This window comes from Cervus canadensis, chromosome 10, assembly GCF_019320065.1.
Source record: "Cervus canadensis isolate Bull #8, Minnesota chromosome 10, ASM1932006v1, whole genome shotgun sequence".
Taxonomy (NCBI): Eukaryota; Metazoa; Chordata; class Mammalia; order Artiodactyla; family Cervidae; genus Cervus; species Cervus canadensis.
This window is the reverse complement of record NC_057395.1, coordinates 38,708,500-38,780,588: the sequence shown is the minus strand read 5'-3', so window position 1 is coordinate 38,780,588 and position 72,089 is coordinate 38,708,500. Positions and strand designations below refer to the sequence as shown.

Genomic DNA, 72,089 nt, shown 5'->3' with positions numbered 1-72,089 from the left:
GTCTTCAGGTTGAGGCCCTTGATCCTTTCCCAGGCGAACAAGAGTGGGATGGGAGGAGGGGGGGACACAGGAGCCCTGCTTCAAAGCACACACCTCGCTGTAGGGGTCTGGGTTCCGTTGTCCTGTGTCACAGTAAAAGCCTGCAGCCGCCTTCCGCCTTGCAAACTTCTTCTAAGATTTCCGGCTCCAGCAGTGTCTCAGTGTTGGAGATCACTAGGATGGAGGCATAATTGACCTCGGTGCTCTTCCTGGAGGTGGAGAAGATGAGAGACAGTCGTTGGCAGTGAAATGTCCTGCACAAAGCGTTACTCACCCTTGGTGGGTCTCCCTACCGGCGTGTACTGCTCCTCGAGGTCGTCGTCTTCATCCTGGGGCTGGTAAATCAGGCCAGTGCCTAGAAAGGCCGTTAACACCATGGGCAGCAGCAGACCAGGGTTGCAAGCCCACCTTCCAGCCCAGCTGCCGGAAAGCCCGGGACAGCGGCTCCTCCAGGCAGTTGGTATGGCAGCGGGGCCGCTGGACCAGTTGGTTCTCAGACCGCGATGCTGGCGGAGGTGGTGGAGCCTCGGCCGCGACTCCGGAGGGGGCTCTGCGTTCTGCCCCGCAGCCCAGCCAAGCTCGGTTCCCGGTCTTGACTGGAGGCCGAGGGCGGCTCCGGCTCTAGGCCAGGCTCTGCGGGCAGCCAGCTCTCTCTCTCCGGGTCAGGTCCCGGCTCCGACCCCGGCCCCTGGGACTCGGACCCAGGCTCTTGCCCCACCTCCCGCTCCGGCTCTGGTGCAACCTTCGAGGAATTAAGGCTCATTTCCAGGAAGGAAAGACCACATTCTCAAACAGCACAACCGATCAGAAAGGAGCTGTTGGACCGAGCGCCCCTCTCCACCCACCCAACGGTGTCCTAGAGAAGTTCTAAGCAAGTCTGTTTGAACCTGGGCTGCTCCTGCGCGAATGCTAGAACGTCGTTGGCGGTCACGTGGTAGCCTCAGTTCAGTTCAGTTCAGTTGCTCAGTAGTATCTGACTCTTTACGACCCCATGGACTGCAGCACGCCAGGCCTCCCTGTCCTTCACCAACTCCTGGAGCTTGCTCAAACTAATGTCCATGGAGTCGGTGATGCCTTCCAACCATCTCATCCTCTGTCGTCCCCTTCTCCTGCTGCCTTCAAACTTTCAGCATCAGGGGCTTTTTCAAGGAGTCAGTTCTTCACATCAGGTGGCCAAAGGAATGAGTTTCAGCTTCAGCATCAGTCCTTCCAAAGAATATTCAGTACTGATTCCTTTAAGATGGACTAGTTGGATCTCCTTGCTGTCCACGAGTTTTATTCAACACCACAGTTTAAAAGCATCAATTCTTCGGTGCTCAGCTTTCTTTATAGTCCAACTCTCAAATCCATACATGACTACTGGAAAAACCATAGCCTTGACTAGATGGACCTTTGTTGGCAAAGTAATGTCTCTGCTTTTTAATACGCTATCTAGGTTGGTCATGACTTTCCTTCCAAGGAGTAAGCATCTTTTAATTTCATGGCTGCAATCACCATCTGCAGTGATTTTAGAGCCCAGAAAAATAAAGTCTGACAATGTTTCCACTGTTTCCCCATCTGTTTTCCATGAAGTGATGGGACCAGCTATACATATATATCTCCTCTGCCTCTTGAGCCTCTCTCCCACCTCACCCCATCCTGTGCTTCTAGGTTGTCACAAAGTGCCAAGCTAGTTTCCCTGTGTTATATAGCAGCTTCTCACTAGCTATCTGTTTCATACCTCGTAGTGCATATAGGTCAACATTATTTTCTCAATTTATCCCAACCTCTTCTTCCCCTACTGTGTTCATAAGTCCTCTATGTCTGCATCTCCATTCCTTCCCTGCAAATAGGATTATCAGTGCAATTTTTCTAGATTCCATATATACATGTTAATATACAGTATTTTTCTCTTTTGCACTTACTTAGCTCTGTATAACAGGTTCTAGGTTCATCCACCTCACAACTGACTCAAATCCATCCCCTTTTATGACTGAATCATATTCCATTGTATATACATACCACAGCTTCTTTATCCATTCATCTGTCTGTGGATATCAAGGTTACTTCCATGTCCTGGCTATTGTAAATAGTGCTATAGTGAACACTGGAGTACATGTGTCTTGGAATTGTGGTTTCTCTCAGGGTATATTCCCAGTAGTGAATCTCCATACTGTTCTACATGGTGACTATATCAATTTACATTCTCACCAACCATACAGGAGGGTTCCCTGTTCTCCACATCCTCTCCAGCATGTATTGTTTGTAGATTTTTTTGATGATGGCCATTCTGAGTAGTGTGAGGTGATACCTCATTATAGTTTGACTTGCATTTCTCTAATAATTAGCAAATTATTATAATTATCATATAATTATTATAAATTCCTGAGAAATTTGTATGTGGGTCAAGAAGCAACAGTTAGAATCAGACATGCAACAACAGACTGGTTGAAAATTGGGAAAGGAGTACCACAAGGCTATATATTGTCACCTTGCTTATTTAACTTATGTGCAGAGTATGTCATCTGAAATGCCAGGCTGGATGAATCACAAGCCAGAATCCAGGAGAAATATCAACAACCTCAGATATGCAGATTTGTTGAGGTTCAGTCGCTCAGTTCGGAGAAGGCAATGGCAACCCACTCCAGTACTCTTGCCTGGAAAATCCCATGGATGGAGGAGCCTGGTAGGCTGCAGTCTTTGGGGTCACAAAGAGTCAGACATGACTGAGTGACTTCACTTTGATTTTTCACTTTCATGCATTGGAGAAGGCAATGGCAACCCACCCCAGTGTTCTTGCCTGGAGAATCCCAGGGATGGAGGAGACTGGTGGGCTGCCGTCTATGGGGTCACACAGAGTCGGACACAACCGAAGCGACTTAGCAGCAGCAGCAGCAGCAGTCACTCAATTGTATCCAACTCTTTGTGACTCTTTGCAACTACAGCACTCCAGGCTTCCCTGTCCTTCACCATCTCCCACAGCTTGCTCAAACTCATGTCCATGGAGTCGGTGATGCCTTCCAACGATCTCATCCTCTGTCATCCCCTTCTCCTGCCTTCAGTCTTTCCCAGCATCAGTCTTCTCTAATGAGCCTCTGCTTTGCATCAACTGGCCAAAGTATTGGAGTTTCAGCTTTAGCATCAGTCCTTCCAATGAATATTCAGGACTGATTTCCTTTAGGATTGACTGGTTTAATTTCCTGCAGTCCAAGGGACTCTCAAGAGTCTTCTCCAATACCACAGTTCAAAAGCATCAATTCTTCAGTGCTCAGCTTTCTTTACGGTCCAACTCTCACATTCATACTTGACTACTGGAAAAACTATAGCTTTGATTAGATGGTCCTCTGTCAGAAAAGTAAAGTCTCTGCTTTTTAATATGCTGTCTAGGTTGGTCATTGCTTTTCTTCCAAAGAGCAAGCATCTTTTAATTTCATGGCTGCAGTCACTACCTGCAGTGATTTTGGAGCCCAAGGAAATAAAGTCTGTCACTGTTTCCATTGTTTCCCTATCTATTTGCCATGAAGTGATGAGACTGGATGCCATAATGTTAGTTTTTGAATGTTGAGTTTTAAGCCAGCTTTTTCACTCTCTTCTTTCACTTTCATCAAAAGCCTCTAGTTCCGCTTCACTTTCCGCCATAAGGGTGAATGTAGAAAATGATACCACTCTAATGGCAGAAAGTTAGAAGAAAATAGCGTCTCTTGATGAGGGTGAAAGAGGAGAGTGAAAAACCTGGCTTAAAACTCAACATTCAAAAAACAAAGATCATGGCATCTGGTTCTATCACTTCATGGCAAATAGAACGGGAAAAAGTGAAAACAGTGACAGATTTTATTTTCTTAGACTCTAAAATCACTGAGGACGGTGACTGTAGCCATGAAATTATAGACACTTGCTCCTTGGAAGGAAAGCTATGACAAACCTAGATAGTGTATTAAAAAGTAGAGGCATCAATCACTTTGCTGACAGAAGTCCATGTAGTCATGTACAGATGTGAGAGTTGGACCTTAAAGAAGGCTGAGTGCTGGTTAATTGATGCTTTAGAATTGTGCTGCTGAAAGAAGACTCTTGAGAGTCCCTTGGACTGCAAGGAGATCACACCAATCAATCCTAAAGGAAATCAACCCTGAATATTCATTGGAAGGACTGATGCTGAAGCTGAAGAGCCAATGCTTTGGCCTCCTGATTGGGAAAGATCCTGATGCTGGGAAAGATTGAAGGTGAGAAGAGAAGGGGGTGACGGGGGATGAGATGGTTAGATAACATCACTGACTCAGTGGACATGAATTTGAACAAACTCCGGGAGATAGTGAAGGACAGGGAGGCCTGGCAGGTTGCAGTCCATGGGATAGGAAAGAGTAGGACAGGACTTAGCAAGTAAACAAATAATTAGCAATGTTGAACATCTTTTCATGTGCCTATTGGCCATCTGTGTGTCTTTTTTTTTGTTTTTTTTTTTTGAGAAATGTCTATTTAGGTCTTCTGCACATTTTTTGATTGGGTTGTTTCTTTGTTATTATATGAGCTATTTGTATTTTTTGAAATAAGTCATTTGACAGTCACATCTTTTGCAAATATTTTCTTACATTTTGTAGGTTGTGTTTTAATTTTGTTTATGGTTTCCTTTGCTATGCAGAAGCATGTAAGCTTAATTAGGTCCCATTTGTTTATTTTTGTTTTTATTTCAATTGCCTTGAGAGACTGACCTAAGAAAACAGCAGTGTGATTTATGTCAGAGAATGTTTTATCTATGTTCTATGGTGTCATGGTTACATTTAAATTGTTTTATGGTGTCATGTTACACTTAGCTCTTTAAGCTATTTTGAGTTTATTTTTGTGTATGGTTAGAGGGTGTGTTTTAACTCCATTGATTTACATGCAGCTGTCCAGCTTTTCCAGCACCACTTGCTGAAGAGGGAAAAATTTGCATTTAAAAGTGATCCATCTGGAAATTTATTTTAATGTAATGTAAAGCAGTTAAGAGTCAATGACATTGAATGCTTGCTTCAAGCGAAAGTTTGCTACCTTCCCATAATATGAAATTTAACTGAAACATGGCTGCTCAATCAAGGACTACATTTTCTAATTCCTTTGACTTATGTGTGTGGCCACGTGACCAGTAGTCACTACAAAATGTACACGGAAGTGATGTGTGTCACCTGTAGGCCAAGACCCTTAAGAAGCTCTCTGTCCCATCTGCCATCTAGACACAGGTAACAGAAGAGGCTATTTGGATTATGACACCAGAAATTGGCAGGAACCTGGGTCCCTGAACTACTGGGGTCAAGATAGCCACTCACTGACCAGGAGCATCAACAGGGACTGTTACACAAAGGAGAATTACACTCTTATTGTTGTAAGTCACCAAAATGTTGGGATTCATTTATTAAAGTGGCCAGTGTGGCTTCACCAATGCAGACTCTGTCCCTGAGCACTTGTGTCTGAGCACACCTCGTTTTATTCAGCAAGCACTCTGACCGCTGCCAGTGTAGTTCCTGAGCCCCACAGGACCAGGTGTTATGCCCGATGTCCGAATCCCCAAGCGGGAAGAGAGAAGGCTTCCAAGACAATGCAACTCGCAAAAAAAGGGAAGTTTATTGCTGACTCGAGTCAGGGCTCATGCCACGCGTCCAACACAGTGGTACGGGGTCAGAGAGCGCTGAGCCCAAGCTGTTACCCAATTTATAAGGTGTGCATAAGCCGTTGGTAGCTGGCTTAAGCAGATTGGTTACATGTTTGCAAAGTAATCTTATTGGCCCAAACCTTCACGGGCTTTTTTTCAAACGTGGGCGTTCACGGGCTTTTCTGCTTTCCCCTAATAGGTTCCCTTTTTCTTGCTAGGTGCATGTTGATTGGCTGGCTCCAGGTGGCCTGATAATCATGTTACCCTGGAAAACCAGGCCTACTCCTAATCTAGGCTGCCTGTCATGGCGCAGCCTCACACCAGGAACTTCTAGAGTTAAATTTCCTCAAAAAAGAAGCACAGAGATCAAATATTATCATCCACTTTGGAAAAAACTTTCCTTGTATAAACTGCCATACAGTTCCTTTCTTATTATCTTCCATTCATTATCAAGATTAATAAAGCACACTTAGAGAAACAAGCTCAACAGTTTTTGGATACCACATGAATATTATTCAACTTACTTGTTGAATTATAGCTTGTTGAATAAGTTAGCTTGTCAACTTGTATTGACAAACCTAGATCCAAACACTTCCAATCAGTATATTATCATATACTGATAATATATAACAAGAATATAAATTCTTTGTTTTGTTTCCTACACCCTGAAAGGAGAAATCCTTATATTTCTTAACTCTCAAAAGGGATTAAACTTTTTACCTTCTATAATACAAAACTCAATAAGAGGAGGTTGTATGGTTCCAATGCAATTTCCTTGCAGACACTAAAGATGATGTGTACTCATTTGCTACATAAAAGAGAGATTAGCACTGGGTAAGGTTTTTATATTTCTGTGCTGTAATGTGTTTTTTCCTAAGGGGAAATAAGCTTATGTGGAAAAGCTTCAGTCATTCCAAGCTGATAATAGCTACATCAGCAAACCCTTCTTTCTCACACTCCCTGCTCCATTTCACGTACCACGGTATTGAGGATTAAAGTCAATTGTTGAATCACTAAAATGTGCCATTTCTCAGCACAATAGGTGCTTTTTATCAAAGACGTTCAGTGATTGCACCATATTCAGTTCAGTTCAGTTCAGTCGCTCAGTCGTGTCCAACTGTTTGCAACCCCATGAACCACAGCACGCCAGGCCTCCCTGTCCATCACCAACTCCCGGAGTCCACCCAAACCCGTGTCCATTGAGTCGGTGATGCCATCCAGCCATCTCATCCTCTGTCATCCCCTTCTCCTCCTGCCCTCAATCTTTCCCAGCATCAGGGTCTTTTCAAATGAGTCAGCTCTTTGCATCAGGTGGCCAAAGTACTGGAGTTTCAGCTTCAGCATCAGTCCTTCCAATGAACACCTAGGATTGATCTCCTTTAGGATGGACTGGTTGGATCTCCTTGCAGTCAAAAGGACTCTCAAGAGTCTTCTCCAACAGCACAGTTCAAAAGCATCAATTCTTTGGCGCTCAGCTTCCTTTGTAGTCCAACTCTCACATCCATACATGACCACTGGAAAAACCATATTACCCACATACAATTGAAGTTTTTACATCCTGTTGTAACAGTGCATTTGAATTCCAACATGAAACCTAAAGACGGATTATCTCTAAGATGTAATCTCAGAGCAGTGACTTTGTAAGGTGTTTCAAACAGAAAGGAGCCATTTGTTCCTTTCCTTTCAGGATTGAGTAAAATAAAGATTTCTTGGAGACTAGAAGACCTGTATTAATGATGAAATGATTCACTTTATTCCAGTTTAATGTTGCTTCTTTTAACATGCTTGTATTATATATGCATTGTAAACCTTAGTGCATTTTTAGTTTTTCTCTTACTTTGCTTTTTAATAAATCACAATACTAATTTATTACCTTACCATGAGAAATATAACAAACAGGGCAGGTTTTCTTTTGTGGATTAACATTCTTCCTATATAAAAAAAATTATGGGGGGAATGACAGTTCTACAATTTAAAAGATTTTAGTGCAGTAGTTCTTCATGTTTTGGGATGTGAATATCTGATATGTCACCTCTCCTCAGGCAAAATGTACAGGTGTGTGTGTGTATTCAAGTTTTCTCCTGTTTCCAAGAGCCCCTGGCCCCTGTGGACTTTACATTGGCTTAATTATTTGGAGAAGGGAGTGCAGTGCAAAGTCTTTGATACCTACTCTGCCAGTACTGCAGATGGGCAAGCTGTGTGATTTCATGCCTATTTTTTCTCTTTGAATTTTCACTGTGTGAAATTTGCATGTGCAATATGAATTGGGATAAACCACAGTCTGTAAACATTAATATAAGACTAAAAAACTCAGTCTGGGAAATCTGCTCAGGAAAACCCTGATAACGTTGCCTAAGACAAGAAGTTCTGTTTGCATCATTTGTACCAATATCTAGCCCTTTACCTTATTCAGTGGTCAGAACACCAGCTCCATAGTCAGGCACCTGTGTTCACCCTCTGCTGGGCAGCATCTTAGGTCTGTCACCTTGGGCATTTAAATGGGCATAATTAGAACACCTGCCTTTCAGGAGTTTGAGATAGTGCTGCTTTTATAAGAACTCAATCATTATTCAAGAAAAAACAAATTCCTATGCCAGTATTTGCAATATTTAGAACAATTACTTTGGCTATGGGAAGCCTTTCTGATCTCTGTGCCAGGTTGGTGAAACAGACTTGTCTAGAAAGAGTTCCTAGACTCTGCTGTGTTGTCCTGACGGAGCTCTCTTCCTCCAGCACAATCCCTCAGAAGCATGGGGTGAGGTGAGGACAGATGGATCCCTACATGGAACCAAGCTCTGGTGACTTACTGTGTGTGTGCACTCAGGTATGTCTGACTCTCTGCAACCTCATGAACTGTAGCCCACAAGGCTCCTCTGTCCATGGCATTTCCCAGGCAAGAATACTGGAATGGGTTGCCATTTCCTTCTCCAGGGGATCTCTCTGACCCAGGAATTAAACCCACATCTATTGCATCTCCTGCACTGACAGCTGGATTCTTCACCACTAGCACCACCTGACTTCCTAGAACATGGACAATCTGCAATGCCTTCCAAGCCTGCAGATCAAAATTGTGACACATTCTGCATTCCCTTTTGCAATCTGTAGTTTGAATTTGAGGTCGTTAGATAGACTTCTTGGTTTTTGACTTTTTTTTGAGAACTTAAATCTACTGAACAAAACACTTTGTGACAGCACCACAAAAGTTCTTAGAAGGAAGATCTCAGAACTTGAGCTTCAGCTTTAGACATCAGATATCTAGAAAGAAATGACAGTTCATTTTCCCCAAATAAATTTAAATAATTACAAGTTTTAAAACCTTCCAGAGTGAAGCTCTGGGAAGTGACAGCATTTGGGCACTAGTTTTGATAACGGATAATTTAAACAACATGTGGTAACATTTACAAAAATGTGTAAGTGATCAAAATTAATTGATTAAGCATTTGTATTTCTGTCATGTACTTGCATAGGTGTTTCCTGATTCTATAGGACCAGTGGTTCTTTTCATGACACAGCATACAGCAAGCAGATGGAAAACATTAAATACTATTTTCCATACTTGTCAAAAATATTTTGTAATCATTACTCTCTATATATACTTAGTATACTAAATTACAGTAGAGAAAATATTCATGACAAAGTGGACCACTGGTGTGAAAGGAAAAACAAACTAGACTTTAAAAGGAAAATAAATATGAGCTGGATCTTGAGTAGTGATTTTAAATTAAAAACCATGAAGAAATAAAATGATAGGGATTGGATTTTGCCTTCTTGTGTCCTTATACAACATTTCTATGTAGTTTTAGCACCTACAGAGCCTGGGCTATATCTGATACTAACAAATCACCTCTGAGAGCTAGTAACAATTTTTCACCAATGCAAACTTGATAACTAGCCAATAAAGCAGATTCTGAACCAGTTGGTCTGATTCTATCATTGGTACTAAGTTAGCTAAGACCTCCATTTTTAATCTTTGTCATATTTTGAGGACTTTAAAAACAGTATAAATTACCATTGATGTTTTTAACATCAGAGCTAAAGAATTTTAGAGCTAGTAAGGAGGTAGGCAGTTATCTGGTCCACACCTTTTATTTTACACCAAAATGATGCATTTGCACAGAATTTAAATAGTTTATTCATGTTTATTGGGAGCTGTTATTCCTACTTTGCCTCTCAATTTTTTTTTCCTCTTTTTTGCAAAAGAAGTTCTGCAACTCTGGTGATTTTTCTTTTGTCTGTTTTTCGACCTGACCAACAGCTTTCCAGGTGGCTCAGGGGTAAAGAATCTGCCTACTGATCCAGGAGATGCCAGAGTTCAATCCCTGAGATGGGAAGATCCTCTGCAGGAGGAAATGACAACCCACGCAAATATTCTTGCCTGGAGAATCCCATAGACAGAGGAACCTGGTGGACTATAGACCATGAGGTCACAGAGTCAAGTCGGATGCAACTGACTGCAAGCATGCATGCGCACACACACACGCACACACGCGCACACACACAGGGGTACACTTTTTGGTTTGCTATTTATATTTTCTTTTGGCTGCTCAGTAGAAATAGTTGCTGTGAACCTATAACTTCAACTCTCAGTGACTAACAGAGAAAGTCCTTATTATCTGGATAAGTGTCTTCTTATACCTTTGCAGTACCACCTGCTGATTAATTAATGTAAGGAAATTAGAACTCTCTTAGGTTAAAAAAAAGAACCTCTTTTTAAAAAGTACTTTAAAAAGGTACTTTGTTAAATGTATACTGTGGATTCTTACAAAACAACTTATCTTTGGAAGGTCTTGGGTATAGCTGGGCCTTGAGAACTTCTGGAACCAAGATTCCCAGTCGCTTGTCCTTTTTCTTTTTCTTTGTCTGTCTTGCATTCCTTCTTTTTGAATACAAATGAATGTTTCTCCAAAAATATACTACCAGATCTGAGTTTGAATCTTAACAGTATTCCAATTCTGGTCCTAAAATTCTAGGTAAAGGACACTGATTGGCTTAGCCTGAATCACGTGCCTGCTTATAGACAGATCGACTCAGGCCAGGAAATGAATTACTGGAGTTACAGCATCTTGTCTTCAGGGAGCGCTCTTGGCTCCAATCAGTGGTATCCAGGAAATGGGATCATTCATCTCCCACCATAATCATGAATTACTGGAGAAAGAGTAGTTCTGAGAAAAGTGGATTCCAGAGGAACAGTTGCCTTACCGGTCAGTGTGTGACCACATTCAAGATTTGCTCTCCACATTTTTATCACCATTCCAATCTCTCCTTTCCCCAGCCGTGTAGGAACAAGTCAAATTTTAAAGCAGCCTAGAGAATTAGTCTTTAGATTTTACCCACACATCTTTACACCAGTACTGGGATTTTTTTTACCAGTTTTAATTGTGCAGTAGATGATACATATAAAAGCTCATAAGTGACATTGATGTAAATTAGGAAACATAAAAATAAATCCCTGTGAATCCATGACCTAAGTTGAGGAAATAGCATATTACAAACACGGCTAAAGCCCACAGTGTGTACACTCTGTAGCCTTCCTCAAAAAAATGAAGTGAATGTGTCAGTCGCTCAGTTGTGTCCGACTCTCGGCGACCCCATGGACTGTAGCCTGCAAGTCTCCTCTGCCCGTAGGATTCTCCAGGCAACAATACTGGAGTACGGAGCCATTCCCTTCTCCAGGTGATCTTCCCCACCCAGGGATCGAATTCAGGTCTCCTGCATTGCAGGCAGATTCTTCACCAGGGAAGCCTCCAACACCTTAATACAGAAGATAAGTATTACTATAGTTCCCCTTGTTGGCAGGAAGACAATGGAAGTAGTAAAGAAGGTAGGCTCTGGATCAGAATAATACATTTTTCACTTACTACATGCATGAGATTAGGTGAATTACTTCATTTCCCTATACTTCTCTCTAGTCTTCACCTGTAAAATGGGATTAAATTGTTTAATAGAAATATTCATTAACAAGGGACAAGTTAAACAACTGTCTGCTATTGGGCACAGAAAAAGAGATCAGATTTTTGGTTCTCAAATGGAAATGAAAAGAAGAGTTCGCCTGTGTTTCTCTGGTAATAGAAGCCAAAATGAATTACATTTTGTAATTCATTTAGTAGAAGTAGAAGGTATGAAAGAATCTGAATATCTTTCAGTGATGCCCATTTCCTAATATCTATTAATTTTATTTACTATTACCAAGTATACACACCTCTACTTTGAAAATATACTTGGGAAAATGGATGCAAAATCAGTAAAATCATCCCTTGGGGGGAGAAATTGCATTTTGTAATTTTATTTAATGTGAACTTATCTGAAACGAAACTGTAGCCATATGGACACTAGTGAAATGAAAAGCATTGTCACATAGTGACTATTTGGGCCACTTTTTGGGTCCTTTCAAGGGTCTGTCTGTCTGTAAATATAGGCAGCAAAAGTACTCGAGCATTTGTGAGGTCTTGATGATGTTTTTGCGTCCATAATGTTTCTTTCTACTGGGTTTTCTTTGTGGATCCATGATCCACAAAGCAGAACTTAGTGTATTTGCTGAAGAACTTTAAACACACACACACACACACACACACACAAAGCCTGCTCCGTACAGCAACGGTCCCCAGACTTTTTGGCACCAGGGACCAGTTTTGTGGAAGACAGTTTTTCTGTGGATGGAGGGGTAGATGGTTTCTGGATGACTGAAGTGCACTACATTTATTGTGCACTTTCTTTCTATTTGTATTGCATCAGCTCCACCTGACATCATCAGGCATTAAATCCCAGAGGCTGGGGACCCCAGATCTAAGAGGCTCCCAGGAGTGCTTTCTCTTGGTCCAAACAAGGTAACTCTCACTGGTGGCAAGAGCTGCAAGGGAGGGTGGGGGCAAATGCCCCAGAGATTCCGGCTCTCCCCCTGCCTCAGCGGTCAGTTCACTGTTTCCTCTTGGTGATCTTTTCACAATCGTGAAAGAAGTTTCTATCTGACTAGAGCTGACAATGCAGTTCTACTGGCACAAATGGCCTTTGGTCGTAGTACAATTACATGCGTCAAACACACATTCAGATGTCTGATAGTAATGGCTGACATAGGTTTAACATTTCCTTTGTGCTCTTTCTATTTTAATTAATCTGAAAAACAGCTCACTGGGGCTTCCCTGCTGGCTCAGTGGTAAAGAATCTGCCTGCCAATGCAGGAGACACAGGTTCAGTCTCTGGTCCGGGAAGATCCCACATGAGGAGGAGCACCTAAACCCAGGCACCACAACCATGAGCCTGTGCTCCAGAACCCGGGAGCTGCGACTACTGCAGCCCACGCTCCCCAGGCTCTTACGAAGCCCGTGCTCCGAAAGAGAAGCCACTGCAGTGAAAAGCCTCAGCGCTGCAACTGAAGGGCAGCCCCTGCTTGTTGCAACTAAAGCAAAGCGTGCACAGCAATGAAGACCCAGCAGAGCCAAAAATAAAAATAAATTATAAAATACAAACAGCACATTGATGTGGTTGTTACCATTAGCCCCATTTTAAGGATGAGGAAATAGGCCTTAGAGATGAAGTAACGTGTCCCAATCTACCCAGCCACTCAGTGGGGCAGCTGGAAATGACGCTCTCCAGTCATAGCCATGAGCCTCCCAGAGCAGCGGGTATGGTCTGCCAGGCTTCCGGGCTCTTGACTAACCCCAAATAAAGCATGGAATACCTCCTCCTCACCAGCTTCTCAGGAGACCCAGCACATTGCTAGACCCTTCAACAGAGAGGAATTAATGCCTGTCCTTGATGAGCAATGTCCTAGAGGCTTAGAGAGTTAAAGATACTTGACAGTTGGACTCAGCCAACTGGCAGTTTACTCACCTGGCAGAATCTGGTCAATGGGAAAAAGGAAAGAGCCACAATTAGCGAATAAAAACCACCTTTCCTTTTCCTGAAAGTTATATTGGAAAAGGATTCTACTTTTAGAAGATGTAAAATCTAGAATCAAAAAGGACCTCTAGAAGCAAAGAACAGATCAATTCTAGTTGCTTTTTAAGTGAATTCTTGAACGTGAGTCTTTGTTTTAAAATGGTATATACATTTTGAAGTTTTATAATAACCAAAGATGGCTGGTTTTCCGGTCTTAAACTTCTCCAAAATGAAAAGGCTTGCCTTGAAAACATTTCTAGCTTAAAAAAAAAAAAATGCTTCAGCAAGCCCTGACTTAGGAATCATGAGCAATCTTGCTCCTTCTCAAATGGTTCCTCTCAGAAGTCATTGCAACTTACCCCCCGCCAAGTGGCTGGGCTACTCTCAACCCTACTGCCTCCCAGAATTCATCTCCAGGCAAATTTGCCTTGTGGCCTCTCCCAGTTGATCCGCTTCTGTGCTCCTAAGCAGGGGGACAGATCCAGAGGCTGTAATACACTTAGGCAGTATTTTCCCTTTGGACTGCCAGCCTGACTCAGACCCAGGTGAGTGGTGATTCAAGTTGAAACAAACATGGGCTCGGTCCAAGCCTTTGGTTTTGATCTGTAGGAAAACTTCTTTGTAACGTGTGCCAGGGAAAAGCAATTTAAAAAATAATAATAATATGCAGGGAATTGTTATATAAGACCTAAGACTGCTTTAGGGTCCCTTGGCTGGGCTGTTTAAAATGCCTTATTGTGAGGAGAAAAATGTAAAGTGAAGGAATATTACAACTAAATTTTGGTATAAAAACATAGCCTTTTAAAGGAAGTTGGAGTTGAAGTGCTCCTTGTAAAGGACTTTGAGGCCATCATCTTTCAGCTTCTCAGGAAGTCAGCCCAGTGGCTGATGTCAGTTTCTCCCAAATTGTGAGTGTGTTGGAAGGTGATGAATTACAAAGTCAAGGATCTTCTCATTCTTGTTCTCATCCTCTTGCGAGAAACTACTGCGGGCAGACAGACTCTTTACCGTCTGAGCCACCAGGGAAGCCCATATGACTGTAAAACGTCCTTGAAAAGAAATTAGCTATAAAAGGAGATGTCTTGAATTCTAAATTGATTTATCTGCTGTGCTTAGTCACTCAGTCATGTCCGATGCTTTGCAACACCATGGACTGTAGCCCACGAGGCTCCTCTGTCCATGGAGATTCTCTAGGCAAGAATCCTAGAGTGGGTGGCCATGCTCTCCTTCAGGGGATCGTCCCAACCCAGGGATTGAAACCAAGTCTCCCACATTGCAGGCAGATTCTTTACTCTCTGAGCCACCAGGAAAGCCCAAATTGATTTATAGTTTAGGCAAATTTTTGCTTGGGACAACATAGGCCCAAATTCACATCTGGGTCATTTATTTCTCCTTTCCCATCATTCAACCAATTTTAATCTTATAGAATGAGGTGGATCATTGTAAAAAATTATTCAAGTAAGTCTCATTAAAATTTTATAAAACATGAATTGTTAAAATCCTTCTGTTATCCACTTATTAATGTAATGACATATCCTTTATAGAAAAATTATTTGTACTTCAGTTTTTCTCTAGTTAAATATTTTTAACATTATAAAGCCTATTTAATGCTCATAGGTCCTGAGAATGTGCATAATAACAATCTGCTTAAGCTATTTTTTGTGGGTCTTAAAATTTATCATTAATAAGCAAAATCAATACCTTAGGTATTGAATCTAGGTGGAAGGAGTATGGAAATTTCCTGTAAAGTTCTTTCAACTTTCCTATATATATGAATTTAAGTAATAAAAAGTTGTAAAAGAAAATCAAACTAGACTTCCCTGTGTAACCTCTCTAACTTTTTCATTAAAATACCTGAGAAGATACACAAAAGGCCAGCAACTGGAAACAGTGCTGGAAACTCAGGGGGAAAGAAAATGCTGTTTGCAGCACTGAAAGACAAGTGCCCTATTGAGTCCCTTGGGGTGGGCTGAGGGACACACTCTGGGGCTCTCTGTGCTGTGAATTCTAAACTAAAGCAGCAGCGGTAACAGCAATAAAGCAAAAGGCATCGATTCACCTCAGCTGCCTGCCCAGAACAAGGAACTCTCTTGGACTAAAACACCAAAGAAGCCTTCAGCCACTGACTTCTGCTTATGAGCTCTGTTGTGAGCTGAACAGAGCTTTCCCACTGACCCGCTCCCAGCCCCACCAGCCGCTCCTTTCTTTCCGGAGCTACCCAGACGGTAAAACTTCTGCCACAGTGCAGACAAGTAGTGATCTGTTTCAATATAAAATGATTTTTTAAAGAATATAGTCAAGAGGAAAGAAAGAAAGAGCCCCAAGGATAACATCTGTAGGGGATGTGGTCAGTCGACATAGCCCTGACTCTTTGTGACCCCTGTGGAATGTAGCCAGCCAGGCTCCTCTGTCCGTGGAATTTTCCAGGCAGGGATACTGGAGTATGTTGCCAAGTTCAATTCCAGAGGATCTTCCTAACCCAGGGATTGAAGCCACGTTTCCTGCTTTGCAAGCAGATTCTTTACCACTATGCCACCTTCCCAAGGTCACCAGAGAGCTGGAGACAAGGGCCAGCTCTTTGTTGCAGCTGGAGAGCCTGCACTCTGAGAGGAAATGGCTCTGGTTCCCTTAGGGCAAAGGATTGGTGACCATGACTTGGGTTTTAAAGTCAAGCTTTTATGCCAAGCAAGTTTAAAATTACGTACTTATTATCCTTTTGATACCTTCATTTTGTCTTAAGAGTCTTGATTCCACTTGGTATCTTTTCCCTTCAACCTAAAACCTGTTAGCTTTTTTTGCAGTGACTGTCTGTTGGGAAAGAGTTCTTCCAGTGGTACTCTGTAATGTTTTTACCTTCATTTTTAAAGGAGGTTTTCAATGGATATAATAGTTTAGCTTGCCAGCTTTTTTTTTTTTTTTTTTTTTGCTTGCTAGCTTTTTACCCCGCTAATTCTCCTTTTAGGACTTTGAAGATATGGTTCTAGTGTTCTCTGGTCTTCATGATTTCTGAGAGAATTTAGCCATCATCCTTACTACCATTTCCCTGAAAGTGAAGATTTTTCACCATCTGGGTGCTCTTAAGGTCTGTTCTTTGTCTTTGCATTTTAGTACAGTTGGACCCTGGTATGTCAGGTCTTTCCAGGTGGCATTAGCGGTAAATAATTTGCCTGCAAGAGATGCAAGAGATGCAGGTCAATCCCTGGGTCGGGAAGATCCCCTGGAGTAGGAAATGGCAACCTGCTCCAGTATTCTTGCCTGAAAAATTCCATGGACAGTGGAGCCTGGTGGGCTACAGTCCATGAGGCCACAAAGAGTTGGACATGACTGTTCAACAGTCTCACCCCAGCTGTTTTCTTTGTGTTTATTCTGCTTGGAGGCTACTGAGATTCTTGAATCTTTGGTGTCACTAATCAGCTGAAGAAATTTCTCACCCATTATTTCTTAAAATTTTTCCTGTGCCTCACTCTCTTCTCCTTGGATTTTTATTACATGTACAGTGTTTGGCTATTGTTATTATCTTGCAGAACTCAGTTTCGGTTGCTTTTTAACCTCTTTCCCTCCCTCTATTTAATTTAATTTTGGATCATTTCAATTGACTTGTCTAAAGGTTCACTATTTTCTTTTCTCTGCTGTGTCCAGCCGGCCAAATTCATTGAATGATTCTTATATCTGTTATATATTTTCTAATATTTCTATAACTTTCAGTTCTCTGTGGATTTTGCCCATCTACTTGTGCAGTGTCCGTTTTCTACCCACCAGAGCCCTTAACATTTATTATTTATTATAGTTATTGAAAGTCCCTGCCTGATAAGCCCAACATCTGGGCCATCTCTGGGTTTGCTTTTATTGACCATTTCTTTTTCCAACCCTAGCTCATATGTTCTTGCTTCTTTGAATGTGTCTTAACTTTTGATATTAGACAAGACATGGATATGGAAGTTAATAATATTTATTTCCAGAGAAGTGCATTTCAATTATTCAATAAGGCCGTCTGGTTAGGGGCCTGAGTTCATCTAATCTGTGTGTGAGTTAGTTGCTTCGTTGTGTCTGACTCTTTGTGACCCCATGGACTATAAGCTGCCAGGCTTTTCTGTCCATGGAATTCTCCAGGCAAGAATACTGGAGTGGGCTGCCATTCCCTTCTTCAGGGCATCTTCCTGACTCAGGGATTGAACCCAGGTCTCCTGCATTGCAGGCAGATTCTTTACCATCCGAGCTACCATCTAATCTGTAGTTGAGCTGAGTATGGACTTTGTTTCAGGTTTGCTAGATTCAGGTTACTAGCTTCAAATGTTTAGAGAGAAGAGCTAGCACTTTCCCTTCAGCAGGGCATGGGACCCTACAGTTCTGTTGTTCTGTAGCCAAGTCACCCAGCTTGCTAAATCATGGGAGATCTCTCTCTGCCCTATAGGCTAGCTGCTAGCTTTGGGGGCCCATGGAAAGTTCTCTTTGCTTTTCATCTATGATTCTCAATCAGGGACTCAGGCGGTCTCTCTGCAGCCTACCCTCAGGCTTTGGAAGCCTATGCAGTGCTCTCAGTAAGGGACTGGTGTCAGCACTCTGACATCCCTTAGCCATAGGAAGCTGCCAGCCAGTGCCTTGCACTGAATGAAACCTCCAGAAGTTTCTCTCAGCTCTCCTTGCTTGCTCCCAGGCCTTGGCTCAGCACCAGTGTGTATTCAGCGAAAGCCCATGGGATAGAGTTGACAGGACTGTGAAGACTTGATCTGTGGATAAGGCTCCTTGGGATTCTAAGCTGTCATGACAACCCACGTGGTGCAGTAATATAATGGGATACAACTAAAGTCGCCTTCAAGGAAATACTACACAGACTCTTCCAGATAATAGGAGATAATAGGAGTAAGAAGAGGGAAGACTTACTTTGTGAGAGTAGCTTAACTTTGATACTAAAGTCTGACACGGGCAACACAGGAAAAGAAACTCACGTGCAAATTAAAGTGAGTAACATGTAAAAAGGATCATCCATCATCGCCAAGAAGGGTTTATATAAAAGATGAAGATATCTTAAAAATTAGTTTTGTATTTATTTTTGGCTATCCTGGGTCTTCATTGCTGCATGCAGGCTTTCTCTAGTTGCGGCGAGCAGGGGTTACTCTTCTTGCAGTGCACGGGCTTCTCATTGCTGTGGCTTTTCTTGTTGCAGAGCATGCACTCTAGGACGCAGGGCTTTCAGTAGCTGTGGCTCCTGGGCTTAGTAGTTGTGGTTCCCGGGCTCTAGAGCACAGGCTCAATAGTTGTGGCACATGGGCTTAGTTGCGCTGCAGCATGTGGAATCTTCCCAGACTAGGAATCAAACCCATGCCTTCTGTATTGGCAGATGGATTCTTTCTCACTGAGCCACCAGGGAAGCCCAAAGATGCAGATTAACTTTAGAAAAACAATAAATGTAATTAATTAACAAATGAAATAAATCCTATAATTACCTCAACAGATCCAGAAAAATGTATTTGATAAAATTCATTTCCATTTATGATGAAAAATTCCCAGAAATTGTGAATAGAAGAAAAATTATTTGTAAACAACCCAGAAACCTTCCATAAATTTCAGATATGATGATGAGTCATTGGAAGCTCCCCTTTGAGTTCAAGAAAAGACAAGAATGTTCATTACTACTATTTCAATTCAGCATTTTAGTAGTGCTCCTAGGCAGAGCAATAAAGCAAGAGGAAGGCACAAAAGTTTGATGATTGGAAAGGAAGAAATAAAACTGGCATAATTCAGGTATGACATGGTTGTGTTTGTAGATGAAACAATGTAATTCACAAAATATTAGAGTCAGTAAGAGAGTTTAGCAAGGTAGCTCCATATAAAATCAGTACACAAATTTCAACTGTATTTCTGTAAAGCAGCAAATTCTTAAAATTATGATTTACAATAGCATCAAACGAAGTCAATTATTTATGAATACATCAGACTAGGGATATATAAAACCTTTAGAGGAAAAAAAAATTAAAAATTTCAGAGACATTTACCGTTTTAAGTGGGCTTCCTAGGTGGCACAGTGGTAAAGAATCTGCCTGCCAGTACAGGAGATGCAGGAGACTTGGGTTCAATTACTGGGTTGGGAAGATCCGCTGGAGGAGGAAATAGCTACCCACTCCAGTATTCTTACCTGGAGAATTCCATGGACAGAGGAGCCTGGAGGACTCCAGTCCATGGGGTTGCTCAAGAGTCAGATGTGACGTCATGACAAAACAGCTTGGGGAGGTAGTTTCACACTACATGGTTATGTTCAGGATATGCTTACCAGGTATGACACAGAAATTTCACTCCTAGCTATACCCTGATACATACACAAGAAAGTTCACAGCAGTGTTTTTGATAAAATTACCCCAAACTGGAAACAATTCAAACTGTCATCACTGGCAGACAGGATAAAGATAATGTGGGATTTTTATAAAGTACAGTTTATAGCAATGAAATTGGATAAATTACAGCTGTACACAAAATAGATACATCTTATTTAAAAAATTAAGAGCAAGAGAAAATTTATCATCCCACTTAAGAAATTTGAAAACAAGCAAAACTAAACACATTATCTATGGATACATGCATGTATGATGATAATATATTGTAAAGCAGAAAATGGTTAGCATAAAAGTCTAGATAAGTGGTATCCTCTCATGGATGGGAGAGGAGTTGGGAGTAGGAAAGACAGCACAGATGAGTCACTTCTGTGTTAGAAAATTTCTGTTTTTTGACCTGGGTGGTGGTTGTACTGGCACATAGTTTTAAACTATTTGTTAAACTATACATGTACATTTTAGACATAGGTAATATTTCACAATAAAAATATGTGTATGTGTGTGTGTGTGTGAGAGAGAGACTGATTGATTGATTCTTGGTTTGGTTTGTGTGGCCCCAAGAAATTCACTGTTCACTGAAGCAGGCATTTTCCAGCAATAATAAAAATTGTTGCTGTCTTAGAAAATGGACTGAAGATGAGAAAAGAAACATTCAGCCTTCCCATGTAGCCCAGTGGTAAAGAATCCATCCACCGCCAAGCAGGAGATGTGGCTTCGACCCCCGGGTCAGGAAGGAAATGAAGAAGAAAATAGCAACCCACTCCAGTATACTTGCCTGAAAAATCCCATGGACAGAGGAGTCTGGTGGACTACAGACCTTGGGGTTGCAAAGAGTCAGACATAACTTAGAGACTACACAATAACAAAGAAACATTGAGTTATAAGAAAAGCAGTGTGTAGTTCAAACATAGACAAGGGTTGAAATGCTAGAGAGCCTATGAACTTCAGCAAATCAGTTGCATTCAGTGATATTCTTGCCCCTATGTTTAATCTGTGCTGAATTTTTCTAAGTTCATAGTGGCTTCTCAAATATCTGCCTCCCTGTTTTCTCTTAGAAGTTGTTGACTAAAAGAAAAAAAAAAAGCACAACCTAAAAATTGAGAGTTATGTTTTATTCAGCAGACACTCTGAGGACTTCAAGCCTGGGAGACAGAACTCTCACATTACTCAGGGAACACTCCGACAAGGTGAGGAGAGGAGACAGCCAGGATAGATAGCAGTTTTTGTAACAAAGACCACATAGATAGAACTTCAAGAGATTACTGGTAACTTAAAAAAAAAAAAAATACAGATATCTCAAGGTAAATAACTTAGCATTTTTTTTGTATGGGAAGATTCAACAGTCTGGGCTCACTGCAATCATTGCTTTGATCTGCACTTTAGCTAATGGGGTCAATATCCTATGCTTTCTCATCCTGAGTCTCCTTGGGATACATTGTTGGGGTGGGGTGGGGGGGGGGCGGGGCGGGGTGGTCAACTGCAGCAGTTGACCACTAGATGGCAGGCATCTTTTTCCAATTGAGTTCCCTCAGGGTTCATTGTCCTTGGCTGTATTATGACGACTTGATGGCTTCGATATCCTTTGTTCACTGATATGGCAGGTGACATTTTTTCCATGGACAAAGCAGATGAAATCAGGACAAAATAGTTTTATTTTTTCTTCAGCTGATGCTCTCTTACTACAGGAGGTAGTGAATGAATCCTATGTCTTTGAAGCTATGAGTTTACAAAGTATGGTAGCAAAAAGGAGTAACAGGATAACTCTTGAGTTGTGTTTCTAGAAATTGTTGTTGTTTAGTTGCTAAGTCATGTCCAATTCCTTGCCACCCTATGGACTATAGCCAACAGGCTCCTTTTTCCATGGAATTTTTCAGGCAAGAATACTGGAGTGGGTTACCATTTCTGTGTCCAGGGGATCTTCCCAATCAAGGGATGGAACCTGTGTCTCTTGTGTCGCCTGCATTGGCAGGCAGATTCTTTACCACTGAGCCACCAGGGAAGCCCATTTCTAGAAGTTCGACGGTGCATATTTTTATTTCAGCACCTTTCTACTGCTATGGGAATACTACATTCTTGGTTTTGTTCTTCACAGTTATAAAGATAAACTGTAATTTTGTAACTATATATTTTAAAAAAAACTAACTTTAAATAGCACTAAGAGTTCACTATGAAACTTTTAACTACCGTGAAAACAAACAAAAATAAAATTAAAACTACCTTCGAACACATGAACACAATAAAACCCTCATCAAAATGACTTCCTGTAACTGGAACAAGTATGACTCCACATTCTAAGAAAGTAAAAAAGATCTGTATGTTCTGTTGAAAATAATCACACTGAACATTTGAGGAAGAGGAAGTTAAGGGAACTACATACAAATTCTTTCATGGGAGAATGAATAGCTGAGAGAGTTAATGAAGGGTAAGTTTATGCATTCAGGCCATGATATTGCTAACTTAGAACAAGCTGTCTTCAAATGTTTAAAATAATCATCCTGGAAAAAATAAATTAAATCACAGTAATATGGTTTAAATTAGAGTAGTAGAGTAAAATTAGGAAAAAAAAATTACATTATTTTACTTAAAGGCTAATTGAAAAAAATCTTTCCAGGATGATTGATTACAGTATGAAAATGACTTTTTAGGAAACAAATAATTTTCTTGAAGATTTTTATAAGACTGCTCCTTTTTCGGTTTGGAGAACACCAATGAGTTAAGGTCTGTTTGTTCTGGTGAAGGATTTTTTTCCCCTTTTCTGCATCCCTACTATTCCAGTCTGGCACCTCCAGTTCTTCGCCACTGAGACAAGGAACTCAAATCAAGAGAACTGGAAGGAAAGGACCATAAGGTAAACTTTACATGTTTGTGTACAGAACTCCAAGAACTTCGATCTGGATCCTAAGCACTTAATAGCCACACAATTTAGAACAAGACACTCAAACTTTATAGGTCTGCTTCTTTGATCTGTAAGCTAGGGATAAAATTGTTTATCTTGCCTACATCATTGGGTTGTTAAAAGGATCCAATAAATAGTGTGCTGTGAAAATCCAAAGTTAAGGAGAGGATCATTACTACTCCAGGACAACTCCAGGCTGCCTGTTCCACCCCACTTTCTCAGCATTCTCTGCCCTGATCCAGCTCTGGTCTTGCTGATGGAGCTCCAAGCTCTGTCACTGGAGCCAGGCATAGGAAAGCAGCTGCGGTGGTCTTGAAGCCACACTCCTTGGATGGGATTCAAACCTGCTGCACCTCAGATGGAACTTGAACCCACAATCCCTGGGCTTAAGAGGGTACTTAAACCCACAGTCTTCTGATTGAAACTGCATACCTGGTCTCAGGACTTACTGAAGCTCAGATTCTTTATGTTTCTGCAAAGAAAGAATTCACTGAGAGGCAAAGTGACAGGTAAGAAGTGCCCTTAACAGTATAGGATGCTTGTGAGAGATACAAGAGGGCAGGCAGAAGGGTAACGCACCAAGAGCTGAGTGGACTATAGTTTTATAATAAAGGAAAAGTGGGGAGGGTGAGAGTCTTTCATCATTCTTGGAGTCTTTCATCATTAACTCCTCCTACACATTGGGCAAGGGAGTTTTTGACCCTGCTTGGCCCAACCAGGACTGTTACAGAGCTATGGAAATGAGCAAAAGGGCGGTAACATATACTGAAACATGATAAGTTATCTCAGGGTTCAGGTATAATGTCACCTTTGCCCTATGTTTCTGCTCTTAATACAGGCAGAAGAAGCCTCTTCCCAAGGATCATTAGCATGCAGACTTCAATGGGCTAGATGTAAGTCTCATTCCATCATTGTTTTATTGTTCGGGGGCATGTCTCCTGCTTCTGCTGCGTGATTTTGTCGCAAAGCAAGCCTGCTTTCCTGAGTGATCATTATACAGATTCTCCCATACTTTTCTCTCTCCTTGTGATTCCTTGGTGGGATTAACTATTTAATCACCCCCTTTGTCCATTTAATCTGTCCCCATCTGTCTGGACAATTGGAGGTGAAGAAGCTGAACAGAGCAGACCTAATGGCTTAGTTCCCTGTAGCTCAGACAGCAGAGAATCCGCCTGCAGTACAGGAGACCCAGGTTTGATCCCTGGGTTGAGAAGATCCTCTGGAGAAGGAAATGGCAACCCACTCCATTATTCTTGCCTGGAGAATACCACGGACAGAGGAGCCTGGCAGGTTACAGTCCGTGGGGGTCACAGAGAGTCGGACATGACTGAGCAACTAACGCTACACTACTGAATGGCTTAGTCACCACCAGTTACCAGCTGTACTCTGTTAGAGCCACAACCAGAAAGAACGTTCCTGACAATTACTCTTTAATAGTAGACATGTTTCTGAAGAATTTTTTTTTCCTAGCTTGGAGTCCTCTCATTCTGATCTCTAAAATGAAGACCTGGGGTTTTTGTTATCAAGGACGGTTTTTCACCCTGGTAGAGAAGCCATCACCTTCTCTACCAGAAAGAGCTCCATCCTCATAGTTGAATCATGAAATGAGTAGGGGATGGTGGAATTTGGTCTACTGAGTATTGTCTGAGATAGGCAGCACTGTTCAGGCCTATGAAATGGTGACACATTACAAAATAAAATAGATCCTCTAGTGGGTCGTGGAAGGGTGTCTACTGGCAGCGTTTTCTAGACTTTTCTGGGCAGAACACAAGCTTTGTACTGCTATTACAGGTGAAGAATTTATATGCCTAAATATATAATTATAGGGGTCAATTTAGAAAGGAATTTTCCCATTCATTATGAGAGTTCACAGGCCTAGGAAGGAATACATTAAGGATCAGGAATGTTAATAGGTACTTGGGCATCAACAAAGTTGAAATCAAGACTAACCAGGCTAACCTGCCTTACTGTCAAAACAAGATTTCTCAACAGTGGTGCTGTCCACATTTTGAGCTGAATAATTCTTTGCTGTAGGACTGTGTCCTGTGTATTGTAGGATGTTCAGCAGCATCCCTAGTCTCTGCTCACTAGATGCCAAAAGCATCTCCTACTCCTGACAACCAGAAATGCCTCCAGACATTGCAAAGTCCACTGGAAAGCAAAATCAATCCTGGTAGAAAACCACTGGACCATTCATTTCACTTACTGCATAAAAATACTGTTTCTACTTCTGGAAGTTTTCTCTCCTAAAGTAATATACTTTACAAATAATCAGCAAATGTTAGTTCTCACTAATTTAACCAACAATGTTTATGACTTTCTCTCTCTGTATTCGCTCAGTCATGTCTGACTCTTTGTAACCCCATGGACTGCAGCCCACCAGGCTCCTCTGTCCATGAAATTCTCCAGGCAAGAATACTGGAATGGGTAGCCATTTCCTCCTTCAGGGGATCTTCCTGACCCAGGGATCAAACCCAGGTCTTTTGCAGGGCAGGCAGATTTTTTACTGTCTGAGCCACCTTTATGACTTTACAAGTTAAAAAATACTTGTAAAAAATACTTCTATATACAATATTATGAGGTGAAAGAAGGAAAGGAGGTAATGTTTATTGGGTATTTACTATGTGCCATTTGCTACAAATACATTTTGCTACAAATACATGTGCAATTCTCCATTGCTTCAAATACATTCTTTTACTTAGATCTTGGATAATTTCTACAGGAGAGTTATTTCCCTACATTTGTAGATGAGGAAACAAGCTTACAGATGTTAATCTTTCCCTAGAACTCTAACTTAGCATCTTGACTTCAACCTTTACTTACCCTACATAACAGCTGCCAGTGAGGCACTGATCTCTTGTACTTGAGGGTGAAAATAGCAGTTATAATCCATGTGTTAGAATTAACTGTCACCTTAAGGGCCCACTTCATTTTTTTATGGTGATGTCACATTTCTACAGCGTAAGAGTCTGGCCTCAAATCACCAAGTTGCAGGTATGTAGCATCATTAAAATAAAATTCAATTCAGTGTCCTAAGAAGGCCAGTTAACCAAATCATCCCACACTCCCCCTGGATCAGTGAGTTACATTACCCTTCCATCTGGCTGATTTGTAACACTAGAGGGCAAGTGTAACTAGGGTAGCAGATGTTCCTGGGGATTTGCAACAATGGAAGGGGTTTTCATTGTAGCCACATGAACAATTGAGTATTAAATACTAGATGCCTCTTTTCTCAAAATTTCTTTGGCTGCTGCATCTCAGAGTTCATCCCATTCTTCTGGTCATCCTTTCCCCAGGCTTCAATCTTCTATCACACAGGTTAATCAGTCCTGTCCCTTGGGTATCCCCTCTTATTCTCCGATTCTCCAGATCCTTTCACCGTTGGCTCTCTCCTAAATTAGATTTCCTTCATATGCAGAGCAATTAGCTTTTCACTCCCTCCTCAGGTTGGGGTCCATCTTCCTGGTGGCTCAGATGGTAAAGAATCCGCCTGCAGTGCAGGATATCCATGTTCCATCTCTGGGTCGGGAAGATCCCCTGGAGAAGGGGATGGCTACCTACCCCAGTATTCTTGCCTGGAGAGTCCCAGGGACAGAGAAGACTGGCGGGCTACAGTCCATAGGGGTTGCAAAGACTTACAAGATTGAGTGACTAATACTTTCACTTTTTCACTTTTCTGCATATTCAGAGATGCATCTGTCACTCTGACAAATGGAAACCCGTCTCCTCAGGAGCTCACCCTGTGTAGCTCTGAAGGACTGGCAGTCCTTGCACTCTCTACGTGTCCTGTGTCCCCAGACCACCCCCATATTCCTCCTCCCAAGCTCTGTGAGTGGAAGAGTTCAACACAGACATTTGTTTTCCCATCGATAAGAATTGTCTAGCCACCCCCATGCACCTAATGAAAGGAAGCAGTGGTTAGCTGGTTTTAATTTTTTTTTTAATACTTCCTTTTGAAGTATAAAATACAAACTGAAAACAGTGTACACTTTATATATATGCATCCCAATTAATTTTTATAAGCTGAACACACTTGTGTAATCAACATCTAGAACAAGAAGCAGAACATCACAAGCTTTCCAGAACCTCTTTGTTCCCTCTACCAATTTTTCTAAATGACAGGTTTGTATATGCCAGCATGTGCTTTCTAACCAAGAACACTGCAGTGAGTAACTGGGTTTTATTGCTGTGTTGCATTTGATCAGAAGTTTTACCATATGAAGCACAATGGTTCACATTATTTGTACACAAGTTACTGAGCATGTAGTGACTCATGTCGCTACATTAACACTGTATTAACCACAGTGTTAATACTGTGGTTAGGGGTTCAAGAGGACAGAAAGACTTCCTAGGTCCTCTTCCTGGGGTCTCCTAGAGCCTCAGTCTTCCCCAGTGGGGTTCTCTCCTAGTCACTCAAGAACTCCCCAGTGTCTTTGAGTTCTATGAGTGTTATCTCTTCTGATAAGTAATTACAGCTCTTCCAGCAGAGCTCACACTAATACCATGTTGCTCCCGGAATCACCAACACCACCACTTTACACTGTCTCAATGCACATGAGACCCTGAACTTGTAGAATTCTCTCCCCCAGGTGAATCTCATCCTTGGAAGCCTGTGAGAATTATCTGAAGAATTACTACCCTCCCCCAACTTCCTTTGTGGCCCAGCTGGTAAAGAATCTGCTTGCAATGCAGGAGACCTGGGTTCGATTCCTGGGTTGAGAAGATGCCCTGAAGAAGGGAAAGGCTACCCATTCCAGTATTCTGGCCTGGAGAATTCCATGGACTGTATAGTCCATGGGATCACAAAGAGTTGGACACAACTGAGTGACTTTCACTTTTCCCAACCCCCAAAACAAAAATCATGGCCGCCCCAAACCAATGACATCAGCATCTCTTGAGGGATAGGATCCAGCATCGATAGTTTAAAAGTTCCAGGTTTCTGGAGGGTTGAAAAGCATTGCAGCTTCTCTACTGGAGAAGTTGGAGCTCTCTTCCATTTCAGTTTTAGGCATCTCAGAAACCACACTAATGTTCTGAGGGTGACCAAACATGCAGACTAAACTTGATTCCCTAGCCACCTTTCAAACATAGGGTAGGGCATTTTTTTTTTTTAAGCAAGGATTTAATACTTAAGTTATCAGAAATTGGCAAAATACCTCCATTATCTCCCAATTTTCTTCCATTGAGCATTGGACGGGAATGGTCAGGCCACCTGGGATCCCCATGATGAAGGTCTACTCAGCAGGATGCTGCCCGGGGGTGCTCTGTCTTCTGCAGCGCCAACATGTGCCTCTATCTGGTCCCATTCAGTTCACAACTAAGGTCTGCCTAGACACAATCATGTTAACAATATACCAGTAGTAGTATTTCAGCAAGTTCCATCAGGCAGGACTGCCCCCAATGTTGGTGACTCCCTAGGGGTTTTACTATGGGAGGATGAACTTGTTTGCCTTGGGCCCAGTTTCGACGCTGGGGCTTAAAGATAAATTTATCAAGTGGTATACATTTACTTCCAGCAAAAACATCTCTTTGATCATTCTGAGCAGATCACTCAGTGTATTCTCCTAGCCTTCAACAGAGGAAAATATTAGGTTAAAAGGAACATGAAGAGCAACTGAAATGAAAGGAAAAAGAAAAGCAGTATGTAGAGACAAGAACAGAAAGAAAAGGTGGGATTTCCAATTCCTTTCTTTGAAACTTGTGAAGAAAGATATAACAGGGGTCAGAGATATTTGGGGCTAAGTTCTTATCTGTATATGAGCCCCAGGCCAGGTGACAAGTCACCTCTGAGATGCTTTCCCACCACTGCCCACCCTTCAGTTACTGCATCACTCAAGTAGTGGAGGCAGGATACAGTTCCAAGAACATCTTCTGGACCCAACACGTCCTATGGTAGAGAAAGCCTCCAGAGAAAGCAGGCACATGATGACATCAAACAAAACAAGGACTGATTGTTTTCTGCGAGTGATGGCCTCCATGACCCTGTCAGTGCTCACACCTCTCTCTGGACTCCCTGAGCTGAACTTCTGGGATGAGCTCTTTCCAGCCAGCCACCTTCAGCAAGCCCAGTCTCCTCACTTCACTCTTCCCCTCCCATCACCACTGGCCACTACCAAAATGAAGCTGGTGAGTGACTGCTACTTGTTGACAGTAAAATCAGAGACAAAAGAGAGCCACTTGTTTCCTGAATGGATCAATTAAGGACTTTCTGGTTGACAAGTAAGGGAAACTCAAACTCACCCTGACTTGAGAGAAAAAAGACACATTAGCAAAATACCAGAAACACCAGAGCGAGAACGATGACTACAGTACTGGAAGTGAACTACAGCTCATCTCACCACGTAGTTAAATCTCCAAAACATAACACTGAACATAAATATAACTTGACAGGGTCAAAATGAAGAACGGTCTATACAATTTGATAAAATTATAAAGTTAAAAAATACATTAAAAAAAGAAGCTTAAGGATAGATAGGTAGTAAAAAAAATATATAATGTCATGTATGGGCATGATGAAGCCTGAATTTATGACAGAAACTGTCTCTGGGCTGAGAAGTGGGATCAGAGTGTCTCAAATCTGTCTTTAATCCTTTATTTTTAAGACATCTAAAGTATAGATGCTTAACAGATTTGATTAAGCTGGCTTTCATCATACAATTCTCTACTCATATCTATATGTTTAAAATATTTCATGATTTTCTTTAAAAGGAGGAACTACTGGCTTACATGGCTTCCCTGACAGCTCAGTTGGTAAAGAATCCGCCTGCAATCAACCCTTGGCCGATTCCTGGGTCGGGAAGATCCACTGGAAAAGGGATACGCTACCCACTCCAGTATTCCTGGGCTTCCCTGGTGGCTCAAATGGTAAAGAGTCCACCTGCAATGCTGGAGACCTGGGTTGGATCCCTGGGTTGGGAAGATTCCCTGGAGAAGGGAAAGGCTACCTTCTCTAGTATTCTGCCACAGACTGTATAGTCCATGGGGTCGTAAAGGGTCAGACACAGACACCACTGAGCGACTTTCACTGGCTTAAGTAACAGAATGATCTGTGAGTAATTGGCTCAATCAGCTTGATCAGGAGCTTTTTGTTTCCATATCTTGGTTCTGCTTTCCTCTTCTGAGTTCTATTTTTTATTCAAATTCCTTATTCCTTATTCAAGCTCCCAGTAGCTGCACCCCCATGTCCTAACCTTTCAGCATCTCTTGTAAAATGGATTTTTCTCTTCTGAAAATTTCAGTAAGAGTCCTAGAATTTCATCCCATTGAAACATGTCCAGCCATGAACTAACACACTTTGACTAGGGGAGTGAGCTGATTAGCTCAGATTTGGTTGTGTGCCTCTTCCTAGAACTGGTGATATGGAGGTCAGTTTTTCCCAAATGACATTAAGGGAGGCACTTCATTAGAGTTTGGGCTTTCCTGGTGGCTCAGTGGTAAAGAATCCACCTGCCAATGCAGGAAACGCAGGTTCAATCCCTGGATTGTAAAGATCTCCTGGAGAAGGAAATGGAAGCCCACTCCAGTATTCTTGGCCTGGAAAATCTCATGGACAGAGGATCCTGGCAGGTTATAGTCCATGGGCTTGCAAAAGAAACAGACATGACTTATGCAACTAAACAACAACTTTCTGGAGGAAATTAGGAGAACGCTAACAAGAAGGGGAAATGGTTTAGGGGTAGTAAGAAACAGCATGTGTCTATCATGATAAACCTGCCTTCAAGAATTGCCTGTATGTGTGCTATCAATATATCTATGATTATCTTAGGACAATTTGTTGTGCTCCTTCACCTCTAAGTGAGACTGACTCACAGGAAAAGATAAATCAGTCTCACTTAGGGATATATTTATATGTGCCAGAAAATATAATTGAACAGAAATATATAGAGGAATAATTTACCAAAACCAGTCAACATTTACCATGGCATAGAATAATATGACAAAATCCATTATTACATCACATTGATAAGCTATGATGAATAATAAACAGTAGGTAAAACTCTATAGATGGTCCTATTAAAACTGTTGTTGTTTAGTTGCAAAGTTGTGTCCAGCTATTTGTGACCGCATGGACTGTAGGCTGCCACGCTCCTCTGTCCATGTGATTTCTCAAGCAAGACTACTGGAGTGCATTGCCAATTACTTCTCCAGGGGATCTTTCTGACCCAGGGGTTGAACCTGAGTCTCCTGCACTGGCAGGTGGATTCTTTACCACTGAGCCACCAGAAAAGCCCCCTATAAAAATTAGGAACTAGAAACAATGACCCACGTTATTATCATTATTATTTAATTTTTTTTTCTGAAATGCTAGTCAGTGCATTAAGCAGATATAAAAAGTATCATAAATAGAAGGTGGGAGAATTTTCATAGCAATAAAAGACCAAAACTAACAAAAGGGAACATATTCAGTCCAGTTTATCAACAAGGAGAACCTGATCTAAAGGACAAAGATACAGGCATGCTTTAGCACGAGGACAGTGGGAGTACAGATAGAGAGTCAGGTTGTTCTCAGAATTATCTCAGAACTAGAGAGAAAGAACAACAAGACCCAGTCCCCTGGAAATGGGGCTGGCAGGGATGAAGCGGGAAGAAGGTCCAGCCAGCTGGCTAGAAAGCCAGAAGACGCTAACACCCTAGCATTGATAGTAGGGAAGGCCTGAGCCCTCAGGACCTCTGGGTCAAAGAGAGTCAGGTTAGGGCCTAGTCCTGCTGTGTTCTGTGTGTGTCAATGACTCTGGTGTACTGGAACCGTAGCTACACCTAACAAAAGCACGCTCAAGTGAGAGCAAAGGGCAAGAGATTTTGATGTGCTGGGCTGGCAGCCTAAATGGATGCTCCTTCTGGACTGAGAAGTTTTATTCTCATGAGACGAGTTTTGACAATGTTCCCCATGTGTATCAAAGATGTGAATTGTATATTATAAACTCAATCAATATTTTTTTTTAATCAATATGTTTTAAATAGATTCATGAAAGAGAAGTTTGAGCTTTTGACAGGGGTGGCCCTCCTCTTACTCAATAGTGCTAGTCCTGTGAATACAATAGAGAGCCAGAAATTCCAAAGGCTCCAAAGGTCAAGGGATCCAAAGGTCAAGGGATCCAGTTTCAGGTAAGAGGGAATAAGTGTATTCTACCCTTTCCCTCCCACTGAATTGCTGGTCCTTTAATGGACCGAAACCTGGTGGTCTGGAGTCGACGATAAGAAAGTAAGAGAGAGAGAGAAAGACACAGGGACCAAAGCTCCGATGGAGCAAAGGTGTTTTAATCAACATGGTGTGGGCACATATACTGTCTTACAAGGTAGTTATTCTCAGCAAAGATAAAGATTAAAATTCCAGACTTACAAAACATAAGGCAATTCCTATCAAAGAGAGTTGCAAACAATCACTTTTTACCGTATGGTTCATAAAAAGGAAGAGGGTACTTATCACCGTAATGAGAAAAGCCTGGATTCCTTAGTCCCGGGAAAGGCGTGCCTCTCCTCTTAATTCCTGAATATTCATGAATATTCAGGAATTAATAAGGACCAGAGGATTCCTGACAGATCCAAAACAGCACACAGGAAGCCTCCTGTTAAATGCTTCCTGACACTGAATGAAGTTGTAAAACCTGGAACATATATTTGGAGCAGCTATTTGAGGACTCTGAAAAGTAAATAGTTCCCAGGTGGTGCAGTGGTAAAGAATCCACCTGTTGGTGCAGGAGATGCAGGAGACCCAGGTTCGATCCCTGGGTTGGGAAGATCCCGTGGAGTAGGAAATGGCAACCCACTCCAGTATTCATGCCTAGAGAATCCCATGGACAGAGGAGGAGCCTGTGGGCTACATTTCATAGAGTCACAGAGTTGGACACAGCTGAGCATATATGACACACACAGCATATGGCTTGGGAAGACCTCAGGTCAAAGAGCTATGAAGTAAATATGTCAACTCTGGCACTACTGAGTTAAAGATAAGTTCCTTCTCTGGACTTCATTTCTTCCCCTTCTCCCTGGATAGGAAGCAATAGCAACAGAAATGGATCCAGAATTGGAAACCATAACTTGAGATTGGTCAATCAACCCTACAGCTTGGGTCTGACTCACTATCTGGAATATAGCCATCTGCCCCTACACCCCTATTACCCAGGTCTCTTTGAATTATTAAGCAGGAAAGAAATGAACGTCTTTCTTATGTGAACTACTGTATTCTGAGGTCTCTTTATTACAGCAGCTTAGCCTTTACTCCCTACGGGCTTCCCTGCTAACTCAGTTCATAAAGAATCCGCCTGTGATGCAGGAGATCTGGGTTCAATCGCTGGGTTGGGAAGATCCCCTGGGGAAGGGAAAGGCTACCCACTCCAGTATTCTGGAGAATTCCATGGACTATAAAAGTTGGACACAACTGAGCAACTTTCCACTTTCTTTCACTTTAGCCTGTACTCCAGCTTACACATTCCTAACACAATCAATGGATTCTTCAAGGTGTAGGTGCTTGTTAAGTTTTGCTCTTCAACTCAGTTACCAAGATTAGTAAAATGCTGAGTTGGAAGGGACCTAAGAGAGTTTACTGTAAGCTACTTGTAAGTTCTGAAAAGCACAGTCTTGTGGCAGTAAGCCATTTTAAGACCCTGGAAACAATTCCTTAGTGTTAGTGAAGATTCCTCCTTAACCTGTCCCTTTTCCTCACCTATGCCAGTTCTCTGATCTACTCTGGTTGTCGCCATTTCAGTGTCCTGCTCCCTCCCATCCATTCATGGGGCCTGGCAATGCCTTTGTCCTTCACTTTCTCTTTTCTTTGGCTGTGCTGTAACCCTCCTCTTCTAATACAGCGTTTATGTGCACTGTCCTTTTATTGATTAACCTCTGGGCTTGATATTGAGAATCTTTTAATCAGAAACTATAAATACTCTTTCTAGTGACCAGTCCCAACCTGAAGCCATCCAGGAGCCCGCAGAGTATTGCCTCATTAGAACAAAAGATGTGCCTATTGCCTAGGAAACCCCATAGGGTTGGGTGACTCTCTGTAAGAGGCTCGTATTGGTCTCATCACTCAGGAAGTTACAAGCGGTTTAAGAGCTCTGTGTCAGGAACTGTGGGTGGAGACCAAGCATGTATTTCTTATTATGTCACCTTCCCAAGTCTTTACTTTTACATGAGGAAACATGTCAGAAAGACTAAGTGACTGGTCAGTAGTTACAGAGTCAATATGTAGCAAAGCCAGGACTAGAATTCAAGTATCTTCACAGGACAAGAGTTTGGCCACTCTGTCATTTTGCGTCCAGGTATATCCATACCAGTTTATCTCTATTTTAGATTCTCATATTACATTGATTAAAAAGTCACAATTAAGTTTACATTAAAAAAAACAAACTCACCTCTAATACTATATTCTCTGTTGAAATACTTTGCCAGCTTATCTTTAGCTGGCTTTTCGTAATCTGAGTTATTAGCCATGGGCACCACGGTCATCGTCTCATTATTCAGTATGAATTTTAACTATTCATTTAGTATGACTTCAGGAAAATCTATGGTCTGCCTTGAATCGTGGTCCATCTATTCTGCCCCATGTTTAAATATCAGACAGCTCACACAGCATTTTGAATGGAAAATATTATCAACATGAAATATCTAAGAAGCTCTAGTCAGTGGTAAAAATGACCATAATCTGGATAGCCTAGAACTCATATCCATTGAATCAGTATTCTCCAAAGTCAAATTCTCTTCCTTTCTGGCTTGTTAATGGTTAAAAATTGAAACTAGAAAATAACCAGAGGAGTTAGGACTCCCCTTCCTATCACTAAGAATGGGTGAAATAAACTCTTCCAGTTCAGCCAAAGTGTGCACGGCGACGATGCTAATAGGAGTAATGGCGCCTATTAGGACAGCTGCATTCCGTTCTCAGCCCCCAGCCTTCTGACCCAGGGAAACCACTTCAATCCTGTGACGCTCTGTCTCTTTAACTGTAAAGTGGGATTAATATTAGGTGTTCAGTTCACAGTGAAGATGTAAAGAGACGGGCTGTATCAGTCAGGGTCCCAGCAAGAAATAATCCAGTTCAGATGTCTTCAAGACACTATCATGAAGGGGGCTATTCACAGCATTGTTGTCAAGGGAGGGCAACCAGCAAAGGGTAAACTCAGAGATAAACAGAGTAGGAAGTCTTCCCCACTCTAGACCTGAAGGGGAAGAGGCAGGAAATAGTGCTTACCAGAGCCCAGAGAGAGCAGGGCCATGGTGGGGGCCACATAGGAGGAACAGGTAACCCAGACCTGAGAAGTCAGATGCTCCCCGTGGACTATGAGTCTGTTAGGAAAGCAGAAGCATCATTGGTAGGCTGCATTCTGTAGGATAGCACCCCAACCTCACAGGATATCGTCACCCTGCTGACACTACAATGGAGCCTGCATTAGGCCTTTCCAGTCTTATCAGCCCAGCTGCTTCTGGGTGGTGGGCTATGGTGGCAACATGGGTGAAGTCCAAGAGTGCACATGAGCACATCTTTTGTCGAAGAATGAATTCCTGGGTAGGAAGTGATATTGTGTGTGTTGTAACAGATATAGGGTCAAGTAAGAATGAGATGCTTAGATAGCATCATCGACTATTCAATGGACATGAGTTTGAGCAAACTGCGGGAGATGAAGAAGGACAGGGAAGCCTGGCATGTTGCAGTCCACAGAGTTGCAAAGAGTCAGACATGACTGACTGAACAAGAACAAGGGTCAAATGTAGAATTAAAACACAAGACCATTTTCCCAGTCTCAGCTATGCTGTCCTGTGGGCCTTGAAACAGCACTGTTTACATCAAACAACAAAGCCTCATCTGACTCCTCCAGCTCTTGATCCTGACCGCTCTCGTCCTAAGGGCTGAAATTTCACCCAAGGGGCCAAAGGAGCAAGCCAGCTACCCACTCCTCAGACTCTCCCTCTCACCCATCTCTCCCAAGTCCCCAAGTGTTAGTTGATCAGTCATGTCCAACTCTTTGCGACTCCATGGACTGAAGGGCACCAGGATCCTCTGTCCATGGAATTCTCCAGGCCAGAATACTGGAGTGGGTTGCTGTTCCCCTCTCCAGGGGTTCTTCCCAACTCAGGGATCGAACCCAAGTCTTCTGCACTGCAGGCAGATTCTTCCACAACTGAGCCACCAAGGAAGCCCCCAAGTCCCCAGGACCTTATCAATACAACTAACAAAGGAACAATCTCCTCCGTCACTGCAAACCAAAGTTCCCGTGCACAATGGAGGTAGGAGATACCCGGAAGGTAGGGTGTTGTTCGGAACCTCTGCTTAGCCAGGGGCCAGTGCAGTTTAGGGAGAGGAATGCTGTAGGACTCTTTCTCACCAGTAGCACCTGAACCGCAGCCACAAAGGCCTCTCACACTCGGGCAGGAGCAGCCCTGGACAAGCCATGACTCACAGTGCTCATGTCGCCACCTGTTCAGAGCATGTGAATTCTGCAAGCAGCATTTCTAAGTCTTCTCTTCCCTGATGCTGACAGGAACAGAAAAAGAGGCAGAAGTGGCAATGGTCTAAATTTGACAATTTTTTTCCCCTTGCTGACCTGGCCCCTTCTGAACCTGCTGCTGCTGTGGGAACGTTTGCAGACAGCACAGATTTAGGGCGCCCTCCCGTCACACTTCTAAGTCGTTTCATAATTACCATCCCTTCCTCCAAACTAGGCTTGCTCATAGGTCATCCCAAACTTCAAGTCTTAAAAATGCTCCCTATGACTATGAGCTTCCTTGGTGGCTCAGGCTGTGAAGACTCCGCCTGCAATGCAGGAGACCTCGGTTAGATTCCTGGGTCGGAAGAATTCTCTGGAGAAGGGATAGGCTATCCACTCCAGTATTCTTGGGCTTCCCTGATGGTTTAGACGGTAAAAAAAAAAAAAATCCGCCTGCAATGCGGGAGAGCTGGGTTCGATCCCTAGGTGGGGAAGATCCCCTGGAGGAGGCCATGGCAACCCACTCCAGTATTCTTGCCTGGAGAATCCCCACGGACAGAGGATCCTGGCGGGCTACAGTCCATGGGGTCGCAAAGAGTCGCACACGACTGAGCGACTAAGCACACAGCATACACGGCGGTTGGGAACTAAAATTAAGATAATCATGCCTTCACGCACAAGACTTCCCACTGCAATGCAGCTGTTCTGAGCAGCTACCGAAATAAAAGAACACTATACGCCCCTAACTCACACCTCTTCCAAGCACCATGACAAGACGGTTACGTTAACGTGAGGCAGGAGAAATACTTAGAATTAGTGTGAACCCGAATCCGGGCTCTCTTCCTCTGCGCTTGCGCAAGGGAAGACGGTCACTCCCCGGAAGGACGCCCGGGCCTCCGGGTTTTACGCAGTCGCAGAGCTCTACCTCCAGGCGGAACTGGTGCGTCCCGGGCCCCTGCAAAAGCTAAACACCCGGTGTGAAAGGAAGGTGGCCCCCGGCGGGGCGGGGCGCATGCGCGGCAGCTCGCCCCGGGGGGAAGGGCTGAGAAGCGGAAGGGGCGGCCAGCTGCTCGCGGTGCGGAGCAGGGTCAGGATGGACGAGGACGTGCTAACCACCCTGAAGATCCTCATCATCGGCGAGAGCGGCGTGGGCAAGTCCAGGTGAGACGGGTCTGCGAGCCGTGATGGCGGTGTCGGGCTCTTTCCTCCTCGGTTGAGGCTTGTTTCCTGGGGCCTCGGCGGGAACGGTAAACGGCGGCGGGCCTGGCCGGGGCGAACTCGGCTCGCGGCCCCGCGGCCTCTGCCCGGCCTCGTTCCCTGGATCGCGTCCCTTCCTGTCGCACCGGGAGAAGAGCGATTCCGAGGGCGCCGCTGGGCCGGCCGGGTCGCCGCCGCAGAGGCGCCTAGGGCGTGGCGGGCGGGTCGGGGCCCGAGTCCGGCGGAGGGAAGAGGCCTCCCGGCCCCGGGGATCGAGCTGCCTGTCACCCCGCGAGCGGAGAGCTTGTGACTTGACCATCGTGGGATTTCTGTCGGGCTTTCTCTAAATACGTGAAGTTCTGCACAGGAAGTTTCGTGACGCCATAGGTCACATTCCTGGCCTATTTCGGTGCACCCCGTAGCCAATTACTATTATTATTATTATTTTTTTTTATGAGTCAGCTGTGAAAGAACTCATCAGTCTTCTGACTGCTTAAATAATTCACTTTGGTCTAAGATGCAGGACCTTAAGCTATGGACCACTTTTGAGAATCCAGTGTAATTGTTGTTTCTTGCTCTGCCACGTCATATAGAGGTAACGAAATACGTTAGTATATGTCTTTTCTTTCTTGACGGTTTTTGCGGGGGATGGGGCGGGGGATAATGTTGACAGTGGTTAAAGTTGAGTGTTAGGGAAGACGTGGAACCTGCTGGGTGTTGGGAGAGAGCTGTGGTTTCATCCAGGTTTTAGAGCAAAGTTCTCCAGGTGAAGTTATCCTTGTCATCCGATTATGAGTAGGGTGTGTCCCAGGCTGCTTTGATCTTTAAATAAGATCCAAATTCCAGGAGCTGTAAACAATTTCATATTTTAGCTATGCCTCCTTATAAGCTTATCTTTCAGATTACTTCGTGAGATCTTATTTAAGATATTTAAACATTTGAAATCTTATTCTGTAATGTGTTCTGCAGCTTTATGTACTTTTAAAGCATGACAGTATATCTTCATAATTTTCTTCTTTTGATGTACTTTGTGTATTGGAGTGAGGAATTTGTACATAACAAGGAATAAAGAAATGAAACACTGCAGGCTAAAAAAAAATAGTCTGATTGTGTGTGTATGTGTTATTTAAAGGGCTGAATAATATCATTTTCATTATCACTATCTAGTATATGTGAGGGTTAAAAAGTTAAGTAATATGTGAATATTGTCTTAGGAATTCTCTGGCCATGTGACCTTTTTCTTCTTCTTGAGATGTGACCCTCCTTTAGGTTAAGGCATATGAAGTTGCTGATTTTGAAGTCAAGACTGGTTGAATGTTGGTTTGTGTGGTTCAGCCCAAAACATGGTTGGTTGGTGCCTATTCTAAATGTATTGGATGGATGACTGAGTGAAGCTCGCTTTGTCGTGCCCCACTGTTTGCCACCCCATGGACTATACAGTCCATGGAATTCTCCAGGCCAGAAGACTGGAGTGGGTAGCCGTTCCCTTCTCCAGATGATCTTCCCAACCCAGGGATTGAACCCATGTCTCCTGCATTGCAGGCAGATTCTTTATCATCTGAGCCACCAAGGAAGCCCAAAGTAAACACTCCTACTGTTGTTTTTGTTCTGTAGTTGCTAAGTCACAGTGAAAGTTGATATTCTTATCTCTGGAGTAAAATTTGTTAAGTGGATTTATTGGTTTCCTTGGTTCCCTCCTGGCAAACAAATTTATTTGGAGTTTATCTGCTCCAAACTTTTTCTCGCCTCAAAAGCTCACTGCAAAATTTTAACACCTTTATCTCTTTCAAGAAAGGGTTGCATTTAGGGAGAAAGTTACCTTATCTTTCCAGCTGGATATACATTACTGGTGGACATGATATGCTCTGGAAAAAAACTTGGAACGCTTATCTTCCTAGATAAAATGAGAATAAATGACTCTTTAGAAGCCTGTGCTTTTTAAGGGGCTTCCCAGGTAGTGCTAGCAGTAAAGAAACCTGCCTGCCAAAGCAGGAGACATGAGAGACTTGGGTTCCATCCTTGGGTCAGGAAGATCCCCTGGAGTAGGAAATGGCAACCTACTCCAGTATTCTTGCCGGAAGAATTCCATGGACAGAGGAACCTGGCAGGCTACAGTCCATAGGATTGCAAAGAGTTGGACATGACCGAAGCGATTTAGCGTGTAGCATGCTTTTTAAGGTGAGTTAGTACAAAAACATTTGACATCAATATAATCCTACAGGATTGTTCTAACCAATAGTTTCTGTTAATGCAAGTGAGGTATCATGTGTGTTCTTGAGAAATCATTGCACAACAAAGGAGATCTTAACTCATTCAGACTAGTGGGTTATTTTTCCAGTTTATTTTATACTTAGAGTTAATGAACATGTGAGAGCAGCCAGGAGATCAGAATATTGAAACTGGTGCTGCACTTGTGTGACCTTGTGTGTGACACTCAGACACTAGGCCTCATCTCTTTGTTGGAAAAGTGAGGTTGGAGTAGAAATCTCTCAGACCTATCTAGTGTTAAATGTGTAATATTCTTTGATTCCGTGGCTAGCCCACAGTGAAGTAGAGAAGTAGCAAGGTGTTTCAGAGCTGGAAGGGATTATAGAGACCTGCTGTTATTTACTTTGCTATCCCTTCTGTGTCTCTTACATCTCTGTCCTTTTTGACCAGTGTCATTTGTAAACTGAGAAATGCACCTTAGTTGTAATCACACTGATTAATTATACATTTGGTCTCCTCCAAGTGAAATGGCAGGGGTTACTCCTTCCATCTACAGTTCAGTATTTTGCTCCTTGACCGTTGAAAGTGAAGGCTTAACCATACATCCTTTAGAACAGTGTTGCTTAATCATTTTCAGGTTGTGAATTCCTTTCAAAATCTAATAGAGAAATAGACTCCCTACCTAGAAAAATGCACACATAGAATTTAGGATACATTTTCATCTGACATTGTACCCGTGGCTAAGATCTGCTCCCTTATCCTTGGAGCCTGTATTAAAATTTGTTGTTTTACATCCTTGCCTTTCCTGACAAAATACTGTTAATGACAAGTGATGTTTTAACGATTAGTAGTTATATAAGAAAACCCCCGGCTCAGTATCTGGCTCGTCCAAGTTCAATAAATAATAATAGCCCATACTGTTCTTATCATTTATGTTATTGTTATGGTATCATTATTACTAGTGCTCAGTAAGGGTCTACATTTTTGTAATATTTTCTTTGGTGACATGAGTTTAAATATACAACTTTTCTATTCTTAAATTATGAGTAGCAAATTTTTTGGCTTCCCTAATTTGAAGTTTAATGTTGGGGAAAGAAGAAAATTTTTATGAGTAGTCTTTTAAGATCCTTGTTAGTGCTGTCACCTAATTCATGTTGGAGTTAAATAAAATTAGTTATAGTTCAATGTTAAGTAGAAAAATCTCCAATTTGATTCTTTTGTTTTACTTTGCTTTTGTCGTGCTGGTTTTGTGATCACCAGAAAGCAAAACTGGGAAAGGGAGAGTTAGTCCTTCAAATAGAATTAATGACACTGGGTTTGGAAAGTACCAAGAGGCCATTATGTTTTGCAGTATACCCTGTGGACAAAAAAAAATCTTTAGCAGCAATAGTTACAGTCTACAGAAATAATCATCCGTTTTTTTGTGCCCTGCAACTGAGACATAAGATAGTTATTGTCTTGATTATATTAATGCAAGTAAGTCAATAGAGTGGTCTCATCCTACTTAGGGATAATGTGAGGGGAGATTTATTAATTTTATGAATCTAAAGGGCTTTAACAAAAACTTAGGTTTTATTTTTGAAGAACTTCTAATAACTGACATTTCTGCCTTATATTAAATAAAATAATTCTGGAAGATAAAATCTTGGAATACTTTTGTGGTTATCTTTTCCTTTCACTTCATGCATTCCTTCCTTTCTTTACCATTTCCTAGGTGTAGTCCTTCATTATCCCTTACTATAAGCTTGGCAGTTGTCTTCTGTTGATTTTCTTAGTGTTTTGTTTTTTTTTTTTTTGCTGGCATTAGCTTTTCAAAATATAGAGCAGTTCCTGCGATTCCTTTCTTTGGCAGCCTTTGGTAGCTGCATATTGCTGACTTGATTTCATGCACCTTACCCAGCATTGCCAGAGGAAACCTACTCTGGCCAGCATGTGACCTTCAGCCCATACTTTTTATTGTATCTCTTCTTCCCACTTAGGTAATAGTCAGACTACTTGTTTCAAAATGCTCGACTTCACACCTTTCTGTTTTTACCTGAATATGGAGTGGATGACGCATTAGATTTCTTAAAAATTTAATTTGTTGCATTCCAAGAGACTTCCTCTTCCCCCTTTTGTCCATGTCAGTTAAAGCATTACATGTTTGCTAATACCATTTTCTCAGAAGGGCATACCAGTACAGTTATATAAGAAAAAACAAAACCCTCTTTTCACACTTAGGAAATGGAGCATGGGAAATAAGTTTTCTAGTAAACTGCTTTGGGGATTCTTAATTGCCTTTCCAATAACTTAGTTCCTCTCAATATACCTGCAATGAGGCCATATTTCTGGAAGCTGACTACATTAGCTCTTTTAAATTGTGTCTAACAGGAAGATTTATCAAATGTTTAGAAAGAAAAGTTGAATTACTAATCTGTCTTTTTGACATCTCTTTTAGCCTGCTCTTGAGGTTCACAGATGATACTTTTGATCCAGAGCTTGCAGCCACAATAGGTAAGCCCATGTTTAAAAATTTAGTAGAAATGCCAAATATTTTCTTGGCTTCAAGCTGTTTTATCTAACTCCCCCTACCCATCCTCTCACTACCCCACTGCTTCCATGTCTGTCAAAATCTTGCTTGTCTTTCAAGTGTTACCTTTGGTAGTCATTTAGTCTCCAAAGTCTTTGTAGATCTAATCAAGCAAAAGTGTAACTTCTGTTGCTGTTGTCTTATGGTTCTTTGTTAACACTGAGGATGTTATGATTATCTGTATACACATTCTTGTGCTGTGGGATGTCTTTTATTTAGCAGCATACAGTCATTTGAATGTTTATTGTATGCCAGGCACTGTCCTAAGAAGTGGGTTATGGTGATCAATAATACAGACTTGGTGTCTGTCATAATGGACCTAGCAGTGTCACTCACAGTAGAGTGTGTTGATTTTGTATTTTTAGCATTTCATATAGTATCCAACATGTTTCTGGCAACATATTTATTTATATTAGTTATTAAAGACTGCACATAAATGCCTTTTAAAAACTGAAGTTTAGATTGCCTGAAAGTGGTTTACCACACCAGCTTATTAGAATATATGAGAAGATAGAGCTAGATAATTTGGTAGCACATGTTTAGGGAGTAGATGACAATGTAAAGGTACAAGAGAGAAATTGCAGTGGTACAAAGAGCTGAGTCAGAGCAGTGTGATCATCTCGGCTCTGCCTTGAACGTTGTCATGTTGAGCAAGTCATTAACGTCTCTGTCCTTATCTGTAATTTGGGAATAATTTGGACGAGAGAATACGTTTTTCTTCCAGCTCTAAAATTTCATGATATGATGAGTAGAATGTAGTTAAGATCTGATCTTGTATTACTATTAGGGAAAGTATCTTAATCAGATACCCAAAATGTTCACATTTATAACATATGCTTTAGCATTCTCTCCACATACACATACACAGTATTCTTGCTGTTTTTGAATTGTTTGAGAGAAAATTGCATTCAGTGTCCTTAAGTACTTTAATGTATATTTCCTTGATGAGCATGGATACGGTTCTCCTGTATATAGATAGATTTTTATCAGTTGTCCCACTAATATCTTATATACCAAAGAAAAAAATTGTTTCTGGTCCAGAGTCCAGTCCAGGATCCTACACTGAATTTTGTTGTCATTTTTCCTTAGTCTCTTTTAATCTGAACAGTTCTTCATTCTTTCTCTGTCTCTTCATGGCCTTGGCATTTTTGAAGAGCACATGCAGGCCAATTGTTCTGTAGAATATCCTTCCATTGCAGCTGTCCATGTGTCCTCATGGTTAGATTCAGGCTGTGCGTTTGGGGCAAGAATTCCTCAGCAGTGCTTCTCAGAGCATGGTGTGTATTGGTGCCATTGGTGGTGATGGGACGCGGTTACTTAGATGAAGTGCACCATGTCGCTTCCTGTCTGCTGTCATCCCAAAACTCTGGTGGTTGTTGAACTGTGGTTTTTCAAATTCCATCTTTCCATTTACATTTTTTACTTAGAATTCTGCAAGGAAGAGCTTTGGACATGAGTCTGAGCAAACTCCGAGAGACAGTGGAAGACAGAGAAGCCTGACGGGCTACAGTCCATGAGGTCACAAAGAGTCAGGCAGGACTTAGTGACTAAACAACAACAGAGGAAAGGCTCTTCTTCGTTTCTATCAATATGATCTCATGGTGCCTCTAAACTTAATAACTTATATCAGGCATTACTTTGCTTTTGTATGACATATTAGCATTGACAGATTTACTGTTATGTATGAAAATGGAATCATTTAAAACACTACTAGTTCAAAATCTGTTTAATTTGGTTTTGGTATATTATTTGCTTCTTTAAAAACTGAGCTATTAGTAAAGCTTGATTTTACTCAGAACATACCTGGTATTGGATAAGCAAAGAGTAGAAGAATAGTAACTGGCAGGGAAAAAGATGTGCCTAGAGTTAATCACTAAGGGAATGATCCTATATATAATAAAAATTTGTTCTTTAAGCTCTAAATCATGTCTGACTCTGAGACCCCATGGACGATAACCTGTCCTCTGCTTGGGATTTCCCAGGAAAGAATACTGGAGTGGGTTGCCATTCTTTCTCCAGAGATTCTTCCTGATCCAGGGATCGAATCCACATTTCCTGCATTGGCAGGCAGAATTTTTACTGCTGCCAGGGAAGCCCATAGTATAAGCCCATAGTATAAATTGTCTTCCTTTCAAACCCAAATGTCATTGGGGTCTTGCAGATTGTCAGATGATTTGTTGTCTTTATTACTAAAAAGTTTCTGCTTTAAAAACAAATACTAAGATTGTAGCATACTGAGAGAACACTCATAATTTGTTCCCCCAGTCGACCCTGGGTCTTGAAAAGAATCTTTTACATTTTGGCATCAGATAATTTTCTGCCCTAGGTTATAATCAATATATACATGAGGTTTTGAAATAAAAATAATTATCTCAGTTGTTAATGGCCATATGAAAAACAGTATTTTGTGGAAAGTTAGTATTATACCTCACAGTGAAATAGTAAATAAAGCACACCTTTATCTTTCAGTAATGTAGTGAGACATTCAAGTTTCTATCATGTATAAAATACTCTACTAAGGTTAATTGTTGGATTTTGGGTTTGAAGATGATGCTGTTAAGTTGGCATTTTCTTCTGCTTTCTGGCAATTGGCTGTTAACAACAAAAAGGGAAAAACTAAAGTACAAACTACATAGTCTACTAAGCCACAAACTGGGAATGGTTGCCTGAAGCATCAGAGACAAAGCAAGCCACCTGTGGAAGAAAGTGGATGATGCCATGGCTGCAGAGCTTGGAGCCAGCAGGAGATGCTTCATGAAGTTGAGAGGCCCACCTTGAGGTGTAGAACATGTTAGCCTTTGTTTGTAAAAGCAGGATGGCTTCTCAAGCCAATGGCAGGAGTTTCCCTGCCTCTGGTTTGATTTTGAGAAGTTGGGACGTGAAACCAAACAGGGAGTCACACAGACAAGCGGAGGAGGAGAGGCCTTTGACAAGTGTCAAAACCCTCTATCTTCTCTGGATGCTGAGAAGTAAATAGCTAACTGATTCTCACGTAAAACCCTGAATCAAAGCAAAATTTTGCTGGTGCAGAACTGATCCCACTATGGCCTTCTGCATTAGCTTCCTGTAGACAGCTTGTCCAGGAAACCATCATCACTTTCAGTGATGACTTGGCAAAAAGAATCCAGCTCAAGGCCACTACTGCCATTGAAGAATCGAAAAAGGAGAAAGGAATGAAAAAAGAAAGGACAGGTGAAGAATATTCATCAGAAAAAAATATTGCTGTAAAAAAGATGAAAATAGTGACCCAACATCTTGCCATGAATATAAGACCCTTAATGGAAATATTTATCAGTGAGAACACAAACAGTGGTATGAGGTCAGGGAAGAGACAGTGAGTGTGACTACATGAGAAAGTGCAGTGTGAGCTGACTGAGGGGAAAGAAAAATAAGAAAATAAAACTATTGCTGAAGATGAAATTGGAAGGCTTACAAGGGACAGTAGAGACTGTGGAAAACACGATAAAGAACAATAAGCTAGAAATGGATAAGTGGGTAGAATTTACCCAAATGAATAAGAATGTTAAATTCAAGTGAGAAAATATGGAAATCACAGAAGATTGTTATATAGTCTGTTTTCATCTTAAAGAAGAAACATAATGAAACAGCCAATATTTAATGATATAATCCAAGGTAACATTTCTGACATAAAAATAAACACAGACAGAGACAAAACTGTAAGAATATTTTGACCAGGCTTTTGTTACATGGGAATGTTTTGGGGGAAAAAAAAGCATTAGATTTTTCTTTTTTCCGTGGCCAAGCCATAAGATGATGCTTAATCATGTCTTTATCTGAAGTACTTAGCTGCATTAGATACAGTTGGTTGAATTTAAGCGTGGATGTTAGATCTAGTCTGAGTAAATAGCCACAATTTTCTTCATGTATTTCGTTGTTTTTTTTTTTAATTTACCCTTCCTAAAGAAACCTCTGAATACAAAAAGTACTTTAAGTAAAACCTTTCAAATAAAGAGAAAATTTAGAACTGGTTTTTCTACTTAAGACAAGTTCACAAACTACTTCTTAATTTGTAAGACTTAAAATTGTTACAAATACTAAAGCATTTTGTGAGGGTTGATGCATTTCAGTAAAGTTAGATGAATTTTGGCTGTTGTTGATTGACTTAGGTCAATGATTCTTATCACCCCCTTACTAGGTTTTTAAAGATGCCCATTTTGGCTTCCCGGTAAAGCGTCTGCCTTCAATGCAGGAGACCCAGGTTCAATCCCTAGGTCAGGAAGATCTGGAGAAGGAAATGGCAACCTACTCCAGTATTCTTGCCTGGAAAATCCCATGGATGAAGGAGCCTGGTAGGCTACAGTCCATGGGGTCTCAAAGAGTCCAACACTACTGAGCGACTTTACTTTCACATTTTGGCTTCTAAGGGCAGATATAAGATCTCTATCCACATGTTACTTTATCGTTTGGACTTACATAGCAGAAAGATAACTTAATGAAAATAGAAAGAAGCTAATACATCTTGTTTAATGCCCTAACATAAACTTGTTAAAATACTTGGAAATGTGATATAATCTAAAGAAAAAAGGAACTATTTTATTTCATGTAATTTCATTTACATTTTAAATGGAGTAAACATTTTAAATGGAGTAAAGCAATAAATATGGCTCTGACATTTGGTTATTTAGAATAATGTCAAATGGTGTTCATCATGTATAAATTGTTTCTTTTTTCCTGTCTACTTAGAGGCTTTATTAGGAAAGGTTGTGTGTGGTTTTTTTTTTTCATCTGCTTTTCAGCTCTGACTTATGATTGACAGACCTTTTTATACTGAAATGTCCTTGCTTTCCTAGTTAAGTCTTTACTCATTTGTTTGATGTATTTCTGGATTTGGTATATTGCTTTGGGTGGTATAGTCATTTTCACAGCATTGATTCTTCCAGTCCACGAACATGGTATGTCTCTGCACTTGTGTCACCTTTGATTTCTTTCATCCAGTTTCTTACAGTTTTCTGTGTGCAGGGCTTTTGCCTCCTTGGGGAGGTTTCAGTTCAGTTCAGTCGCTCAGTCGTTTCTGACTCTTTGCGACCCCATGAATCGCAGCACGCCAGGCCTCCATGTCCATCACTAGCTCCCGGAGTTTACCAAACCCATGTCCATTGAGTCGGTGATGCCATCCAACCATTTCATCCTCTGTCATCCCCTTGTCCTCCTGCCCTCAATCTTTCCCAGCATCAGGGTCTTTCCCAATGAGTCAGCTCTTCACATCAGGTGGCCAAAGTATTGGAGTTTCAGCTTCAACATCAGTCCTTCCAATGAACACCCAGGACTGATCTCCTTTAGGATGGACTGGTTGGATCTCCGTGCAGTCCAAGGGACTCTCAGAGTCTTCTTCAACACCACAGTTCAAAAGCATCAATTCTTCAGCACTCAGCTTTCTTTATAGTCCAACTCTCACATTCAGCCGTGACTACTGGAAAAACCATAGCCTTGACTAGACGGACCTTTGTTGGGGAGGTTTATTCCTAGGTTCTTTTCTTTTTGTTTTGATGATAAACAGGATTGTTTCTTCAGTCTGTCTTTCTTATCTTTAATTGTTAGTATATAGGAATGCTAGCAATTTCTATGTATGTATCCTGCAACTTTACTAAATTTACTGATGACCTCTAGTAGTTTTCTGGTAGCATTGTTATCAGGTTGAGGAAATGTCCTTCTATTTCTAGTTTGCTGAGAGGTTTCACTAGGAATGGGCTTCTCTGTTGGCTTAGACAGTAAAGAATCCACCTGCAATGCAGGAAACCTAGGTTTGATCCCTGGGTCAGGAAGATCCCAGGGAAAAGGCAGTGGCTGCCCACTCCAGTATTCTTGACCTGGAGAATTCCATGGACAGAGGAGCCTGGCAGCCTCAGTCCATGGAGTTGCTAAGAGTCTGACACGACTGAGTGACTAACACTTTGACTTTTCATTAGGAATGGTGTTGCATTCTGTTAAATGTATTTTCCACATTTGTTGAGATGATCATATGAAGTTTCTTTTTTGGTTTAGTACAGTAAAATCCACATTTTTTTTTTTCAGTGTTGAATGAACCTTTGATTTCTGAGATAACATCTCTTTGTTGTGGTGTATTGTTCTTTTATACATGTTTGAATTACTTATAAAATTTTGTTTAGGACTTTATATTCATGAGGGATATTAATCTTTAGTTTTCTTTAATTGTAGTGTCTTTGTCTGGTTTTGGTATAAAGTATTAGAATTCATAGATTAACTAAGAAAATACTCATTCCTCTTCAGTTTTCTGGAAGAGTTTGTTTATAATGGATTATTATTTAAATGTTTGTGAAATTCATTTGGGGCTTGAAGTTTTCGCATGGAAAGGTTTTATCCACAGATTCAATTTCTTTCATAGTTTAGGATTCTCTAGTTAATCTATTTTTTTATTGTGGTAAAATATGCATAACATTTCAATTTACTTTTTTGCCCATTTTTAAGTGTATGGTTCAGGGGCAGTAAGTATGTTCATGTTGTTTTACAGCCATCAATACTATCTATTGTGGAACTTTTTCATCACCTCAAGTAGAAGCTCCGCCAGTTAAGCAGTAACTCCCACTCCACATTTCCCCTCAGTCCCTGGTAACTTTTTCTACCTTCTGTCTCTATGAACTTGCCTAGTCTACAGAAACCTTGTATTGGACTCATATAATATTTGTAGACTCATACAATATTTGCCCTTTTGTAATTGGCTTATTTCACTTAGCATCATGTGTTTAAGGTTCATCTGTATTGTAGCATACATCAGAATTTCATTCCATTTCATAGCTGTGTGTATCAGAATTTCATTCCATTTTATGACTAATAGTGTTCCATTGTATGCACATACCACATTTTGTTTATCCTTTCATCTCTCCATGGACACTTGAATTGCGTCCATTTTTTGCCTTTTGTGAATAACAACTGCTGTGAACATTGTACAAGTATCTGTTTGAGTTCCGGTTGTCAGTTCTTTGGGTCTGTACCTAAGAGTAGAAATGCTGTGTTATATGGTAATTCTATTTTTAGCTTTCTGAGGACCCACCAAGCTATTTTTTACAGTGGCTGAACCATTTTACATTCCTACCAGCAATGCACAAGCATTCTAATTATGTCCTTGTCAATGCTTGTTATTTTTTGTTTTTTCTTTAATAATAGTTTTTAATCCATTATGATAGTGTCTCAGTGTGGTTTTAATTTGCATTTCCTTAATGGATAATGAAGTTGAGCATCTTTTCATGTGCTTGTTGGCCGTTTGTGTTTGTTATTTGAAGGATTGTCTGTTCAGATCCTTTACCCATTTTTTAATCAGGTTTTCTGTTGTTGAGTTAATAGTCATTCTTCATATTAGAATACTAATCCCTTATCAGACAAGTGGCTTTCACATTTTTTTTCTCTCTCTCTTTTTTTTTTTATTTTTGGCTGCACTGGATCTTCACTGCGTTGCGTGGGCCTCTCGTTGTGGAGACGGGCTCTGGAGGACGCAGGCTCAGTGTGGTGCACTGGCTTCTCTAGTTGCAGCACAGGCTCTCCAGTTGTGGCCGCTCCCATCTTGTGAGATTTTTTTTTCATACCCCCTTGATGTTGTCCTTTGATGCACATAAGTTTTTAATTTTGATGAAATCCAGTTTATCTACTTTTCTTTTGTTGCCTGTGTTCCTGGTATGATAGCCAAAAAAATCATCACCAAATCCTATGTCATGGAAAATTTTTTCCTATGTTTTCTAAGAGTTTTTAAGATCTAGGTTTTACATTTAGGTCTTTGATACATTTTGTGCTAATTGTGTATGGTGTAAGGTAAGGGTCCAGCTTCATTCTTCTGTTTGTGAACATCTAATTTTCTGAGCACCATTTGTAGAAAAAACTGTCCTTTCCTCATTGAATGTTCTTGGTGTCCTTGTTTACAGTCAATTGGCTGTATATGTGATGGTTTATTTCTGGTCTCTCTATTCCATTGGTTTAAATGTCCTTTATGCCGGTACTGTTTATTTTAGTTATTGTAGTTTTGAGTCAGTTTTGAAGTTGTAAAGTTTGAGTCCTCAATTTTTTTCAGTACTGTTTTGTTATTTAATGCCTCTTGTAATTCTGTATGAATTTGAATGTCAGCTTTTCCATTCTACAAAATTGCTGTTGGAATTTTTATTGGCTTGCATTGGATCTATAGATTACTTTGGGTAATATTTTTATCTTAACAATATTAGGCCTTCCAACTCATGAACACAACATGTCTTTCCACTTACTTGTGTCTTTAATTTCTTTCATCAGTGTTTTGGAGTTTTCAGTGTATAAATACTTAAGCTCCTTGGTTAAATTTATTTCTGAGTAGTAGTATCATCATCATCTATTTTAAAATATTTTATTTTTTTGATGCTATTGTAAATGAAGTGATTTTTAAAATTTTATTTTTGGATTGTTGTTACTAGGATATAGAAATGCAATAGATTTTTGCATGTTGGTTTTATAGCCCATAACTTTGCTGAATTCACTTAGTAGTTCTAACAGTATTTTTGTATGTGTATGAAATAGAGTCATTAGGATTTTCTACATATAAGAAATGTTGTCTACATGTGGTCTGTAAACAGAGATAATTTTACTTCTTCTTTCCCAATTTGGATACCTTTTATTTCCTTTTCTTGCCTAATTGCTCTGGCTAGGACTTCCAATACCCTGAGAATAGAAGTGGTAAGAGTAGACATTCTTATCTTGTTCTGATCTGAGAGGGAAAGCTTTCAGTTCTTTATCAATGAGTATGATGTGGGGTTAGCTATGGGATTTTCTTATGTATTCAATTGTGTTTTTTTCTGCATTGTCTAATCTGTTAATCTCATCCTGTGTATTCTCTTTTTAATCTCAGCCGTTGTCATTTTCATCTCTAGATGTTTGTTTTGGATTTTTTTAATCTCGCTCATGTCTGCTTAACTTTATGAACATGTGGTATATGTTTATAATTGTTTTTAATATTCTTCTTTGCTAGTTTTCACACCTTTGCTAGTTCTGAGTCAGCTTCTCTTGATTGCTTTTTCTTCTTTGGTAAGGCAGATGATTCCATTGTTGTGTTCTGGTTTCCCATTCATTCCCATCCCATTTCTTTATGGTGCAGTTAATATGCCTTTGGTTTTCGTGTCTCACTTATTGCTTATTTCAAAGGCTTTGTTGATTATATTACCTAATTTTAGCCAATTTAACCTTCATAAAGGTTAAATCTGTTCCCTGGTGGCTCAGACGGTAAAGCGTCTGCCTATAATGCAGAAGACCAGGGTTCAGTCTCTGGGTCGGGATGATCTCTTAAAGAAGGAAATGGCAACCCACTCCAGTATTCTTGCCTGGAAAATTCCATGGACGGAGGAGCCTGGTAGGCTACATATAGTCCATGGGGTCACAGAATCAGACACACTGAGTGACTTCACTTTCACTTTCACTTCAACCTTCATAAAATAGGCCTGTGCCTAAGGAAAGATACTTGCAAAGGGACAGAATTGAATATTGTATTAAAAATGCAAGCCCAAGTGAACAATTAGAGAAAAGCTGAAGCAATAGTTCTATGATTTTATAGTTTATGGTAAGAAATATATGTTTGATTCTTGCCACAGAACTCCTGAACTACTGGATTTTCTTCTTTATTATCATTTTTTACAATTTAAATCTATTTTTAATTGGAGAATAATTACTTCACAATGTTGTGTTGGTTTCTGCCATACCCTTGGATTTTCTTAAATGATAAGAATCATTAAAGATGTCTTTTGTTTGTCTGTTCTTTCTTTCCTTTTTTTTGTTTTTTTTGGCCACACCACACAGCTTATAGGATCTTAGTTCCCCAACCAGGAAGTGAACCCAGGCCCCAGTAGTGAAAGCACCAAATCCTAATCTCTGTACCACTAGGAATTGCCAGGATGTTTTTTGTATTTTCATAGCAGGCCTTTTTCAGCTACACCTGAATTTATATTACTGATGTGACTTCTAGAAAGCCTCTAAGCCTAGAGGAGAACCAACCATGTGATTAAAGGGTTGGAACTTTAGCTCTAGTTTACCTTCCTTACTCCCAGGGTGGGGAAAGGAGCTGGAGATTTTGTTTGTTTAATCATCAAAGGCAAAAGATTTAACCAGCCAAGCCTCCATAAGAAAGCCCGTGGATTCAGAGAGCTCTGTGGCGGAGAACACGTGGAGGTACTGAGGATGACGTGCGTGGAGAGGGCGTGCGAGCTCTGCCAGCTCCCCACACTGTGCGCTGTGCGTCTCTGCCATCGGGCTGCTCCTGGGTTGTGTCCTTTTCTGATAGAATGATAATCTAGTAAGTCAGTAAACTGTTTTCCTAAGTTCTTTGAGCTGCTGTCTCAAATTAATCTAAGTGGGAACCTCTATAGTTTATAGCCAGTTGGTCAGAAGCACAGGTAATAACCTGGACTAGACTGGCGTCTGACGTGGGGTGTGGCAGTCTTGTGGGGCTGCACTTTTACCCTTTGACCCTGTGGGGTCTACCTCTTAACCTCAGGAAGATGGTGTCAGAACTGAATTGAATTGTGGGACACACATCTGGTTTCCCTGGGAAGTCAAAGAATTGGTTATTGTGGGGGAAACCCTGCATATTGGCTCACAGAAGTGTTCCGTGCTGTAGAGGAGGAGAGACAGGAAGGAGTATTTTTTCTAAATATTGTGCTTCTTTTATGACCTGCTTGTTTGTCATCCACATGAGGTTGAAAAGATAGTTTAATCAAATACAGTGAGAAGTTGGCAAAATCAAATTTACCAGAAAGATTCCCACTGCTGCCACCAATAAAGGCAAATTAATAGCCACTTGCAAAATAGAAGATCCAGACATGGTGAAGAAGCAGATTGAGCATGTAAGAGCTAAAGAGGTCAGTGTCTGCACGCAAGATTCCGAGGAGGAACCAAGGGACGATAAATGGAAACTGAAGGTCCTGGGTGCTGATGAAGTACCCTTTCAGGCTGCTTGTCTCCTAACTTAGATGGTGGGACTCTGGGGGGAGTGTTTCCTGAGGGTGTTATCTGTAGCTTTCAAATCTATCAGAAGAGTAACTTAGAGACAGTTATTCACAGACAGTCATTTCACTGCCAAGAAATATATGCAAGAAAGTATAAAAGAGAAAGAGGATGGGGGAAGGGAGGAGAGCACAGGTACGCTGGAACTTGGAGTCTTTTTTCCTGGGTGGACTGAGTAGCTGGAGGCTAGCCGAAAGGCCAGTCTGCCCTCGGGTCTGTTGTCTTAGGTGTTCAAGGGAGAAGAAGTGTTTGTATTTTCTCTGAAGAACCTTGAGAATTTAACTATAGAGTATATATGACAGACTGTCTCTATGAAATGTCTACCAACTGCCTGCATTTAGTACCTTGACCAAGTCAAAACCATTTTCCTCATCTGCATTTTCTCAAGTTTTTTTTTTTAAGCAAATATGAGTAGAATGTAAAAATTCCATATTTTTAATATAGATGGTGTGGCATATTTATTTATGTAGGCCTGGTGGACACAGGATTTTTTTTTTTTTTTTAATTTTTTTTTTTTTTTTTTTGTCATACATTGATATGAATCAGCCGACACAGGATTTTTTAACATATAAAATTTTTTTTGTTTGGCTACAAAGAAGCTACATTTAGGCTTTCCTTGGACTTTTGCAGTCAGCACTGTCCTTTAACTCATGGTTGCCTGACATTCTAAACATGTCTTTATCAACTTCCTTATCACCTTAGCCCAAAACACCACAAACTGTTGTTTTAAAATTCTTGGCATACAGAAAGACCTGGTGTAATGCATGTTTTGAAATGCATTTTATTACCTCATTTGTGTATATAATGGATTACCAGAAGTCATCCAAGAATTACTGATACATTTCCGTATTGATGATGGGTGTTCTAGGAAGCGTTTAGTATATGAGCATGTATATATACATATCATGTTAGTTTTGGCTGTCCTGAATTAATTGTGACAAACTAAAATCTTTTGAAAGTTTCTTTCCAAGTGTCTGGAGTTAATGATTTCTCTGGCCAGTGCGAGAGACTGCACATTATTTTTGATACTGTTAAGACACTGGGCAGTCACTGCTCACTTAAGCCAGATGGCATGTGTCAACTCCTTTTTCTGGAAAGGGAAAGGTTTTGCGGGGCTGCTGTAGTAAACCCTTATAGCTTCTTACGGAATTCGTCTTCTCTTTACATAAATCAGTGCTTATAGATTCTCACTGCTCCTTGAGCACTCCTCTTTCACTTACGAAGATTCTCAAAGGATTGGGCATAAATGTTTTTGTGTGTAAATTCTCTTTTTGCAGTCATACAGTAGCAGGTGATTATTGATAAAGTTACGTAAAGTGAATACTTTTCTTTTAGGACAAAAAGAAAGACAAAGAATTCATAAGGCAAGGAGAGAGTGGCCCTTTTATAATTTTACCAATCTTCCAAGTTGCCCACAGTCAGAATCTGATTTAGGGTGTTGGCCAGCTATGGACAACACTCTTTAATGATAGCTTAGAGCACCTCTGGTAAAGTGCCCTCATCCACCCATTAGCACTGTGAATTCTAGCTCTTGACTTTTAATGCGCAGTCACCATCTTACACTGAATTTCTTTCTTTTTTTTTTTTTTAAGTGTTTTTCAAGAAGTACTGGTGGATGAATGAATTCTACAAGCATTTGGTTTTCATTTCTCTGATTAAATCCTAAGCTGCTAAACTTTAGTGACACTTTTCCTTTCATCTTCACATCCATAACTAAGAATTTGGATGTAAATTTGGGCGTTAGTGGCTTTTTTCTTTCTTGGTTTTCTTGATAATTGATTTTTAAAGTTTATTGGAATTCTTATAAAATGTTTCATTTTTTCAAGGTGTTGATTTTAAGGTGAAAACAATTTCAGTGGACGGAAATAAGGCAAAACTTGCAATATGGGTAAGAATTTTTAAAATGTATTTTGTATAAATATTGAACTTGTACTTTTTGAAGACACAAAGATTGATGTGTGTAGTGTCCTACAGGGGAATGAGCAATTTGTATTAAATAACTTGGGACATTTGATGCTGATTACTGGATAGACAATAAGTAGTTACGTTTTATAATTCTGTAATTAGGCAGAGACCTGTTTCACCTGCTCAGATTTTTAAAATATGTAGTCTCTTCAGAATATTTGAAAGCAGTATTTAAAAAAAAAGTCATCTGCCACAGAGAATCATTGTTATTGAATGTGTTTCTTTGAAGTTTTAAAAAAGACAAGTTACACTGAACTAGTGCTGAAGGCAGTTGTTGGGGAGAAGGGAATGAAATAATACTTAGAAAACAGGATTTTTCATGTTTGTTAGTGTAAATACCCATAACACTTGAGTTTGCCAACTTTGGATTTTTTAAATACTGATGCCCAGTGTTTACTTACTGGCTTCTTTTCATTTGCCTGTGAACCCAGCTGTTCTGGTCTACATTCTCAGCTAAGTCGACCTCTCCCTGGCAGTGCTGAGTAAGGCAGCACTTGCTGTCAGAACCCCCCAGACGCTCAGTCTGTATCTGTCGGCTCCTTCTTCTCTCCTGCCTTCCTGTCTCTCCATCTAGATGTGATTGCTTATATAGTAAATGTGTTACATATAAAATGTATAAAAATATACTCATCAAATCCCCACATCTGCTATAGTTAAATATCTCAGTATATTTTTATAACATAATAATCACATTAGAACTGGTCTGCAGTCAGGTTGAGTCATACTTCATCATGGTGGTTAAAGAGTAAATGCTGGCTGGGTGTCAGTTACAGATTGAACCAACAAGTGTTCATACATCGTATGATGTCATTCATGTTAATGGCATTCTCTGAATGGCACACTATTTCTAACACACATTTTATTCCAAATGACTGTGTGTCTTATGGCTTTTTTTTTCCCATTAATTTCTTTCTAAGATATGATATTTTACATGATTGTGGCCTGTTTGACTATTCCCCCAAATAAATACTTACTATCAATCAGTACAGTAATGTCTAACAAAATAATATGGAAAGTGTTGGACTAGACCATAGTAAAATATATGTTGAAGAATGCTGCCTTCTTTCTGTCCTGAAGTGGAACCTGATTTTCCATGTTTTTCTTGGTTGGTTTATTACCTCTTCTGCCCTTGCTCCTGCTTTGAGAAATAGACAGTTTAGAGTGGGATCTGAGGTTTGATGGTTGCTGTGAGATCTTACTTTCATACAGGAGGTTTTTATTTGTTTTTGATTTACTTTCTAGTTTCTGCTCAATAAAAACCCTAGCTGGCAAGTATTATTGAAGTGACATCTTTATCATAAGCTCATACCTATTTTGTAAATAAGAGAGGCTTCTCCTGATTGTGAGGATAATATAATCTCATTCTATTGATAAAAAAGGATAATCAAAGGAAATTAATAGAGAAGAAAGTTCATCTTTAGCCAGTGTTGGGTATTCTAGTGAACATTCTATAAAATATGTTAGACGCATGCACATTGTCACACCTGTGTTCATGTGCAATTTTCCAAAAGAAAGGATTGTATCTGAATCCTTTCACCTGCTTGTCCTTCCCACCCCCCCACCCCCACCGCTGCCCCGCACATACATTGTATACATTGTTCTGTGTCAATACAGAAGTCCATCAGTTTAAATGACCATTTGTATCCATCTTATGACTACAATTTAGTCAACCCTCAGTGAAAGATAGTTACAGTGTTAATAGTTTTTCACAAAGACCATCAGTGCCTTGGTGAACCTCCTGATTTTTACATCTCTGTGCACTTGTCCAGTTACTTTACGATGTATACTTAGAAAGTGAATTATTGGCTGAAAGAAGGTGAAGATTTAGGAAGCAGGTCTTCTGTACTATATACTGTAAATCTCTCTCACTTTTGCCTCTCAGTAATAGTTTTTCACTTATATGTGCATTTCTTTTGATTAGTGAGATTTTTCATATTATATGATTATATTTTAATGAATTTTCTTTAATATGCTTTGCCTTTTTTATATTGTGCTCATTTTCTTCATGATTAAAGTCTTTATACAATAAAAATACTAGCTTTTTGTCATACGCCACATTTTTCCCACTCTCATTTGTCTTCAAAATCTTAAGATGAGTATTTATTAATGTTCTCATATGTGTAATACTAACTCTGTTATATGCTGCAGATTTTTTTCCCCTAGTTTGTGATTTACCTTCCAATCTTGTTGAGGATGAGTATCGGGGGCAAAAGCGGGGTGAGTGTGGTGTTGGGGAGAGGTTCTTAGGTCATACCAAGGTTTTCATCTTTACGTGATTGAATCAGTCATTTTTTTCATGCTTTTGGGTGTCATGTCATATATAGGAGGGCCTTCTAAGTCAGTGTTAGAAATATATGAGTCTGTTGTTTCCTCTCATTTTTCTGAGGTTTTATTCATGTAAATAAAATCAGTTCCTCTCCCTGTTGGATACACCTCCTGGGATTACTCAAGTAGAATAGTTGAGCCTCATCCTGCTCCTCCTCCCCTGATGGTGCGGCATGTTCTTCAGGACCTACGTGGTACCCACCTCTCGGCTGGTTTTCCTCTGCATCCTCCCGCCCTTCTGCGCCCCAGTTTCTGTTATTTAGCCTTTCCAGCTTTGTCCTCTGTCCTTTTCTGTCTTTAATATCCTTTCTCTCTTCTCCCATCAGAAAATAAAACCACAGATAATAAACTTTGCTTCTTTTATCTTACAAAGATGTTTTTGCCCTTACTACAAATTCCTGTTTTGAAGGCAAGCAATTATCTAGCTTGTGCTTGCCCCATAGCTAAACTCACACTTAAACTCAGAGGACTGGTAGTTGTTGATGTTTGAGGTATGTCTTTATTTTTCTTCAGGTCATTTTACATTAGCAGACTGCAGACTTTTTCTTTGAAGGCCAGATAGTAAATGTTTAGTCCAGCCCCAAGGTGGACCATACAGCAGTCCTTATGGCAGTACACAAGTGAATGGGCCTGGCCGTGTTCCAGTCAGACTTTATTTAATAAAAGCTTAAGTAATGAAACAGGTGGTGGGCTGAGGCAGCAGTTTGCAGACTGCACATTTGCATAATCTTAGGTAGACTTGAAGCCACAGTCCAAAGATGGTAGAAGGAAGACAGAAGGTAGAAGGAAGACAGAAGGAACCAGGCCCAGAAGAGGCTTGTTATTAGTTTTCTTTTTTTTTTTTTCCAACAAAATTTGAGCAACTGTCCTGTGGCAAGAATTTCTCTAGGCTCTGGAGTTAAACCGGTCATTGAGCAGAGAAGTTCCCTTCCATATGAAATTTACATTTCCTAGCTAGTGTATATTTTATATTCATTACCCCAGGTATGAGTCAGAAACATAATAAGGAGTGGTTTGATTTTCCTGCATTTTTCTGGAAGAAGAGACATAGAAAATACTTTAAAAAGTACAACCTAAACATTGCTTACCTAAAATAAAACACCCCGGTAATGCTCTTTAACAGTAGTTCTCAATCTTTAACTCTATGTTAGAATCACCTGAGAAGCTTATTAAAACTTCTCTCATGCCCTTATTAAATCAGAATCTTTGTGGGTTGAACCTCAGTATCTGTATTTTTCATTTCCCAGGAAATTTTATTGTGCCACCAGAGTTGAGAACCATGGCTTTCAATGAAATGGGTTTCATATGTGATAAAAATCTTAAGTCCAAAGTGGTAGAAAATCTGTACTTTGTTACATTTTTTCCTAGAGATGAGGCACTACCTATTAATTTTTATGTAGCATTTGTCAGTAAAAGAACACATCTCATTTAAATTTTAAGTTTTAAATGAACTTGATGTTTTAATCATGCTGTTAACTTTCTACTCTTAAATTAATACTTTGAAGATCTGTTATTTATCCAGTGTTTTGTTTAATAATAATTGATTGTCACTTTTAGGATACTGCTGGTCAAGAAAGGTTCAGAACATTAACTCCCAGCTATTATAGAGGTGCACAGGGTGTTATTTTAGGTAAGGTTTTACTTTACTGTTTAAAATATATTGTTGTTGTGTTACTGGAATTTCTGATTTTCCTGTTTGTGAAGGTCAGTAACTTTCTGCTTTATTTTTCTTTAGGGCTGCTTTTATGTGACTTTAATTTATATTAACTTTATGTAATATTAGGGAATATTTAAACTTTTCAAATTTTGTTTTCTTTGTCTAGCAATTGAAAAATAAAGATCAGAACCATGTAATAAGAAGTGGTTTGGTTTTAATGCATTTTCCCGAAAGAAAATACATAGAAGCATTTTTAAAAGTACAGCCTAAAAATTGCTTACCTGTATTAAAACACCTCTATTATTTATTTGGGTTAAAAGCACGTGTTGATGAGTACATAAGTGAGGACCCAGTCCTTGTGTTGTTTATCTGTCTTAGAGTATTACCAGAAACTTATCTTCAGTTAGCAGCTTACTGATATTTACTGCCAGATTATAATGGAAGGAGTGTTGGTTGCTTAGTGGAATCTGTTTTATTAGTCTTGAAAAATAGCTCAAAGCACTTAATGCTGTTGATTTATAATCACACAGAACTTAAAAACCAAATGTGGATTTTTGGTATAATTTGTTGAAAAGTGCTTGTTCTTAATATTGCTGGGAAACTGTCTAAAATGAATACTGTTCATCTGTAGGGAGAGACCTCATTTTATATCACAACTTGTGAGGCTTTGGTTTCATTTCTGTTAATTTGACAGTGACTCTCTCGGTTTTGGTTCAGTATCTCCTAAGTTTAGAAAACACTTTAACAGATTATTTCATATAATGCAGAGTGATGAACATGTAAACAGAGGAAGACAGTCAGGGCTCCACCCACTGACTTTCTTTTGTATTTTGTGTTGAGGTATAGTCAGTTAACAACGCTGTGATAGTTTCAGGTGGTCAAGGGGCTCGGCCATACATACACATGTACCAATTCTCCCCCAAACTTGCCTCCTCTCCAAGGCTGCCACGTAACATTGAGCGGAGTTCCCTGTGCTATACAGTAGGTCCTCATTGCCCACCCTCTAACTTTACGTATGTTTTCAAGTTTGCAAACTCTGGTGCTTGTGAGAAATAAGTTAATGGGTTCACAGATGTTTAAATTTTAATTTTTTTTTAAATTTTGCCACAGATTTGAGTCTAAATACCTTTTAGCTTTTAGACAAACCTATTTTCTTATTGGGCTTCCCTTGTGACTCAGCTGGTAAAGAATCCACCTGCAATGTGGGAGTGCAGACCTGGGTTTGATCCCTAGGTTGGGAAGATCCCCTGGAACAGGGAAAGGCTACCCACTCCAGTATTCTGGCCTGGAGAATTCCATGGACTGTATAGTTCATGGGATCGCAGAGTCGGATATGACTGAGCGCCTTTCACTTTCTTTTTTTTTTTATTGTTATGAAGACAGCTATTTCATTTCTCTAACAGCATATGTTAATTAAACTGAAGTATATATAAATGCATTTTTTTTTTAAAGACACTTGTTTCTTCCATCTGAATCAGTGGACATTGATTTTTAAAGCATTAACAGCTTAAAAAAACAGACTTGCCTATAATGTCAGTTCCTAGTACATATCAGAAATATAATGTCATTGCTTTTTGCTTTTGATATTTATTTAATAAATGATTCTTTTTATTTCAGTTTATGATGTCACAAGAAGAGACACCTTTGTTAAACTGGATAATTGGTTAAATGAGTTGGAAACATACTGCACGAGAAATGACATAGTAAACATGCTAGTTGGAAATAAAATTGATAAGGTGAGAAGTCAGACACTTGGCAGTTTGGCTGTATATTTTGATAGCTTTTCTTAATCTTTGCATTTATCTTTTAGGAAAATCGTGAAGTTGATAGAAATGAAGGCCTGAAATTTGCACGAAAGCATTCCATGTTATTTATAGGTATGTGTGTGAATATTTATCTTTTCATTATTAATGAAAGTTTTTAAATGGAGTTTCTGTTAAATTCTTCTCTTTATGAACCATAAAAATTATGTATTTAGTTCATAGCAGTGCTATAAAACTAGCTAACTGTAGAACTATGTTCCTTATTTTTCCCTCTGTAAAAAAGAATAGAATCAGTGTGAGGTTGTATGGAGCACAGCACATGATTCTCTCCTCCTGTGACCCAGTGCTGTAGGCGTGCACACCTGCTGGGCCATGTCCTGGCAGCACCACCATTGTCAGAAATGCTGCATTTGAGGCCCTAACCCATAGGTTCTGAATTAGAATCTGCATTCTAACAAGATGTGATTTGTATCATGCTAATATTGGGGAAGCACTGTAGAGCAAGGGTTGGCAAGCTACAGCCTGGACCAGATCTGGCCCCACCATTTGTAAGGAAGCACACCGTGCCCATGCCCCACCATCTGCATTATTGTCTGTGGCTGCCCTTGTGCTTCGTGGCAGAGGTTAGTCATTACAGTGGAAACAATATGGCATCACCACCCAAAATATTTACTCTCTAGCCACGTACAGAAAAAGTTGATTGACCCCTTGTCCAGCAAAGTGGACTGGCAGTATCACTTGGGAGCTTTTAAAAATTACAACTCTCTGGGCCTTACTTATGACAGGTCTGAAACAGAGCCTTGAAGGCAGTTTATAAAACACCCTAGCTGGTTCTGATGTGAAGCCAGCTTTAAGAATCACTGTTTTCACTGTTCCCCACTGTATGAACCTAGTAGGAATCAGGAAATGGAAATGGGAGAACATCATATATGGATAGAAGTGGGGTGGTACAAATGGAAAGTGTAGGAAGTTTTAGAATGGGCTTGTGTAGTACTGCTGCTGCTTACTTGTTGGTGTCTTCCATTTCTATATATTAGTTTGTTCAATTAATATCTATTGAACACAGAATAGAACAATGAACAAAATGGTCCAACTCTCTGCCCTCAGGGAACTTACTTACATTCCAGTATGGGAAGCAGACTGGAATTCATAACTAGTGCTCTGCATGAAATAAAATGGTGTAAGGGGAGAGAATGACGGGGGGGGGGGGGGGGGGGGGGGGGGATAAGGAAACGTTCTTAGAGAGAGCACCATTTGAGCAAGATTTCATGGTATGAAGGTCTAGATAGAGAGCATCTTATTCCTGAGGCAAGAACCACTGTAGTGTGTCCAAGAAACAGGAGAAAGCTTGTGGACTGGAACAGAGTGTGTTGGAGGAAAGGTTGGTGATGATGGAAGTTAGTGTTGGACTTCCTGGGATATGGTAAAGAAATGAATTGTATTTCAAGTGTGGTAGAAAGCATGGGAGTAGTGCTGTGGTTTGATATTCTTTTAAGAAGATTCATTTGACCATAAGAAGCAGAAGCAAGAGGCCAAGTGCTTACAGTGACCTCAATGGGTAATGTTGGGGGCGCTGACTACAGTGGGCAGTAGTGGTGGTGGAAAGTTGGCAGACCCAGGAGACACTTGGAGGGTAAAGCTGTCAGGTGGATAGGTTGGGGGTGCAGGGTAAGGAAAGAGCAATCAAAGATGGGCTCAGGTCTGTGGCGTGGGCAACTAGGTGAATGGTGATGCCGTAAGTAAGATGTGGAAGGTCAAGACAAGAACAGGTTTATGCAGAGGAACAGGGACCCAAGATTTCTGCTTAGACATAAGAATGAACTGTCTTTGAGACAATGAGTGGACATCGTGGTCATTGGCATTTAGGTGGCATTGATAGTCATGAGATTGGAGCAGTCACTACAAGAAAAGCTGGATAGAAAAGGGCTGAAGATTGAACCCTGGGGTACTCCAGCAGTTAGAAGTCAGCAGAAGGGGAGGTGCCAGTGAGTAAGGTTGTGAACGGTGTGCCAGGGGGAGGAGCGCCAGGAGTGCTCAGCTGTCTTGGAAGTCAAGTGGACGAAGTATTTAAAGGAGAAAAGTGACCAGCTGTATCAAATGCTGCAAGATGTCAAATAAGAAAAGGACATTGGATTTGACAAGCTAGTGGGTATTGGTCATCTTTAAAAGAACAGTTTCCATGGAGTGGTGTAATCAAAAGCCTAATTAGATTAGTTTGAAGAAAAATTGGAGAAAAAGTGGTAACAACTTATATAGATAACTCTATCACTGTTTTGTTTTGGAAGAGAGTGGAAAAAGTAGGTGGCTACTAGAGGATAAGTGGGCTGGAGGGTGGGTTGGTTAGTCAGGGGGTGAGTGATTAATAAGATGGACAGTAATTTTGGTGGGCTTTCAAGCTGTTTGGTATATAATCCAGTAGAGTGGGTACACGATCCTTCAGTGAATGAGGGTTGGGATCCCGGGAAGTAGACGGAAGGATGGCCCCGGCCAGCAGCCAGGATGGTTCGCCCATCGTAACAGAAGTGAAGGCAAAGCCTAAAAAGACAATGCGGGTGGGTTGGTCAATCTGTTAGTGGCGTGATCAGTAGTTCTTGCCAGATTGTTTCTGCTTTTCCCAGTGTAGAGCTGGATCATCAGCTGACGTAGAGTAGCTTTAAGATGAAAACATAAAATAGTCATCAGACTGGGAAAAAGTCAGTGGTGAAACACAAGATGAGAGAGCAGTCCTGAGTATCCACATGGGTCTCCTGAGCATAAATTGAAAATGGAACTAGTGTTCACAGTTTGTACATCACTTATTCAACCACCTGTTCGTTGCAGGCACAGAACAACCAGATTAATTGTTTTAACTTGGAGCTTAAATTTTCTTATTCTAAAATGGGAATGATATCTGCTTCAGAGGCTAATTTAAGAACTAAACAAAAAATTAAGAACTTTGGCACACTTAAGGATATTTGAGTAGGGTGTTAAAATTTACAATTCTGCCACGAAATCTTGAGCTTATATACCACTAATCTTATGGATAGAATTTAAATAGCTTAACTTTGAGAGTTGCAGGAGATTCAGTAATATTAAACCTGTGGGGAGAAACCATATATATAAAAATATATTGTCTGCTGATATTTCTGCTGTAATAGTTTTCCAGAAAAACATAGAAATATGACTAAAAGAGAATATACTCTTGACGTTTTTCCTTGAATTTCAGAGGCAAGTGCAAAAACCTGTGATGGTGTACAGTGTGCTTTTGAGGAACTTGTTGAAAAGATCATTCAGACCCCTGGACTGTGGGAAAGTGAGAACCAGAATAAAGGCGTCAAGCTGACACCCAGGGAAGAAGGCCAAGGAGGCGGAGCGTGTGGTGGTTACTGTTCTGTGTTATAAACTCTGGGAGATACCATCTCTTGCGAATTTGATCAGATAATGTCATCTTTCTGTATATAAACTCTCTAACTGCTATTTTAGGGACCTTGCAGTTTGCACATATTTGTTTTGTATCATGGCAGTAAATATTTGTGAGAAAGCCCACTCATTGACTTTTCCAGGTAAAACGTAAGCATGCAGTTTGCAATCTGCAGTTTTTTATGTAACATAAAATAGGTGTACCTTTATAAGTACATTTGATTTTATGATTTACATTCATCATGTGATTTTTAAAAAATCCACCTCTCTAGTATATGTCGATACAAAGTCTAGTTTTGGTCTCCTTTTTGCTTAAATACTTATCAATTACTGAATTAATTGGTATTGTAGAACCCCCAGGACCACTGGGAGATACACAGATGTCATCAAACCTGGCAGATTTCCCTTCAGGACTAACAAAGAGCATGATTCCACAGCTTTCCTAGGATGTTCGCTGACGGATTCTCTTTAGTACTAAGCAAAATCCTCTTTGCAGGATGTGATTGAGGCCAATTTATAATTAAATCCCGTTTGTTCTGATGATACTTCTGAAGTAGCATTAATATGTTAAAGAAGTTTGGTCTTCCTTGACTTCAAGAGTAGCTCATTGCTTAGCTGGAGTTTTAATTCTGTGATGTGTACATGGCTTCATGAGCCTCTGTGCAGCATTTTGGGTTGTGTGGTGTTTGACAGGATGGCAATAAGGTTCCCCCATTTTGGTTTCAGAAGGACAGGAGAAGTATGTTTATGTAACTCATGTAGCACTTATCACCTTTAAAACCAACACCTTTTCCCATAAATGTTGGTGGTGTTTGTTCCGGTACTTCAAGTATAGCTTGTGTAATGTTAATGAATATCTGTATCTTATGACTTCCATAAATGACTAGTTGATATTCAAAAACATATTTCCATGTTTTGAGGGTTGGGGAAAAAAACACTAAACTATAATTTGAGAAAGGCATATTGCTTCCAGATTTCGATGTATATGGGAAAATACTGTTGCAGTGAAAATCTTGGTACAAACTTGTACAGACTAATAAATCTTTTACACAGTATTCAGTTTTGTAACCTCCTGCTATTGTACATTGTATATTTTTTTCACTCATGTATTATTTAATATACATTGATCTCTGCTATTTTAAGTTTCCAGATAAGTAATTTGCCCTTTCAGGCAGGCCACTTTAATACCACTCAGTAAGATTAATAAGAAATACTAATTTCTGGGCGGTTTGTTCTCTATATACAGTTGCAAACGATAAACATTTTTGTGGGTCACCTTTACAATGCCTGTGATAATAGACTGAAATGTATATCTTCACATAAAAGAAAATCTTAACATTCTACGTGGTTCACACTTGTTAGATTGTATTACATGGGATTAAAGGTTTTATGCGTTGCATATGTTTTTACAAAAGATGAAACATATACTACTTTAATGTTAGAGAAAGATAGCTAACACATGTACTTATGATTTGTTGTTACATTAAAACTGTAGATTTGTATATTTATGTGGTTTCTGTATTGACATTACTGTTTATTGCTGTTTGCTCCTTGAGCCATAGAATATTCTTCCTATGCATTGGATTGTCTTTACTTGGTCAGAATTTGGATACATATGAGTCACTTAACCTTTAACAACTAATTTTGTTTGACTTATATTGTAACCTTTTATAGTTTTTTAATAAATCTAGCCTGCTTTCCCTAGATGCATTTGTGCAGGAATATTATACATTTCCTTGTTACTCCCATTAGCTGAGGAAGTCCTGAATATTATACTACTTCCTATATTCTGTAGGAATATAGCATATAGATTATATATATAACTCTTGTTGCAAGAGTTACTCTTGTTGCAAGCTTCTTGTTTCATAGTGTAGGTTTTCTAAATGAAGTAGTTGTAATAGCTAAAAATTGTCACTTAAATAACAGGATTTTGTCAGTTCTTCATTTCTCAGTCATTTGAAGTTGAGTGCCTTTTGCAGATGGAGCAAATCAGAATGATTAGAAGTTAGGCTACCCACTCCAGTATTCTTGGGCTTCCCTTGTGGTTCAGCTGGTAAAGAATCCATCTGCAATACAGGAGACCTGGGTTCGATCCCTGGGTTGGGAAGATCCCCTGGAGAAGGGAAAGACTACCCACTCCAGTATTCTGGCCTGGAGAATTCCATGGATGATACAGTCCATGGGGTCACAAAGAGTCAGACACGTCTGAGCAGCTTCCACTTCATTCTGAATTCTAGGAATACTCATATAGAGCTAAACAAACAAATAACTTCGGTTTATATTAAGAGGGATAGTTAACATTTATTGAAGCTTCCTTGGTGTCAAGCCCTGTTCTAAGTGCTGGTTTATCTCATTAAACCTCACAGCAACCTTAAGAGATTGGTTGGTACTGCTATTATGCCCATTTTAAAGATGAAAATAATGAAATATGAATATTTTAAGGAACTTCCCAAAGATCACAAAGCTAATCAGTGAGAGGTGGATTCCAGTCAAGGCATCTTCACTCCTGAGCCCATGCTGTTAACAACCGCTCCCTTTGCTATGGCTAGTTACTAGCTTTCTGTTTTTTTGTTTCGTTTTTTAAATCTCAAACCAATTTTTTAATCTTTCCTTTAAATCTCCCTCCATATGTGTCTTGTGTTTTTTTTCCTTTATTTTTATTAGTTGGAGGCTAATTACTTTACAATATTGTAGTGGTTTTTCTGTTTTAAAATAGCAGGTTTATCATCCTTTTGTTATGTGTAATAGGTGTATTTCAGATTTTTTGGTTATAGAGTAAATCCCATTGATGTAAACCAACTGTGTAAGTCATTTTACCTCAAAGTTAGTAGGGTAGGTGGTCCCCTGGTTCTTTTACCTCCTCATGGTGGAATGAAAATCTTTGACCTAGAAAAGTCAGAACTTATGGCACCTTAATTTCCTGTTTATAATTGGACATGAGAAAAGTTATTAAATCTGGGAACAGCCTTTTGCTCAAAATTAAAATCTAGGGGGTGTTTTCATTTCAGGTACTCAGCTGCCATGTACAAATTCATACTTGACTTTCTAATTGAACATAGTGGAATTGGTATTGATTTTGATTCATTGTGATTCATGTACTCAAATACACATGATTACATGATTCTGTTCCAAGTGTGGGATAACACAGACCTACCTCATATCTATAATATATTTAAATACAATTTAATGTGTATTTCTGATTTTCAAGTGAAGTGGGATAATCGTCTTGATCCTATAGATTGTAGGTCTTTTCAGTATTCAAGCCTTATGCTTCTATATTTTGAGGTTCATTTCATCAGTCATACTTAGGAGATTTTTGTGTCCTTCATTTATTTTCCCTAGTTAGAGATGGGAATAAGATAATTTAATCAGTTTTAGATGATTTTATACTAGTTCTGACCCCAGCTATGCTGAGGGTAATCAGCTATAGATTTCATCTTGGGTTTTGTCTAGAAATGTTGGAGGAAGAGAAGGGAAAAGAGTAAGCCAAGTCAAGATTTGGAGATAAGGAATATAGACTTACCCAGAAATCTCTGCGGGGGGTGGGGGTGGCTTGTTGTTCTTTTCTTTTTAATAGGAACATCTGTCAGATTGGAGGAAAGGAAACATGACTCAAGTTCTGTTACATTAAGTTTTACTATTTGTTGCTAGCCTTTTGTTTCATATTTATGAGTCAGCAGTGTATCTAGGGGTGGAATAAGTTGTTTCATTGCCTCTTAGTTACAGCTGTTTTGTCACAGACATTTCCAATAGTGGTTGAGCTTTTATTTTTCTTGGGGCCTGCTCCCTCACCGTCTCTCTCACATACAAGCAGTGTCTTTCTCTTTCATTAACCTGATAAATAACAAAAGTATGCAATTTTATTGTATTTCTTTGATTACTAGTGTGGTTGAGCACTTCTAGTATTTTATCAGATATTTGTATTATTTTCTTTTATTCCTTTTTCATGTTATGTTGTGGTCGCCCATCCAGCATCCACGTCATTCTCAAAGTACCATCCCCTTTTTCTTTGGATAACGGCCCTCCGTCACTCACGCAGTTTGGATGGGATTGTCACACCGTCAGCTCCAGAGCTGACCTGGTTCTCTTAAACCAGTGCCACTTGCCCCACTCCCCCCAGTACATGGTTCACGGATGGGTGACAGACCCAGATCAGGCCACTTAGTTACAGCATGTTGGCTAAGCCTCCCTCGGGAACTGCAGAGGGCAACACTTTGTTGGAGATAATGCGGGGTGATAACTCTGAACTTGCTGTAGCCAGTTTTTCTGATTTAAAGGAGCCAGCTTGAGGGCTGTACTAAGAAAAGGAAAGGGAGTCTGATTTGGGGCCTTGATGAAGTCTGGAGCGTCTGGATCAAACTGCACCTGAAGTTAGCTTTACTTCTGGACTTCTCACTTATGTGAGCCAATAACATCTCTTTTTGTTTAAGTCAGTTTGAGTTGGATTTTTTTTTTTTTTTTTGTAATCAAAGGTATGCTGTGGTGTATACTGTCTTTGTAGGGATCTTCCTACATGGAGTTCATTCAGTGTGTTGATCACTATCGCTTGAAAAGCCATTATTCTTAAATAACTTAATATTTTAGTGGGGTTACTTTCGTATGTATTTTTTGTGGATATATATACATGTATCTCAGAGAAGGCAATGGCTCCCCACTCCAGTACTCTTGCCTGGAAAATCCCATGGATGGAGGAGCCTGGTAGGCTGCAGTCCATGGAGTCTCGAAGAGTCGGACATGACTGAGCGACTTCACTTTCACTTTTCACTTTTATGCGTTGGAGAAGGAAATGGCAACCCACTCCAGTGTTCTTGCCTGGAGAATCCCAGGGATGGGGTCGCGCAGTCGGACACGACTGAGTGACTTAACAGCAGCAGCAGCATACATGTATCTAATTTTAAGGCAAAGGAGAAGAGGGTGGCAGAGGATGAGATGGTTAGAGAGCATGACTGACTCAATGGACATGAACTTGAACAAACTCCGGGAGATAGTGGAGGACAGGAAAGCCTGGCTTGCTGCAGTCCATGGGATCACAAAGAGTCGGACACGACTCAGCAACTGAACAACAATATAATTTTGAGGGCTTACTTCATAGGGTCTCGTTTTTTTTTTGGTTTAATTTCCTCTGTCATCCTAACACTCACTGTCCCACTTTCCTCCCTGAGATAATCATTGTTACAATCTGGCATGTGTATCCTTTCTGCTATATGCATTATTTTACTCTTGATATTTTACAAAAATGAGATTATCTGTATATTATTCTCTTCATATTGCTGTTCTTACCTAACGGTAGATTCTGAAGATCCCTTCAAGCCTATTTGGATGCATCTAGCATTTATTTCAGCTCCCCAGGTGGCGCTAGTGGTAAAGAATCTGCCAATGCAGGAGACAGGAGATTCATGGTTTGATCCCTTGGTTGGGAAGATCCTCTGGAGGAGGGCATAACAATCCACTCCAGTATTCTTGCCTGGGAAATTCCATGGACAGAGGAGCCTGGTGGACTACAGTCCATGGGGCTGCAAAGAGACAATTGAGCATACACAGCATCTGTTTCAGTGATTTTGCAATATTAATATTCCATGCCGTGGATTATTGCAGTTTACTTAATCATTCCTCTAGTATTGGGCATTTACATTGTTTCCATTTTTGCCTTTGCAGATGGTGCTGCAATAAATATCCTTGTATGTATACCTTTTTGTTTCTATGGGATCCAACTTCTAAGAGTTGGGTCTATTGGCCAAAGAAAATTTATTTTTTCATTTTGACCTGTCTTGTAAATTGCTTTCCAGAAATCTGTAACAATTTACATTTCTACTAGCAGTATATAAGGATATCCCCCCCTGCATTCACCATCAGGAGCGGGAGGTGTCCTCAAGTTTTAAATTTTGCTACTTTGATATTTGTAAGATGTTAGCTTACGTTAGTTTGCATTTTCTGTAAAGCATTTTTTCATATTTGGAGTTGCTCTTTTTTGGAATGATTATTCATATCCTTTGCCAGTTTTTCTATTCAGTTTTCTGATTTTATGATGTTTATGAGCTCTTTATATAGCACAGCTACTAACCCGTATATTTAAGTTTTAAGCATTTGTTTCTAACCCAATGTTTGCCTTTCAGTTTGTTTATGCTGTGTTTTTTCTTACAACTTTTTAAAATATTTTATTATATCTTTTGGGTTCCTCAGCTCTCAGACTGTACTTGCAATCTCCTTAACCTCTTCTGAGACTTAGTTTTTTCTTTTTAAACCTTTACTAACTTAGAATTCACTTTTGCTTATGACCACAAGGTAGGGAACCATCTTGTATTTCATATGGGAGCCAGCACTTCCCCACTGAGCTGAAATACTCATTTTGCCCTCGATAAAATTCGTGTTAAGTAGTGGAGTCTACTCTGGCCTTCTATTTTAGTGTCTCTTCACCAAGGAAGGTTATGGATTTTAGTGTGTCTAATTTTCTTTAATCCTGTGTGTTTGATTTATGCTTTAAAAGCGTTCTAAGAAGGGCTTTGAAGGTTTCATCAGATGACTCCGGAGGCCCGGCAAAACCAAGGTTTTCATGGTAGTGGCTCTATAATATTTTCATGACTGTTAAGGCAGGTTCTTTCTCATTCTTTTTCAATTTGTTTTTTTACATATGATTCCTTCATTTTATCCTTTGCCCATTTTTCCTTTCTGTGGTCTCTTTTTAACAGAGGAGTTCTTTATAAAATGTGATATGAGTACTAATCTTTTGTCACTAATATATATTGCTGAAGTCTCAAAATTAATGGTTTGTCTTTTGAATTTGTTTGAAAAGTGCATAATTAAAAAAATTTTTAAGTAAAAATTTAATTATAAAAACTAGAATTCTTATTGGAATCACTTGATAAATATTTCTATGTTAATTATGAGAAAACTGATAATCTAATGGTAAGACTTGCCCTTAGGAAATGAGATACCTTTCTATTCAGAGTTTATGCTATTTTTATATTTATACTTTTCTTTACATAGGTTCTGAACCTTCTTTTTAAAAACTATTCCTAAAAACTGTTTTTTTTAATGTGAATAGAGTTGGTCTTCTAATTTTGGAATCTATGTAGTTGATGCTAATAAGGAAAAGCTATTAACTTTCCTGTCTATCCAGCTGACTAATCAATTTGGTACTTTGTTTTAAAAATAAGATTTCTTTAGTTTTCTAGGTAAAATAGTGAAAATATAATTTGTAATTTTGTCATCGTTCAATTGCTAAGTCATGTCTGACTCTTTGCAACCCCGTGGACTATAGCACACCAGACTTCCCTGCCCTCCACCATCTCCTGAAGTTTGCTCAAGTTCATGTCCATTGAGTTGGTGATGTGCTCTAACCATCTCATCCTCTGCCATTCTCTTCTCCTTTTGCCTTCAAAATTGCCTTAAAATTGTAATTTTAATATACATATATATTTATTTAGAGGAAATTACAGCCATCTGTTTCATTTCTAATACCATTTTGAATTTGTTTTCTGACAAAGTGGAGGAAACCTCCCATTTCACAACTGCTGCTAAGGTCTGCAACCTTTCATTCAGTTCCTCGATAAGCCCTCCCAGCCCCCTCCCAGGCCAGGGCTCTTCTTAGGCAGGCCAAGCTCTCCCTCAGGGCCACCATTTTCTGCTTTTTTCATATGCAGTCATAGACTGGACTGTCGTTTCTATTGATGCCAGCTTCATGTCTTGCAAGATTCATAAGCTTGAGGATTCTTTTTCTACATGCTGAAATACTTAATTTTAAAAATGGGTATTGCCTGTTTTTTTAATTATTTTAATTAGAGGCTAATTACTTTACAATATTGTAGTGGTTTCTGCCATACATTGATACGAGTCAGCCATGGGTGTGCATGTGGCCCCTGTCCTGAAC

At 40.2% G+C, this 72,089-nt stretch overlaps 1 protein-coding gene and 1 pseudogene across 1 annotated transcript; one reads left to right on the top strand and one right to left on the bottom strand.

Moving 5' to 3' along the window:
- The window catches only part of LOC122448891, a 178,438-nt pseudogene extending 144,255 nt beyond the window's left edge, over positions 1 to 34,183 (bottom strand).
- A 2,930-nt stretch (positions 34,184 to 37,113) lies between these two features.
- Positions 37,114 to 65,724, top strand: RAB18 (RAB18, member RAS oncogene family). Its single transcript, XM_043479337.1, has 7 exons — positions 37,114 to 37,317; positions 41,999 to 42,054; positions 54,940 to 55,001; positions 58,961 to 59,033; positions 60,678 to 60,796; positions 60,871 to 60,937; positions 64,029 to 65,724. Exons 1-7 carry the CDS (start codon positions 37,169 to 37,171, stop codon positions 64,202 to 64,204), a joined length of 702 nt encoding a protein of 233 aa, XP_043335272.1. The 5' UTR covers positions 37,114 to 37,168; the 3' UTR covers positions 64,205 to 65,724.
- Positions 65,725 to 72,089: the final 6,365 nt, after the last annotated feature.

Coding starts and splice junctions, on each gene's coding strand:
- RAB18 (XM_043479337.1), top strand. CDS start 37,169: ATGCGCGGCAGCTCGCCCCGGGGGGAAGGGCTGAGAAGCGGAAGGGGC. Junction 55,002..58,960: donor AGGCAAAACTTGCAATATGG/GTAAGAATTTTT, acceptor TGTCACTTTTAG/GATACTGCTGGTCAAGAAAG. Junction 59,034..60,677: donor TGCACAGGGTGTTATTTTAG/GTAAGGTTTTAC, acceptor TTTTTATTTCAG/TTTATGATGTCACAAGAAGA.